Source organism: Seriola dumerili, unplaced genomic scaffold, assembly GCF_002260705.1.
Source record: "Seriola dumerili isolate Sdu_G_001 unplaced genomic scaffold, Sdu_1.0 BDQW01000110.1, whole genome shotgun sequence".
Lineage (NCBI taxonomy): Eukaryota > Metazoa > Chordata > Actinopteri > Carangiformes > Carangidae > Seriola > Seriola dumerili.
The window spans coordinates 733,546-805,634 of record NW_019174365.1 but is presented as its reverse complement, the minus strand read 5'-3'; the positions used below and the strand labels follow the sequence as shown (position 1 = coordinate 805,634).

General features: G+C 41.7%; 3 protein-coding genes across 3 annotated transcripts in view; 1 reads left to right on the top strand and 2 right to left on the bottom strand.

The window, feature by feature from the left end:
* Positions 1-40,331: 40,331 nt before the first annotated feature.
* dlgap3 (DLG associated protein 3) lies at positions 40,332-56,159 on the top strand. Its single transcript, XM_022747120.1, has 12 exons — positions 40,332-41,414; positions 47,226-47,456; positions 47,856-47,899; positions 48,811-48,913; positions 48,997-49,213; positions 50,874-51,412; positions 51,779-51,873; positions 52,851-53,070; positions 54,286-54,580; positions 54,678-54,769; positions 54,978-55,124; positions 55,845-56,159. The coding sequence occupies exons 1-12, from the start codon at positions 40,332-40,334 to the stop codon at positions 56,157-56,159; spliced, it is 3,381 nt and encodes a 1,126-aa protein (XP_022602841.1).
* A 7,086-nt stretch (positions 56,160-63,245) lies between these two features.
* Positions 63,246-67,355, bottom strand: fuca1 (alpha-L-fucosidase 1). Its single transcript, XM_022747044.1, has 8 exons — positions 66,861-67,355; positions 66,634-66,768; positions 66,010-66,147; positions 65,761-65,866; positions 65,429-65,629; positions 65,117-65,307; positions 64,819-64,918; positions 63,246-64,647 (listed from the first exon to the last, which is right to left on the bottom strand). The coding sequence occupies exons 1-8, from the start codon at positions 67,199-67,201 to the stop codon at positions 64,513-64,515; spliced, it is 1,347 nt and encodes a 448-aa protein (XP_022602765.1). The 5' UTR covers positions 67,202-67,355; the 3' UTR covers positions 63,246-64,512.
* Positions 67,356-70,017: 2,662 nt separating this feature from the next.
* The window catches only part of LOC111223057 (tissue alpha-L-fucosidase-like), a 14,578-nt gene continuing 12,506 nt past the window's right edge, over positions 70,018-72,089 (bottom strand). Inside the window, exons 3-7 of the mRNA XM_022747043.1 lie at positions 71,553-71,796; positions 71,134-71,334; positions 70,839-71,029; positions 70,647-70,746; positions 70,018-70,563 (exon numbers count right to left, since the gene is read on the bottom strand). Of these exons, the coding sequence (XP_022602764.1) occupies positions 70,426-70,563; positions 70,647-70,746; positions 70,839-71,029; positions 71,134-71,334; positions 71,553-71,796 (874 nt within the window). The 3' untranslated portion in view covers positions 70,018-70,425. The remainder of the gene's footprint in view (positions 70,564-70,646; positions 70,747-70,838; positions 71,030-71,133; positions 71,335-71,552; positions 71,797-72,089) is intronic.

Genomic DNA, 72,089 nt, shown 5'->3' with positions numbered 1-72,089 from the left:
GAACACTAAACACAGTTTCCACTGATTTTGGAGCAAGTGAATGAATTTGCATTGAATATGTCCGGCAGTATTTTCTTTCTTTCTGTGAGAGAGCTGACTTGAAGTTACTCATTTGCACAATGCAGTGTATTCGTGGATTGGGCTGTGTGAGTTTTTCGGCAGTGGCTGGAAACCGGTGGGCAGATGAAGCTGTGAGCGGTTCACTTTTTAAATTTTTTTTTTTTACTCACCAACTGTGACTGCCATCATTAATATACAGGCTGTAGTGTGTGTATATCCCTTCAAATGTCTCTGTGTGCATACATAGATGTGTACCATATACACGCGAGAGAGAGCACGCCTCGCCCCGTGTGTGTATGGCTGCATATTTTGTGTATGAGAGAGCTAGCAGAGCTGATCAGTGTCCATGCTGAGGGCTTTGTCACAGCTGACCTATATTAGATGAAAGCAGCTGGATCAGTGGCCTGCAGGGACAGCAAAAGAGTTGTGTTCTAATTATCTCTGCAGCTAGCTAGCGACACATCACACCCGCGCACGCACACAAAAACACACACACTTTCCGGCAAATCAATGGGAGCTTGTGAGAGCATCTGCCATGTGCTGCTTGACGAGCAACAGCGGCAGATCCTGTGTGTAGGACTGGCGAGGAATACAGTGCCTCATGTCACATAATGTATTTTAAAAACCTTTTTTTTGTGATCATGGACTGTGTCTTTCGTTCTCCCAATGTGACTGTTTATGTCACAACTCTATTCACCTTAGCAAAATGTTATTACCAGGTGATACGCTGCTGAAATGAAATCAGGCTCTTGTTGTGGCATGTGGGAATTGTAGGAATGCATCCAGTCGTCTTGTAAATGATTCCTCACATGGGTTCAAACAGTAATGTAGTCTGTATATTAGCCGCTGTTGCCACAAAGCCCCCAAACACATGCTGGAGGGGGGGGGGGGGGGGGGGGGGGGGGGTTAAGCGTATAACGAGGCACTAGACTACACTTGTCCCGGTCGGGGGCGCGGCTGGGGATATAGCGGGCAGACGATTTGCAGAATAAGTAACCTTACGAAGATGAGGTCGAGGTGGTGTCGTGAGTTTGTTAAAGCATAATATAACGCCTGATTGTGCGCAGCAGGAGTAGTTATACAGACTCTGTCTCGAGAACAACGTTAGAGTTGAGAGGAGAGCTGTGCAATTAGAAATACATAGCTTCGCAAGACTTTGGGCAGTGCAACTCGTCTTATGTTGTACACTGGTGGAGATTAAGATTGTCGTCGAGATAACCGAACGGCGCGGGTTATCTTTCTCATAGCGCATGCGGTGGGGTGAGATGGCTGTGGGTTGAGTCATGTGGACAGCGTAAGTTTGGAACGCGACATAAGGGAGCGCGTACGCGTTGTCCGGCGAGGGGGATGCTCGATCATGCGTCCAGACTGGAAAGGTTCCGGCGTCGAGCGCTTTATGAACAAGGGTATAGAACTGGAAGTTGGGCGTTAGGAGCAAGATGGGGTGGGTGACAAGAGGTGAGGGTGCACGGCAAAAGAAAAAAGCCCAGGGAGCTAATGCTAACAGCTAATAGTAATTATTGGACTAATGCTAATGCTAATGGGAGGGTAGAAAGTGTGTGGAACCCTGTGGCATCCTCCAATGCGGTTTCACTTTAGCAAGGGTGAATGCATGATGCATGAATTTTTTTCTTATTATGTCCATTTGTATGAAAACAGGTACGTGCACACGTGCACACATCAGATGACACACTCACAGAGTTACTTTGTGCAAGTCTCAGCATGTGTCTTTTTTTCTGAAGTCTAAGTGATTTCACACATTCTGCTACCTTTAGGAGGTAATTGGACGCAGCACACACTCAATTAAGCTGTTAGCCTCTTAGTCATCCCCTCCTCTTTCTTTCTCTTTTTCTCCCTCTAATTCTTTCCATCCCTCACTCCCGACCCTTTTATTTCCATCGGTAATTGAGTTCTCTCTCCACTGTTCCCTCACTCTCCTCCTGTCATATCCTTCCACCGTCCCTCAGTTTGTGGCTTCAGGCAGCGGAGCTGTGGCATTAGCCAGGCAGTCAGGGGAGCCTCTTGTTTTGGGACCAATAGGCACAGCCATACACTTTCCACCACATTGCATCTTCGGACACCGCCGGGGACCCATTTACAGGTCGGAGCTTAAATGGGGAGGGGTGCTTCTCCCATGACGGAGGGAGGCATGTACTGTAGAGAATTGAAACAGAAACAGCCCTGAATGCTCCGTGCCAGGTATGATAGGGTTCGCACAGATCAGCTGATCAGAGCTTTTTGCAGATGGAACTTCCCTAATGTTTTCCCTGTTTTCTTTGTTTCTTTCTCTCTGCAGAGTTGACTGAGAGCGAATTATTTAGCCCACCCTTTCTACCTGAAGACATGGAGCACCATTTCCTGATGAGTCTGTGGTAAGTAGAGACTACATTTGTACACACATGTACACACACACACACACACACACACACACACACACACACACACACACACACACACACAAACACAGGCACATACATGTGTAATTCCTGCAGCTACTTGTCACCTGTACCCTCACATATAAATTCCACTTTGGTCTTGTGCGTCCTTGAAACCCATCCCCTGGAGGAGCGCGTAAGAGATCCCAGTGGAACTTCTCAAGGATTAACCCACGTCAGTGAGGCAGTTCTCAGAAAGTGGGATTCATAAGCACGCCACTCGCTCTCTGCACGGCCTCTAGTGTCTTGTGTTCACGTGTGAACCAGTATTGATTGAGTTAACCCTCTGTAGATATTTTGCTTTTGAAGCTGCAGTCCACATTCATGGCTGAACATGACATACAACAACAGTTGTATGTTAGTTGTACCTAACTACGTATGTACCATGTACCTACTGCGCGTGGGTTGGGAACGCAGCTCACAGGATGCTTGCAGAATGTTCGTTGATGTTGAACATCGATGTTGACGTGACAGTGACTGATGGAGATAGTGATAGAGAAAAAGGGGAGAGAAAGATGTCAGACGAGTGCTGGCTGGCACAGTAGTAAAGTAAAAAATAGCAGGCAGGGCCGACCGATTGTGCTGGCCCGAGGTTGTACTACTATTCTTAGCCTCAGTCTCCTCCTCTTCCTCACTCTCTCCTCCCTCTCTCCTCCCTCCTTTCTCCTGAGTCTTTTGTTACCACAGTGACGTCAGCGCTCCTCGGTCCATCTGGTGTCTGGTAGCACTCTGGATCTATCTACGCTCACTCTCTGATTGGCTAAAACCACATAACTTTCTCTCATCCATCTTCCTCTCATTCATTTGTCATTTCATTTTTTTTTATCCTCCCTATTCACCTATTTATCCATCACCACCTCTGCTGATATCAGTCATGCATCTCACTTTTTTTTTTTGGAGTTGGATTCAACACAATATGGAGCTCTAAGCTTCCACTTAATTATAGCTAGAGAGAGGGCCACTTAGAGACTAAGTGCCCTTTGTGTGTGTGTGTGTGTGTGTGTGTGTGTGTGTGTGTGTGTGTGTGTGTGTGTGTGTGTATGTATGTGTGTGTATTTTCTTTGATGGGATGTTGGGCCAGGATCGATTGTGATGTTCTATAGAAGTGAAAGTCACACATGCATCAAAATGTTGTTGTAAGAAACGGAAAACCAACTGTATTTAATGCCAACATGGCATTGCACTGTTGCCACGGTGATATGTCAAGCTTGTGGCTGCTGTCAGGGCAAGTGCAGGGCACTTTAATTCGCTTCTGACAAGTGCATGTGAGTGTGTTACGTCAGCAATAACACATGATGAGGTGTCCAGATATAAGAAAATAATGGACTAGGTGGAGGAAATTCCCTCTGCAGTGTTCATCATGCAGTTTCTATATGGAGACATTTCAGAGTGAGTCACCAATACTTCATCAATACATCAATACTATAGCTACTTACCGTAGATTGTCTTCTGTTCAGCTCATGGTTTGATTAGGTTTCATCAGTGAAGCATAAGTATTGTTGCTATGGTTACTTGCAATTTGTAGCTTGTGAGTCACACAAAGATAAATCTGAGGGATTGTGAGATGACAAATAAGCTTGGCAAGAAGAAAAAACAAATAACAAATATGAGAAGGGGCCCCAACTAGACACAGTTTTTATATAGGGGCCACAAGCCAAAATGTGTGGAGACCACTGGTTTAAGCTTTAACTATGAATTGTACTGTAATAACGTTATCGTATGTTGTTGTATGTAAAATCTCACTTCAAAAAGTAACATGATGAAACTATAGAGGAGGAAAAAAAAGTACAATATTTACTGCTGAAGTGTGGTGGATTAGAAAAGTGGCATAGGATGTAAATACAGCACTAAGCGACTTTCCACCACTGGTTACGATGATGGTTATTAGTCTTGATCAGCACTGTGTTTGAGGTGGAGGCAAAGAGAAAGCCTAAAGCCTCCCCACACACAAACACAAACGTGTGTTGATATAATTCAGCGTGACTTACACCTCTGCAGATATCATTATCTCAGACGTCCATCACCAGTAAATGTCCATAAATCTGCTTAGAAATCATCGATGAAAGATGCTTCAGAACTCATTTTTATGTTTCATTAAATATCAAAGTAATCCAGTGATAGTTGTCTGTACATCCATGAGTGCACTGTAAAAAAAAAAACTGCTAATGGCAAATTCGGCATACTTTTAATGGTGCCAGTTTGACAAAATGTAAACAAACAATTCCAGAATACCAGTACATTCCTGTAGCAGACATTACAACGATGATGTGTCATGTTTCCATCTATCGAATTAGCAAAAACATTTTTGATTTACTCCATTTTCACATAAAATAAACTTTCACACTGACCAGATTTAAGAAGGACAAGCAGTTCTTCACACAGATGTGACTCGAGAAGGGCTTTAAATTGTGTGAAGAACAGCAAGGTCACAAAAAACCAGTAGATAAATGTAGATGTAATTATTCAAAGGGTGGCCAGTGTTAAAAATCACCCACATACACACCACGTACGGTATCGTTGACCATTGAAGGTAATGGTAAAGTTTTTTTGTCTTGGCTCATGCAAATAGTGACATTCACTGACACTTTCTCCAGCACCAAACAGGAAGCAGCAAACTGAGCTGATAGTGAGCATGAAGGTGACACCGGCATGGTGCAAGAATGTGAGTTGTTTGGTGTAAGGCATGTAATACATAAGGGAGGCAAGGGTAAAGAGGAAATGATTTCAAAATAAAACAGGAATTCATAAATACAATGTCAAAACACAGTAATTTTAGGGGCAACTCATGACAATTACAGTGTATAATAATAATAATAATAATAATAATAATGATGATGATGTAGAATTTCAAGGAGCAAAAAAGTTTGGAAAACAATAGTTTTTCTTCCTGTAAATTTCCACCAGGAGCATGATGGGAAATAATCTCAAAGGAATCTAGTCTTGTAAACAGTGACCTGCAAGACCAGTCTTTATAAAAATCTTACAGTGTGAGACTAAAAACTCTGTGACTTATGACACTTTGTCTTTAGATGTGAGAGGGTATCAGACTTTAGTCTTTAAAATCTTTTCTTAGTAAGTAAGTCTTAGTGAGGTCATAGGTCACAGCAGCAGCTTCAGTGCTCCGTGGCATTGATTCTGCGCGTGTGTGAAAGTCTACTGGAGGGATCAACACTGGTCTTGCAAAAGAAACTCCCTCGTGTGGTGTTGATGTTGCTGGTGGAGAGCGCTGTCTCACATGTGTTCACTAGTTATTCAACTGGGCTGTGATGCGATGACTGCAAATAATAATACCATGTACATTTGTAGTAACCTGAATGAATAAGTAAAGCAATACAGATGCTACAAAATGCCAGTGCTTCATCATACATATGTCGTGTATTGTATGTAGTATTGCTGCTGATAAATTTCAACCCCCACAACACAAATTTCGTTTGTGTTTTTTTTTTTTACAGTGTGTTTGGCTCAATATTATTTTATTACAGTGAAAGACTTTAAATTGATGTCATGTGAGGTGTATTTTGCAAAGATGAGTCACGTCCCTCCACCCCCCACCCCCCCTTCACTCAAGTTCACCCTCTGAATGGGTATCTGTGTGTGGTTATGCATACATTACCGCATTAGTGTGTGTATCTGTGCTTCCATGTTTGCGAGTGCGTATGGCTGTGTGTCTCTGTGGCTCTGTGCCCAATCTCCCTGCTGTCAGCGTGTGTTTTCTGGGAGAGTAAAACTTCAAACAGCAGCTTTTTGTAGCACTGAAGGACGGCATCTCATTAGGAGGCACATTAGGATGTGTGTAGTTTCGGTTGTGTAGCTGTGAAGAGGCAGACAGGAGTGAGCCCGCAGGAGAACAGGTTATCAATTCTGTTTCTTGATAATCTGCAGTGCAGCTTATCAGCAACAGATAAGAGAATTAAGCTGAGAATCGTTTTCTCTGTGAGAGTCCTGCATGCCAACCCCTCTTCTCAGCAACTTAACACCAGAACCACATCATTTTCATTCACATTCTTATTTTTCTATTGTACAAAACAAACTTTACTGTAGTTATTATTCCTACAGGATTCTGAAGCTGTTCAGATCAAAAAAGTTGTTTACTCTCCCGCTTCATCTTTGAGCTACGCAAAAAAAAAAAAAGAGGGCCATCTGTCACTGTCAAACGCTGTAGCTACTGCTTTGTATTTCTGACAGGGGAATGGACACAATAAGAAAAAGAGATAACAAGAAAGCATGTAATAATTGTGTTCTCTATTTTTACTGTAGATCTTTTAAGACTCGATTGTGTTGTTGTCAAGTTCAGAGAAAAAGCAACAGCTTGAACTCAACCGGCAGGGAAATGAAGAAAGAAAGATTTTTTTTTTACAGAAGTTTAAAAAAAAATTATGAAAATGATAAATAGGATTGTTCCAAAATAAGCTTTCTTATCTGATTCTTGGCAAGAAGTCGGAATCAGTTATTCTGTGTGAAAATTACCATTAAGTAGGTAATGTTAGTTTGTGATATCCCATTCTCTCTGACTGCATCTCTATCGCTCTATCTGTCTCTTTCTTTTTGTCTCTAATTGATTTGGTGTCACTCACACATACTCTCTCTACCCCCCCCCGCCCCCCCCCCCCCCACTCTCTTTCTCTCTCCAGATGATTTATGGATATCTTTTATCAATGTTGAAAGCAGGGCTCATCTGTTCTGAACTACCCCAGTCCCATATGATACAGTGTAGGCTAAAAGACAGATTAAAGTAAAGGGATATTAACCTATATATAAATATGTGTGTTTGTGTGTGTGTGTGTGTGTGTGTGTGTGTGTGTGTGTGTGTGTGTGTGTGTGTGTGTGTGTGTGACAGAGAAAGAGAGAGAGAAGGAAAGAGGGGGGGTGGAGGGGGGGTAGAGGGAGGCAGTGACTGTCTCAGCCTTCATATGATTTAATCAAAGCCATCCATCACATCTGGATAATTAGACAGCAGCATGGATCGCATGACCAGAGCCCATCAGTTAGAACACACGCACACGCACTTACACACACGCGTTCACACCCATCTCTTTCTCATCACAAATAGATCAGAGCCAGAAAAACAGCAGAGTCTGAGGTTCATCACAGTCTCTGGTTCCGCGTCCGCTCAGGACAATCGCAGCGAAACCGTGTTGGCACAAAATTCAGACATAATCAGTCAACGAAAGACGATTGGGAGCAGTTTGAGCCGGTTAGCCAGAGTTGGGCTCTGTCAGTGGGGTTTTAAGCACTTGATGGCCAATTAAATGTGTAGAATTAGTGCTGGCATTCAGAGAGCTCTTCCCAAAGCCCGCTAATGACCAGAACACAGGCCTCACTGCAGAAAATGTCAGCAAAAAGTCATTCAGTGTCAAGTGAAGTCTTAAAACTAGCCTTAGAATAAGTGAAAAAATGGATACTATAACTCCACTTATTTCTAGTGCCGTATTGTAGTACGATTTATCTTTCATGACAAATTCTTTGAATACAAGCAATAGATTTCTTTTTATTACCTATAAATCAAATGACTTTTTGTTCAATGTGAAAGTTGTCGCTCATCGTGACGAACCCACATAATCATGACTATACAGAGTGTTTTAGTGTCCATCAGCTCAGTGTGTTGGTTTTTACTGTTGTGGTTCAGTTTCATTGCCGTGTTGAGAGTTACTTCCAGCAGCAGCGTGCAGACAAAGCTAGCTACTGAGGTGGAGCATTTAGCAGCTAAAGACCCAGATCATTTTCTCAGGAGTTGGTGAAGACCAAACCGCAGAATATTGCACCACCATCAGGTGGATACAAACATGTCTCCAAAATAAATGCTAATGTCAATCCATATCTGCTGAATGCATAAATAGGCAACTGTTTACACATTAGCCATATCAACATTATATGGGGACAATGTTAAACTGCTGTCATGATGTCAGCTTGCCAACAAAATGCTAAATGTAACCCAATTAAAAGTGTGTTCATTTAAATCTTGAACATATTTAGCCATTAAGAACAGAGAATAAGGCTGCTCTTATTAGTTATTATAAACATCCTTCTTTAAGCATCATTGTTTGATACTTAAGAGATTTTCTCTCACTGGGCAGTAATACAGTACATCTCATAAGATAACTTGCTAATATAATACTATTTAAGTCATATTTGTCTTATCATCGTAGAACAACTCCTTGGTCAAGATGTAATTGTTAAACTGTGTGTAAGGCAACCTGAGATAAGATACCGGTCCCGTTTTGATATTTTGGTCGTGTATTTCCGAGCTGATATGTGGTGTGACACCTCAGCATCGCCTCAGGATCAAGTCCTCCATTACTTTCTATCATGTCCTTATATTACAAAAGTGATTACCTGTCTCATTGCAAAGTGCTTTAAACAACCAAACTGCCTTTATTCAAATTGTTTAATGATGCCTGTCTCAGTAGATTGCTGTAGAATGTGGGAATTACATCCATTCATCCATCCATTAGGTATGCAGCTTATCCTTTGAGGGTTGGTGTGGGGGCTGGAGCCAATCCCAGGTGACATTGGGCGAGAGGCGAGGTACACCTTGGACAGGTCGCCCGTCTATCACAGGGCTGACATATCATTTTACTGTTCATCTTTATTTTGTTTTCATTGGCCTGTTTGGGACTGTTTGTAACATTGCTGCATTGTCAAATATCAGCATTTAACCTGAGTGAGTTCAATCTTACTATTAACCAATAAAAGTGATGGCAGAAACTCCAAAATAAGATCCCTGTTGCCGGAGGAAACTGACGCAGTCATGAGGAGAACATGCAAACTCCACGCAGAAAGGCCCTTGGCAAACCAGGGTTCAAACCCAGAACTTTCTTGCCGTGGGGCGATGGTGGCGAGAATTGCAGCACAATTCTCCTCCAGAAATTACTTGTAAATAAAATTGTTTCATTTGGACAAAACAGAGAAAAAAAATAGCAAATTACTTTGATCCTCATGAATGCTGAATATATGAAAGAGAGTCAATAAAGATTCTGCCAATTACATGCACATCAGGGGATGACATGTACTGCAAGTACAGATTAGCTGTAATCCTGCTAAGATGTATTTTTTTATTGTGTTAGCTCATAATCAACATACAATGCCGCTCTTACGCTTTGAGTGATCCTGTTTTAATGGTGACTCTGTGTTTACGTTGATTTGATGAGGGGGAGTTGAGTGGATCTATGGGCTCTCATAGGATTTTAAAACAATATAGACTAATGAATGTGTGCACACTGTAATGAGTGCTTATACACTAAGGGTTGAGATCGGTTGGGAACAGCAAGTGCCTCGCTCTTTCTCTGCTGACTGAGAGCAGTGAGATATCTTGTCCTTTTCCCTCTCTTCTATTCCTCACACATTCTCTTATTGATCATGCGAGCGAGTGACAAGAATGCAGCGTCAAGATTTTTTTCGAGGGGAGGAAAATTTCCCAGCCTTTTTTTTCCCCCCTCTTGTCTCACTGCTTCATCACGGCGGCACGAATCGTTCTCGTTTTCTCCTTCTCTGCCACCTTTTCTAAATCTCACACACAAACACACACACACACACACTGAAAAAAGCCTGCAAAAGAAAATCACATCCTCATTTGTCATTATCACCTTATCTGTTCTTCAGCTGCAATCTTTCTCACTGCATTTCATTCTCAGTTGTGAGTGAGTTGTCGGTGCAGGTAATGAGAGGGTTTGAGCTTAAAACAGATCAGATTTGTCACAAAAGCCCAGCTGGTAAAGTGAGGTAGGTGCAGTTCTGAAACTGTAATATTCAACAGATTCAGGTGTGTGTGTGTGTGTGTGTGTGTGTGTGTGTGTGTGTGTGTGTGTGTGTGTGTGTGTGTGATTTTATGTATCTATTCATGTACGCGTGTGTTTGTGTGTCTTTCACACATGAGTGACCGGGTGTGTATTGTGTCTAGGGGGAAATGAAGGCAGTCGCAAATTCTAGTCACTCGCAGCATTTGTGCTCCCACAGTGACCTGCCCTGCCAGTCACAGCTGAAACAACATGTGCTTGCAACACCACAAAACGCACACATACACACACGCAAAACAGGACACGTGCAGAGTGTGCACACTGACTAATGTGAGCGTTAAGTGACTCCAGCAAGCGTGTTTATTCATTGGTCTAAAAAGAGTGGGCATATACTGTATCCCCTTGAATTGTGCACAAACATAAATGTAAGCTGGCATCACTGCTTACTCCAATTTACTTTGCTGTGTTTAAAGCTGCAGAGTGTGTAAATAACCCCAAGAGTTGCAGTGAATGGGTGTGATATGGATCAGATGTAAATGTGACACATTCTTGCAGCTTCCATGACAATTTCTGAACATCCAACGCCAAACATTTGGAAGATGATTGCAGTTTATTACACCTTGGGTCTTATTTTGGAATTTCTGCCATAACTTCTATTGGTAATAGTAAGATGGAAGTCACTCACCCATCCTATTGATTGTCATTCCCCACCTATCTACCTTCATTTCCTGTCATATCTTACTGATGGACTCTAACACATAAGGGCCAAAGATGCCCAAAAATGCTTGGAATTGTCCCTTAGATGCATTGCACTGTGGTGAAAGTATTGAAATGAGTATATTAAGGCTTCTAGCTTTAGGCACTGGCACACTGTTTAAATAATACATTGTATTTCTATTAACTTGAGTCATTTAACAATATTGGAAGCAGCACAGACATAACACAGGTAACACTAGGTAACACTGAAGTTCCATATTACTTTTATTTCTAACCAGATGTTGTCACTGTTGTTCACAGTTTGGCTATCAAATAGAAAAACACAGTCACTCGTGCAGCATCGACCCAGTAAATCATGTGTTAATGACATCTGTGCGCTGGAAATTAATACATTGATGAGAGACAGACTTTACTGACAAGATGAGTGGGAGAGACGTACTGTATGGAGAGATGTAGACACACTGTACATGAATGGATTGAGGGTAAAACTGGCTGTTGCAGATATGGTTACCATGGTGAAAGCAGCCTATAGCAGGCAACCTGTCGAGTGAACGCAGAGAGAAGCCTGTGGTCATAGCCTTGAGCATATTGCATATATATATATATATATATAGATATATAGATATACATTTCTATATATAGATATATATACACATATGAGAAGACTCCACACAGACAGAGTGCACAGGAAACAGATCACATTCATATGTGTGATAGACATTAAAGTATGATTGTCATAGCATACATACATACACCACTGGACAATTAAACTACAGTGGATTATTCCTGAACTACATTTTAAGTGTATTATGTTAGTGGACTCACTTAGATTGGTTGCAGTAAATTGTAGAACACTGCTCTTCAGGAATATCCAGTGATTGAGAAGCTAATTTGAAATGTAGCTTGTGAAGCTACAAGTCATGTGAGATAATTCAGTAAGCAAGTGTTTAAGTTTATTTATAGAGAGCCAAAGTCATGACACCACCATGACGTTCGCTTCAGAAAAATTGCCAACCACTGGCTATTACAAGTTCAAGTTAATAATCAACATTTTTTAATGTCTGAATAACTACAGCACTTAATGAAATAAAACTACCAGCGTGGCTGTGTGGGTACTTTATTGTAACATGGTTTCATCCATATTCATAAAGCCAAGCGTTCTCTTCTAAAGTCATTCTTTCACATTTCTAGCTGTAATCTGAGCTGTTGAAAACCTTCTACAGCATTACTTCCTCTGTGTCTCTCAAGCCACATAACATAGTGTTAAGAAAGCCTCTGGTCTAAGGCTGTTTTTAAGTTATTAGTGATATTAGAAATAGCAGTGGGACTTTGAATGTGGTTTTCTTTCTTCTGGAACTAAAGTGGGAAGTTCTGGTTTCACTTAAGCTCTCCTCAAGCTCTCCATTCAAGAATAAAACATTAAAACATCACAAAATGCTTCACAATGCTGCTGACATAAAATAAGACTACAATTTTATTGAAATTAGCATGCTACGCTAGAGGCTAGTCAGAGGAAGTCGTTTAACATACATTCCTTCAAAATAAAATATAACCATGCAGCATTTGGTTGCACTTCTCCTGCTACTTACTGGAGAAAATAGTTTACTACTTGAACCTTTAACTGATTTTGAAAGAAGCTATGCTACATGACTGCTACTGTAGTTAAGCTAGTAGCATTGCATGCACATGTAGCACCGTTACTCGCCAACACTGGGAATACCTTTGTAAATCTTTCATATAAGGAGCTTTTCTCTAAATTACATATTGATATATGGTTCTGTGTAGTTGATGTAGAGCTACAAGACGAGACAAATGGATTCTTTTAGGAAAAAGGCAAAAAAAGAAGATAAGAAGAAGTGAGCAGAGAGGAAAGAAAGTATAGGGCATACAAAATGCATCAGTCAGCCGCCTGCCCTCCTAACACTTGACTTTTTCCTCTTCTCTATCACTTATTTTAAATTCTTTCCCTTTGTACCTCCACCACATTTCTCTCACTCGTAACCCCTCGTTCTCTCCATCCTCTGATTTTTTTTTCTTTTTTTTATCTCCGTTCCCCTGACTGTGCCCTGACACTCCAAAGCTCTGCTCCCCTCATTAACTCTCTTTCATGGGGCTGCAGATGACAATAATTGCTTTGAAAACAGGAGACAATAGGATACAAGGATTATCCCCAGCTCACACCCGCCACCACCACCACTGCTACCACTGCTCCACACCCATACCCACTCCGCGAGGGCATCACTGCTCTGCATCCTCCTTCCACTTCCTGTCCTCCTCCTTCCTGCAGACACCAACCTCGCTTGTCCTTTCTTTTTCATGTCCTTTGTTTCATAATTGCACGCTGGTCTCCTCTGTTTCACCTTCATCATTCCTTTACCCCTTTCAAACTTTTTTCTCTCTTGATCTTTAACACTCACACACATACACACACTCTTTCTTGTTATCTCTCTTTTTTGGCTCTCTCTGTCACCTTCTCCCCTCTTTTTTGTTCATATTTTCTAAGAAAGCTGTGAGATGAGGCCCATAGGGATAAATCCTCTGTTCCTGCCAAGAGTGGAAGTGACATTACTGACACAGTTGCACACACACACACATGCATGCGCACGCGCACGTGCAGACACATACACACGCACACATACACACACAGAAAGAGAGTTCAGTGAAATGATAATGACATTTGATTAAACGCCGTGACTAATGTGATGTCATCTTTCCAAGAAAACCATGGGTGAGGAATGAGGGGTGAGAATAACAAAACAAACCCGAAAGGTACAGCAAATGTCAGGAGTTGTCGTTCCACTCTTTCTTACCGCTCTCCATCACCATGTTTTTCCCTGTCATCCGATCCCTCCGTCAACTTCTCTCCCATCTGTTTTCTCCTAGTTGCCGTTCACCCGAAAGTCACTCTCTCCATTGCTCTTGCTTATCCCTCCCTCCCTCTCTCCGTATACACTCTCTCCATCTCCTCCCTCCGGTGATGGCTCTGAGGTTTTGGCTGTAACTGCTTTAGCGCAGGGGATAATGGTTTGTAATTCACTCCCAGCTCCTCTCTGCTGGTCAGGAGGCCCAGTCATGTACAAGCAGGGAGAAGTAATCAGTGTGTGTGTGTGTGTGTGTGTGTGTGTGTGTGTGTGTGTGTGTGTGTGTGTGTGTGTGTAAGGAGAGGGGAGAGGGTCTTATAGATTTTGTATCATCCTTTCAGCTGCTCTGCCTCTGAGTGTGTGTGCGCTTCTTTCCTCCTGATTGCATTCATGCATTCATGCACTCATGCATTCGTGTGTGTGTGTGTGTGTGTGTGTGTGTGTGTGTGTGTGTGTGTGTGTTTGTGTGTGTAGTACACAACCTGATGCTGTATGGGGATCATCTCATATGTTATGTAACCCCTTCTCAAAATTAAACGCCCCTTTCATCCAGAAATAATGAATGCACACACACACACACACACATGCACTCTGTTACAATGCAGTAACTGGGAAGCAACACCCCCCTCTGCCCCCCTCCCACTGTGGCACCATGGTGCAAGACTCCAATACTCTTCCTCCCCAGAGTATAAATAATAGAGGGATGCCATATGTGTCAGCTTGTAAATCTAGATCACCAACTGTGGGCCCGAGGAAGCTTGGTAGGCCCAAGGGTGCCCCAGGGCCTCCAGGGTGGTGGGGGTGGTTTGGGCGGGAAGGGTGGGTTGAGGCTAAGCAGGACCAGACAGACTGTCCACCGTGCACTGCGTCACCTCAGGGCGACAAAGAAAGAGTGGGGACAGGAAAGGCCTGGATAAACAGGACAGTAGCCTCTCAAACCGCACTGTCCTGTTGCCCACCATTATTCTGGTACAGTGTCACTGGATAGAAAGTTTTGTCATTGTGTGAATTTTTTGTTGCAACATTGCAGCTGCATACATGAATTTGTTAAAACTCTTTCTTGTTCCAAAGATGACAATTTTTTAAAGCAACTATATTTTTCTATTAACAATAGATCATATAACTGCATGTAGGTGAAAGAAGTTGCCTTTAGCAATGAACCCGCAGTGAATTATTACCTGACTCCCCAGTTCCCCCCAGCTGTATGAGGCTCTGTAGCCTCTTTCAGCTCATTGTTTTGGTTTTTAGTTCAGTCTAACTACACTGCTAGCTTCATTCTCAGTCTCAGCAGGCAACTGTTTTAAGTGAAAAAGCCATAACACTGAATCAAACAACAGAGAAAATGACTCCATATGAAAGCTGATATTACTCTACTGTCTGTGTAATAATTAGACCAGCAGTTCCCAACCTTTTCCAACTCATGGCCTGCTTGAAAATCTCAGAAATGGTGGCAGCCTACATCTGACCCGGTAACAATACAGAGGCCAAATAATACGTTCTCAGAGCACTTTTTATTTCATTGATGAGTATTTTCCCTTTTTTGTTTGATCACTTGTCAATTCACCATCTGTCTCAACTCTCTTTCCTTTTAATTCTTCCTGTTGCTAACTAGCTGTCAATTTTGATTCGCCAGTTTTCACCATGGATGTAATCTTTTAGCAAGCAATCAGTCCAAGATAGCAAATGGTCTGGCCGGCGACTACATAAAAGTTCTTATCATTGGCTTATCACAGTGATAGGCCTTAATAAGAGAAACAAAAAAAAAACAATGAAAGGAATATACATTTTTTTTTAAAGATCATTTAATTTTAAAACAACTGCTCACAGGTTGGGAACCACTGAATTAGACAACTGTATGCTAACACATTCATCATTTCAACTTAAACAGTGATAATATGTCAACAGTTTGCTTCCACTGCCCCCAGGTGGCCAAAAAAAATCAGCTACTGCAGGTTTAATTGTGACATTTCAGAGAAAGATAAATATTAAGATTGAATGTGAGACTAAATTACTTGTTGAGACAGACATTTTTCTACAGCGCACACTGCATTAACACAGAAGCTAACACAGCTGTGTTAGCTTTCTTCTCAAAGAAAGTTATCCCTCTCAACCTTTCAACCGTATCCACTGTAATCAAAGAACACTTTGGATTTAAGAGGGAGACTGTTCTACATAATATTTCTTGCACCATGGTGATGAAAACTACAGAATAAATGCCTGCGGGGACCAATTTGTGCTACATGGGCTGTTTTTGCACTTCAATCATCAGATTTCAACCTGCGGAAGTCAGACAGTCTGTGTTCAGAGTCACTCACATTCATCTAGATGATTTTCAGGCTGTTTTTTTTTTTTTTTTTTGAATTCAGACGTACCCTCTTCACCCTAAATACCGCTCAGTCTTCTCAGCTTGGACAAATTGAAATTCAACATGTTGGGAACATGGCTAATTTAGGTTTTTACTTTATTATTCATAAGAGCAAAGTCATGTTTCTGTACACTGCACCTATATAATATAATTCCCATCTATTTGTTAAGCCACAATTACCAACTGCTGGCTGTAGCCTCATATTTATTATACGGACGTGAGAGTGGTATCAATGTTCTTATAAAAAAGCCACGTGCAGGAATCCAGACTTTTCATATTAAGGAATCTGAATCCACAGGCACCAGATGAAGGACCAGATTTTGGAAAGTGTCTTACAGTACAGAACCCCGACAGATCATACAGTGCACCGACACCTCCCACGTCTGGTCCATTCAGATACTCCACTGCACTTTTGATTCAAGCCCCAAGATTTGTTTTCTTTCCAACAGTTAGTGAACTTATCAGGCCCTGACATGGCTGTGTTGTCGCTGTCACGGTGCTGGTCCTTCCCTCTGTTGGCAGCAAGGTGGAGAGTTGCTTTGTTTGTTGAGATGTGCTCAGCAATTCAATTTCACAGCTCTCTCTTGTCTCAGAGGAGAGCTGGAGGAGCATAAGGAGAGGGGACAGTAATTGAAAGGCAGTGGAGCTCATCCTGTGTCCTCTTCTACTTTTTTCCCCTTTTGTGTACATCTCTCTTATATTTGTGTGTGCGTGAGAGTTTGCCTTGTTTAATGTCACTTTGTCATTACGGCTGCGGCTTTTTTGGAAGCTCCATGCAGTTTTCCACAAAATAATATATTATAAACAAATCTGACATGGTGCTCTCCCTCCCTTTGTCCCTGCTTTGGTAGGCATCAGAAAGCTGTTGCAGGTTTGTTCTAAAAAATGTGTTTTGATCTCTGCTTTGCTTTGAATCAAAGCCCTTTACTTTAATCAGTAATTGATTCACATGTGACAGTAGATATAATAAATGATGTTAAATTTGCATGGGAAAGTACAGAACAAGTCTTTCTTAATGCAGGTTAATGCTTTAAACAGGGACTGGAAATCTGTCATTCACCAACTTTCCCCGGAATTGTTCCATCAACAATTAAAATCAGAAATAAACATAAACATATGCAGCATCCAGGATAACATTGTGAACTGCTAGGATTTTAGTATTAATATGAAATCATGCTGTAAAAGATGACACAAGTTGGTCCTCATATTCATCATCAATGGCACCGATCCAGTTGGTATTATACTGTATCATATTACAAAATGTTTCTTTCTGCTTTTAGCAAGTTAAATATTTAATTCAACCATCAAAAGTATTAAAAAAGAAAATAGCATCAGAAATGAAAGGTATCTGCACTTTTCTGGCTGATCTGAGCATTGGATCTCCCTTCATTGTGTCACTGGAGTGTAAACCAACAGGGGCTTTTAGTGGAGTGTAACTAGGTCTGAATGAATGTTTTGGCTAGAGAAGAGAGAGGGAGAGTCACGCTGCATAATTCAGAGGGGATAGGAGATTATGCACCATCTGTGTCCATATCTCGGTGGCCCTGTCAGAATTGATCCACAACCCCTGACCTTTTCAGATACTCGGAGTGTTTTCCACCGGCTCTGTCGTGCGTGGTTTGTTAGTGTGCTGGCATGTGGGTGTTTGTATTTCTGTGTGTTTTGAGCATGAGTCAGCCTGCTGCTCACTAACCTTTCCACTGGATTACAAAGTGCAGGTCAGACACACACGACTAGTTTTTCCGTCTTTATTTTGTTGTCGCTCAAATCAAAGGTCAGGCATTTCTGCTAGGATATGGGGTATTACCAGCACTTAATACGATATACACAAGTAGGTCATACGAATAAAGTTAAAGGAACAATATGACTTTTGGGGAAGTAAGCTTATTTATTTTCTTGCAGAGAGTTCAGTTAAAAGTCTCTCATGTCTGGACACTAAATTGTGGATATCCTAGCTTAGCATAAAGACTAAAAACAGGGGGAAACAGCTAGCCTGGCTGAATTTTGTCATCACTTGTTGTAACCAGTAGCAACTTTGTGAAGTCACAATTGGCCAGTGAGCCCACTCTGCACCCCGAGTGACAGGCACAAAGAGAGGGAAGGTAAAGAGACTGACAGGGATAGTAAAAACTTAACATTTTTTGATAGTCCACAGGCTCATCGGGATTTGTCCCCATGATCCCGATGGCCAGTCTCTAGTGCCTGGAGCCACCAAGGTGCAAGCTGTTAAAACTAAACTCAACTAAACAAAACTATCATCACAAATAAAGTATTGTTTTTTTTATTTAATAATCAGAGCATTCTCAATAATCACTCAAATCAGCAGGATCAGCAGCACATAGAAAGAGCTGAGGCTAAGAAACCAAACTAAGTTTGTCTGTCTGTCTATCCACCTCCTCCAATCCGTTTAAGGAGCCGTCTATCACAGCACAGCACCTACTTACAAAAAACAGCACACCACAAGCTGATTGACCTATCTCTCTTTTTTTTTAATCAGATTTAAAATGCATCCAAAATAGGAGAACAAGCAATGTAAGAGTAACTTTAGTGGGAAATAAAATAATAAGAAAACAGATAACGTTAAACATTACACTAAATTTATTTACAGATTTTGATAGTGTCAAAGGAGGTGCCGGATCCAATCAAATAGGTGCCAGTCCCAATCTAGGAGGTCCCAGATCCTGTTCCGGCAGGATCCAACATGAGTCGCACGGCTTGTACCATCCACCCCAAACACCTCCTGGTGACTCCGCTGCCGTTAATACATGGAGCGCTGCTTTTGTAGTGAACATGATCCAGGCGGTGATTATGCTGCCACCACATAATTAGGAAAGCAGTTTAGTTGTAGGAGACAGGGTTGCACAGACGGGCAGCTGGAAAAGAAGGTCTGCAGTGATATTGGTAAAACTGTCAAATGCAGGAGTTCTGTTGTGTTGTCTCAGGGCTCTTTGGCTATCTCATATCTTTATAATCCAAACACTCCATAAAGGTGTTATGCAATGTCTGTGTCGCTGACCAGCTTGACAAAGCAATGAGGGGAAACTGTGTGTCTTATTGTCATGAAAAGCTTCCTGTGTAAACCAGTCTATTTAAAGAGAATAATGTTGTGGAAGTATAGCACATAGTGGAACCCTGTGGAACTACTGCATTGAATAGACTGATGGCTGCTGTGAATGCATGGCTTTGATTTGAGCATGCAGAACATCAGCACAGTAAGTCCTATTATTCTCCTGGGCATTTAAGTATGCATACTTCTGTTAGTACACAAGTACAGTAAAGCAGCTACTTTGCAAAAGCCACCCCCGGTTGCTTATCACCAACCTAACGTCGATATTCTCAAGTGTTGTAATTCATATTTTTGTCTTTCGTTGACTTTCCATCAAACTGCCCTCTCTAATCAGTGAGTTTTCCCCGATATTTCCCTGTAGGCCTTTCGAGCATGCTTGAATTTCTTCCACGTAGGTGTTGGTTTTGAGTCAAGGTAGATAAAGAATATGATATATAGAAACAGCAGATTAACAGAGTTGTGTGAGATCATCGTAGTGAGAGTTTCTCAGCTCAAAATACATCATGTGATATGATCAGGCTGTGAATCCACATAGGGTTTGTGAGGGTCTGCATAAAGTGCATGGCTTTATGACCACGTGAACTACATGTGCCAACAGACACTGTATGTAGTATAAACACTATATATCCACTCCTATACTATACATCATAATATTGTATGTGCAACTGAAAAAGGGGGAAAAAACCCTATGTTACCTTGTATGTATTGTAACACACAGTTCATAAGCTTTCCTATATATAGTGCCATCATATCCAATGTAGACTGATTTACAGGTGTGGTGGTGTTAGCTGTCCTCTCCACAAAATCACAGTGAAGATAAATGAGGTGACTAATCACATTCTTTGTGTTGCCTGCCTGTACAGACAGGTGGTCCTCATCAGGTTTTTTTTTGGCCCATCAGTGTTACACATCAGTGTTGGCCCAAATTTAGGATAAAAGATGCCTCTATCTCCTTCTGTCATTGTGCTAGATTTTTCTTCCTCCCAGCAAGTTTGTTAACCTGCTTTCAGTTGCTTCCCAGCATCCTTAATGTAAGGGCAACCACAAGGAGTTATGAAAAAGTCACTGTCGCTAAGTAAATGGTAGAAGAATAAATTTAAAGCATTATCAATACTTGGCACCGGTGTATAAATAACATATTAGAAAAGGAAATAAATAGCCATATTGATTTTACGCCCCATTGCATTTTGATATTGTATGTTGAAGCTAAAGTGGTGGACTTCTCCCTGCAATTGATCAGGCCAAATAATCAGCCCAAGATGAAGTTCTTGCTTTCTGATTGTGACAATCTGGCTCCTTAAAAATCATACACTTACATGATGGCATGTTGTCTCTGTCCAGCCATCTGCAGAAATAAGGTCTATACAGTATATAGACAGTATATTTAAGGTGGAAATAACTCTCCTTTCTGTATCATATTCCTCTTGCAGACTGGGGCAAGCCAATCAGGAGAGACTCTGTCTCTCAGAGCTAAAAACAGACCCTGCTCAATGATCTCATACCAGTGTTACAGTCTGGAGCTCTTGACCATGAGTGGAGGACTATGAACTGAACAAAGCACTGACCTTTAGAATCTACTTTTGCTTTATATTAAATCTGTTAGCTCAGGGAAAGATGTACCGTCTGCTCAGAAAATCACTACATACCCTTTTACTTCTGTCCAGTTTTGTACATTGATGTGACATTGTGGGTTAAAAGGCCAAATAAACTATTTTTGTATTTCTCCATAGTGGTAGCTGTATTCAGAGAACAGGAGCAGGAGAATTAATACACCACAAAATGATATGATACTTGATATTTTCCATCTTTTTTCGTGCTTTGATATACAGCTTGATATCTTTTGTTGAAATGGGCGCAGCCTTAACATAAGCACAGTCAAATGCCTCTAAGGAAGCAAATCGGCTGTGTGATGAGCTTGAACTAAATGACTATCTTACTGTAATTCTCACCAGAGTTGGGATGCTTGAATGCAAAGTATGACATGAAAGGCCGGGAGCCTCGCCTCTCACATAACACACATCAAAGAGCAGACAGGCGAATGACACCGAACTTTCCTCTGATCCTTAAGGAGTCAAGAATGGGAACGAGTGGTTGACAGTGCTCCTTAAATCGCTCCGTCTCCCCACTCGAGCGATTCTCCCAGCTCTTCTCTCCCACCCCCCCACCCCCCCCAGCTTTTGTGATTTTATCTTTCGTTTGATTGACTCGAGATTTTTTTTTCCACCTCGTCACAGCTGGCTGAGGAGTGAAGGCCGTTAAGGATTAGTATCGATGTGATGAGCCCAAATCGTTCCGCTTTCATGGCGCCCTTGAAACTTAGTGAGGTTGCACTGCAGATGCTTGTACATATACATGAGTTCACTGATGGAAAAAAAACCCCAAAAAAAACACTCATGACCAGTTAGACCGTGCTGAGGCCACTGTGTATGTGTGTGTCGCAACAAGTATATGAATTTGTGGGATGTCTAGGTAGCGCTAATGTGTTGTAGATTCCTGTCTGATTGTGATTAATTAGATGATGAGAAGTGTGCGCTGACAAGCTGCTTATTCTGATTAGAGAGATCAGCTTCCTGTGAGAGGCAGAACTAACAAGGCTCATGAACCTCGACTCCAAGCTTTCTTAACACATCTGCACCTCGCCTGCACTCTCCTCCCACAGCTTTAGTTTCCTGTCACCCCTCAGCTTCAAAGTCAGTGGCTCCCTGCTTCCACCGTATACAGTATATATTTACAGTCTATGTAAATGTACCCTGCAGATATTTTCATAAAATGTGTTGTTATTCTTGGCTTTAATTAGTTGAGATACTCGTGAATGTTGAGTAATACCGATCTGCTTTTCTACTTTTTGTGCTAAGTAACTTTGCTTTGCAACAATGCTGTTAAGCTACAGTTCAGTAATTTCGTGCTAAGCGGAAAAACAAAACAGAAATACTTTTGAAAGCATAGATTGCATCATGTTACCTTTACAAATTAAAAGTTAGTCAAAAGCAATAAAAACACTTGCTCACCTATTGGTCTAATGGTGGCAAACAGTGGCTAATGTTAGCTAACGTTAGCACACAGTCGACTGATTTGCTGTGTAATTGTCATTACTGAGTCAGTTGCGGATTCTTTGACTCTACTCTATGTATGCTACTGTCACAATAAGTTTTAACATGTTACAGTTAAATATTATTATTGGTTTTATCATAAAAGTAAAGTGAACAAACTGTATTTCATCTTCTCGTGGTCCAGCTAAGTCTGTCTTTAAAAGCTTGTTTTTTAAATTTTTGCTAAACATAAGACATTGTAATGTGGTGGTGGTAACATATTAGCAATCACATTGCCTACATTTGGTAGACACACAGCAACATTAGCATCCAATATTAGAGTCCAACATTTACTTTCCTTTTAGCTCTGTTGGCTCTCCACTAAGTTCTGAGCAAAATACAGTATATGTGGCCATTTAACTTGCTAGATGTTTTACTATGATCACTAGCTAGTTGCTAAACTTGTGTCTGCTGTTGAGTGCTGGGAAGGTAGTGAGTTTATCAGAGCAATGTCTGGAAATTAAGTTAATGGTACAGTAGTCTGTGGGCTGGAAAACCAAAACAGCTGAAAGAAGCTAAATGCCCCACATAGAGCTAGGTGGTTGTCACTGTTAGCGACAGACATTTAATTTGTTAGGTAGTGATGGTGCAACAGAAGAGAACTCAGCTTTATGAAACATATGGTGATGTGTTACCAATATTTCATAAAACCATTAACTAACATGAGGCTGTGCTACTACAATGCAGCACTTCACTTTGTGCCAAACAGCACCTCTCAGATGCTCTAAAATCAGTGCGAAGCACAGCCAGGGTGGTTTATTGCTTAAAAGTACAGGTCTGTAGCAGCAGAAGTAGATCTCTTATAATTACAAGTGGGAAAAATGTTACCTTTACCCTTGTAAAGCTCTGACATTTCTGAGCGTAAAATATGACTCTATAGATGAAACGGTACTTTGCGGAATCACTTCTATTAAGAAGTTGGACCACTTGCACCTCTAAATGAATCACTGCTATTCAACCACTCATGAGTTGCTCCTGGTACCTTCATATTAAAACTAAATTGCTCTGTGATTCTGGGGTTTAATATACATAAATCACAAGTGAGCAAATTATTGACAAAATTATACAGTGACTGGTAACATACACTTGCAACTTATTAAATTTTTTCTTTTTTTAAATAGCTTTTCAGTCCAAATAAGGAGCTGTATGCTTGTGCAATTGCCATACACCACTTGGGGGAGCTAAGTGGTCCTGAAAAAAAAAAGTATTAATTGTGAATGTTTGCTTACTAAATGGATCTGCATATTCGTGTTCCGACTTGTATAATCCCCCTCCCTTCCGTCTGTCTTTGACCAAACGGCATGTGTCCAGCTTGTTTTCCAGCCAGAGATGTGAAGGAAATTAAAAACATGGCAAAGCCACAAACTACATTTCTTTGATCACCGTAAAGCATAAAACAAACAGTCAAAAATCCATTGCATTATATTGGACAATAATTCAAACTGACCATTCAGAAGAAGCATTACTTTGTCCACGGAGTTGGCTGGCTCCTGCAAAGTTCTTATGTTTTCGTTTTGGTGCCATCTTTGGTGCTCAGTGCGCCAACGCACATCAACAGATCTTTTCTCTTTTGAAAAGAAAATATGAAGTGAAAATAATTCCATTATAGATATAGCTGCAGCAGATGGGTAGACTCATCTACAAATGTGTAAATTTGAGTTAAGGTGGGTTTTATCCTCCACTACTTTGCTGAATATAGCTTCTCCCTCTGTGTGTGAAGGCTTTCTCAGCTGTAGCCGTCTAGCTCATCTGTTTGCCACAGATGGCTTGTCAGTCATACACAGTCTCTTAACTCACCAGAGATCCTCAAATTCCTCAAAAAGTTTGCTATAAGCATGTTCCTGTGAGTCATCCCAACTCTCTGTGTTTCTCTCTGATTATGGATATTTCTCTGAGGGCTCATGGCTGTCTTCTATTGTCTCAATTGATGGGTGATGGACAGACCATCCGCGCTAGCTGAGTGACACATGCAAACACACACACACACAAACTCACACATTCGCAGGCCTGTGAAACTGTGCGGTTTTTTAAAAAAAAAGATAAGTCCCTTAGAACACAAAACAGCTTGCGTAAATGGAGATAAAATGATCCAGTTGGTGAAGAAGAGACTGAAGGAGGCACAGAAGTATGCACTATATACGTACATACACTCTCCTACACACTGCAATTCTGCTGTTGGAAACACACTAATCACGGGTATATTGTCTTCTATTACTGTGAGTCAGACAGGTAATCAAGTGGCTGTTTCCATGAGTTCTCTCCTCATCAGCACTCATTAGCGTTTTCCTCTCCGCTCCGCTACTTCCATGATCCTGATTATCTGTGGATCTGAAGTTGGCTCAACAGGAACAGAGTCTTCTTAAAAAAGATAAAACAGACCTCATACATCAAGTGAGCGTGGAGCCAAAATTCATTATTACACTCAGCCCATTTTAACAGGGATAATTAATATTTATCAATTAGATTTTTTTTATTCTAAATGAGGTATCTGCATTAAAAACTGTGACTACCCCTGACCTCGCAAGCTGATTTCATTCAAGTCAGGAAAGACTTATAAGTCACTCACATTTAAATTGGGCTGTGCTGCATTTACACATCAAGATCAGTATATTTGCATGACCTTCAGCATGGGAGCAGTTGTATTGTGTGTATTGATTGTGTGGGAAGTGAGGTCTGTTTCCTCTAATTTATAACCTGAGCCCATACGGTAATGATTTCATTTTGCTTGCGCTTTTAACAATAGAATAAGTTAAAGGATAGTTTCACTTTTTTTTTTTTTCGTCATTGCTCACAAGCCCATTTGTACACTGAAACAGCTTTTGTCCGCTGCAATTATTTCTCATGGTCATACTGGCTGTAACCAGATCCCTTCCTCAAGCAATTCCAAGGTAAGTGATGAGGGATAAAAATCCAGTCCTTGCTCTTTGCAAAGACGTATCCCAATGCTTAACCAAAGCTACTACAAAGCTTTAGCAGTCTTGAGTTCAAAAAAATGAAGTGCATATCTAGTTGGTGAGATATGGTGAAAGGATAGTAACACAAAGAGGGAATATTACATTATAAACTCAAGTGAATTTGGAAGGTAGCTGCTCAATTTGAGTAAGTCAGACTGCTGAAGGCCTAACAGCTGTGGCTGAACTTTGAAATGCACTTGGGCACATGAGGAAGTCACCTCTTCACAGCCAGTAGGACCAATGACAGTACATTTGGGCATGTTTTAAGCATTGTTTTAAGGCAGACTGGGAAAATGTCGACCTATTTTTTTATTACTACGTTCATTTACAGGCAAATATAATTCGACACTGGAATACACATGCTAAAACCCAACAATAAAGCTTTAGTGTTATGCTTACGGCCCACAAAATCGGCACATTTCACCCTGAAAATATAAAAAAAAGAGTAAGAGTTTCTACGAGCTCATCGTTTCTACCACTCAGCACTACTCCAGTGGATACAGACACACATCCTCTGGATAACACAATCCTGTCGATGTAACTGTCACTGTCAAGACATGATACAAACCACCAGCACAGAATATGTCAAAGTAATTGAAGTGATACAGGTGAAGGCAACTGTGTCATTTTTGTGACTGTTTTTTTTTTTTTTTTTTGTGACATGTATTTTTGACACAGTGTGACAAGCTTACACTCTAGCAACTATATACCTTATTTTAAGTGCATGTCTTCCTGAAGCGGCTGCAAAATGACCAACCCTTTTAGGTGGCATGCAAATAAAGTATCTAAGTGAGGATAAGGGAAAAGGGAAAATATATATTTTTTAATTTAATACATTTATGTTTATTATTATTTCTATCTTTTTGACATACTATGGCACCATGCATCACTGCTTCTGACAATATCTGACTAGCTGTTTAGCTGCCCCACCCAAAAACAAAATGAGCTTTCTTGCATTATTCATTCCACATAAGCCAAAGTAAAACCTGATGCTTTCCTTGATCTTTTTCTTTGACAATTTTATTAGATCTGCAGCCTCATTTTCATTGTGTCTGTCAATTTTATCTCACTAACATTTTATTGAAGCGGCAGTTTTCCTTGGCATAAAAATCAAATGCACAGTGAGCCCCTAACAGCGGGGAGACACTGTTGTTTCCATCACTGCTGCATTCAAATCCTCCCGTTCTGCTCCATTGAACTGATTGGAAATCTAACGCACATACTGTAAATTTCACTCCATGAGTGTAAAAATAATAATTTTTTTGGGATTCCTGCTCAGGCAAATGTGCTCTTTTCAGCGTGCAGATTATGTGAGTGTCACAGCATGTGGAAAAGTTTCCACAATCAGGCATTTTTTAAGGACATCTCATCGGTGGAATTTGTATTGGTTTCAACAAAGGCATGATAAATGAGGGCTCGTATCAGCGCTGATTAATGAAGTCTTCATTATCTCCTGTTTTCCCCTCTTCTTTTCATTTTCGCTCTCGTCTGGTTTCATTGTTTTGCCTGGTTAGATTGCGCCGATTTTGTACTTCATAATGAGACAGAGAACAATAGCAGAGTACTTTTTCACTTCTCCTCCTTAGCGATACTTGCTCTTTTGTCTGCATCTTCAATAAATGACTCCTGAATGTCACTCTATTTTTTATTTTTTTTATCTCTCTCTCTCTCTCCCTCGTTTTCTGACAGCAATTCTTATTGATTCTGAACCGTGAATGGTGACTGGAATGAATGAGGAGACCTTTTCTTTTTATAACACTGCTGACTTTTCACTATGTGGAGTTTGTAGGCGGCTATAAACCAAAATGCCAATTTATAAAATTCAAATGCTGGCACGTACGAGATTTTAAATGACATGACTAAATGTCAGATATATCCAGTGTTGGGTGACTATCTATCTTCTCGAAGGAACAGCAGTTGTAATGCTACATGACAGTGTGCATATCCTATTAGATAGTATCTATTACAGAAATGAAATTACCCCCAGTTAATTTGATTTGGATAATATTAGGCTAATAGAAGTGTGCTGTGTTCTGTGCTGAATATGAATTGAGTGAGCAGAATTATACATTCACATGGCACACAGCTGCAACCTCTAGGTGTGAGATGGGCTGGATTTCAAGGTTCTTTTCTTTTCATCCTTTGCTCTCTCCCTCTCCCTTTTTCCTCTCTCTGACACACACTTGACACAAAAGAGTACAGTAATAACAAGAGCCAGCCACGGTGCAGCACAGACAAATTCATCACTAAGTTAAATAGATTATTTTCATCTGGCATTGCAGCGCGTAAGAGATCCAATAATGGAATTACATACATCGCTTATCTCCACTGAAAGGGAAAAAAAGAATCAAAGTAACGCTTGAATGTTCTGGAGGTTTGTAAATGAGAAAGGGGCCATTTTTCAGTGACAGTCGTACACAGTGTTCTCGAGGAGTTATTGTGCTCGTGGGGACTATTTGTATCGTGTAAACACCGGAGAAAGAATAATACATACTGCTGCTTTTAAATGTTTTGGGGGGAAAGTCCAAGTTAAGTCACAAGTCCTTCGGGACAAGCTCCAATCAAGTCTCAAGTCGAGTCACAAGTCTACAAAACAAACTGGAGTGCTGACAATATGTTTGAACCTTTTGTTTCAAAGCCGTGTGGCTATGCGAGGCTTATCTGTTGCTGCCATATGTTTTTAGCTATGCTTGCATCCTTGCTCGGTGGTGTCACCGTCTGTCTGGCTGCCAGTCTAAAATATATCAACCATTATTTGATGGGTTGCCATGAAATTGTGTATTTGTGTTTCCCAGAAGATGAATCCTACTGATTTTGGTGATCGCTTGACTTTTTACCTAGCGCCTGACTTCCGCCGCACTTTGTGTTTCATGCTAATCAGCAAATGTTAGTAACTCGCTGTAACTCTCTTAACTAGACGGTGAATGTGGTTAACGTTATATCTACTAAACAGCAGCGTGTTACCTCATCAGTCATCTGTGAGGCACTTTGAACTCCATTAACCTGTATGAAATGTTCTATACAAATGAATTGATGTTTGTTTGCTGATGTTAGCACTTAGCTCAAAGCAACGCCTCACAGTGCCGTTAGCATGGTCGTCTTTGTCGTCCAGCAAAAAAGCTGGTTCACAACATGACATAATTCAGTAAGATGCTGCATTGGCCAATCACATGCAGGCAACCTACATTCCAGGTTGATTACTTAGTGACGTGACTACTGTTTACTTAGCGATTGTTGCAACAAAACTTAAAATAATGCATCTTGATCATTTTCTTGAGTTGTGAAAGTATCACAAACCGTTATGGGGTCTGATAGACATCGGAAAACGCGTTAATCTGTCAATCCAACTGGGCTGGATCATATAAATAACACACCCCCACCAGCGCAGCCCTATGCATTGTTTCAACACAGGGCTGTTTGTGGTCTGACTGCCCTCTTATTCTTGTTTACTGCTCAGGGATTTTAGCAGGTCCAACTGTGAGACTTAATTATTTCTGCTTTCAAGAGTCAAACCTCACAGCAGTCAAGATCCAAACCAAAACTCACATCCTCAAGTCCACGTCTCAAGTGTGAAGCAGTACAGCTGTGCTCACGTCTCGCATGAGGCATCTCAACGCTGATTTGCATATTTCCTGTAAGTATCATCGAAAATAGCTTGATTTTAAGTGAATCAGTCTAATCACAGAAATACCTGGGATCACTATTGTACCCTCCTTGAAGAGCTCTATGCTCACTTCTTAGCCTCTCTGTGGCTATAGTGTATGTGTTCCTGCATGTGTGTGTTTGATGGCGGTGACAGCTGGACGCGGGTAAGCTAGTAGTACACAGCCAGCAGAAGAAGGTAGTACACACACACAGACACACACTCTCTCTCTACCACAAAACACTGTATTTTCACTGCCTGTCACTTCTCACCTATTGCACAGCTGTGTCCCTACTGCCAGGAGTGACAGAACACCTCTCGGCACGACACAATTTTCATCTTTCTGTGTGTATCTGCAGGGTGCTGTGTGTGTTTCTGTGAACCTGTAAGTGTGCATGTGTAAAATCCATCCAGCTATTGATTTATGCAGCATGTGGCACAGAGGACACCGAGTCTGCCTTTTAACTAAATGATGTAAACACTTACCGTTTAGCCAAGATGAGTCCTAAACTATTTCTTTTGCACCTTAATGAGATTAAGTGTTATTAAGCCTCCTGCATCTGTTCAGTATTAGAGTTCTGAACTTTTAGCATTAATATTAGTTCGCTCTATTAAGGAGGCACAGAGAGGAGAGAGGAAAAGGAGGAAAGTGTGATAAGGATAATAAAAAGTAGGAGATATGGGGAGAGAGGAAAGGTATGTTAGGAGAGGAGGAAAGGAAAGGAAACTAGAGAAGTGGAAGGGAAATGAGAGAAAGGGAGAGGAAATAAAAGGTAAGGACAGAAAGAAAGGAAAAGAAAGGAGAAGAAAGGAGAAGGTAGAAAGGAAAAAGACAAGAAGAGTAGCTGGACCACCTTTATGTTGGCTTTGCCCTCACATGGCAATCCTACATCAAAGAACCAGCCACACACATACACACATGAATTATGCAAATACACGTATACATTTTGCATGTATACTTTATTTGCATTTCAAACATGCTTACATTTGTATTTGAAAGTGGTCCAACTAAACACACACAAATACGTCTGCACTGCTGACGCGGTAGAATCCTCGAAAGACGATCTGAGGATTATCATCATTATTGATCCCAGTAGATAACTATGCTCTCTCTCTCTCTCTCACACACACACACACACACACACACACACACACACACACTCACACACTATCTCTCTCGTGGTGTATGAATGTCCATGTGAGATTTATGCAAATATGTTCTACATGTAGTAACCTAGTTCACCAAGTAACCTAGCAACACTCGGCTGGTTAGAAGTGTGTGCATGCGTGTGAGTGAGTGAGTGAGTGAGTGAGTGAGTGTGTGTGTGTGTGTGTGTGTGTGTGTGTGTGTGTGTGTGTGTGCGCGTGTGTGTGTTTGTCTGTGTATCCATCATCTCTCTCTGGGATTTGCATCTGTGGACACAGCTGCAGCAAGTATCCGAGTATGCGCAGCATGTGGAGGAGTTTGAAGTGATGTGTGCTGGGAATCTGTCTGGTAAAGTTGTAAATTAGGACTACAGCGATCTGTCACTCGGTGTGATGTTAATTCGTGAGTTACTTCTTTTTTCTGATTTTGTCTTCACTCTTAAGTGCGTCTTGCTCTGATTTTTTTTCCTTCCCTGTGATCACCTGTCAGTCAAACACAGGTCAAGAACTTCATCAAGCATTTGTGTTACAGCAGGTGTTTTTTTCTTTTTCTTTTCTTTTGCTCTCTTTTCTTTTCTTTTTTTTAGATTGAGAGTTCATTCTTGATTATGGAAACAGTAGCTGACAGAACGATCTCGCCACAGCGTCCATTTAGTAGCCGTTCATGGTTTTTCGATTGTATTACACTATCAGTATATGGACTTTACCAGCTTTTATTTGAAGTACTGAAAGTTGTCACTTTAAAAAGAGTACTGCATTGATTTAACATTGCACTCCTGTAACATTCTCCAACTTACAATGGACAGCAGATATCGTCTTTTTATTCAACACTTTCTTCTTCCATGTCAAAACCTGGTGCCTACATTACCCAGAATGCAGAAGGCCTGAAGCCACAAAAAGACTTTTTACAACTTTTTTTCACACATGTAGTACTATTCCCCAAGACCTGTGAACAGTCTCTGATGTGTTCCCCTTTAAGTATTTCTTGTTCATGTTGGCAAAGTTGAGGCAAAGATTGTTGCTTGGCAGCAAGAGAAGTGTGTGTGTGTGTGTGTGTGTGTGTGTGTGTGTGTGTGTGTGTGTGTGTGTGTGTGTGTGTGTGTGTGTGAGAATGTCAGCAAAAAAATGAAAATAGATCATTCATGGCTATAAACTGAGAAGAGGAAATTGGTCCTGCTGCCAGTTTACAAGCATGTTGGCATAGCTGAGAGTGAAAGTATTTTCTTGACCTTGGAAACAGCAGTTGGCAAAAACACTTCCACGCAAAATCCATTATTTTTTCTTTTTCTGTTTAACTATGGTGGCTATTGCTGCTCACGCTAATTAACCCATAAACAAAATGACAAAATGAGCCACTGATGAAAAAATGCCAAAAATAAACATTTTCTTGTTTAGTAGACATACATCATTGTTGATGAACGATCACTGTCTGCACTAAACTCGCAAAGAAATACAAACCACAACCATGTTTTTCCAATTGAATAATGTGAATTGTTGAGTTAGCATTAGCAGTAACTTAATACAGCCTTAATACAGCGTTAGGAGAGTGAACAGGAGACAATTAGGGCTGCTATTAATGAGATTGATATTAACACTGAATTACACTGTTTCCTGTGAATCCATTGTGCATAGGTAGGCATAGAGGATTTGAACCAGGACAGGAGCAGTTTGTTTTCATGACATTCTTAAAGAAGCTATGTAAGTTTTGCTATTGCTACATAGCCAGTGTTAGCATTAACAGCTACTTAGTGTTGCCGATAACTTCAGCTGTTGCGTTTACAAGATAATACACCCCCTCTAAGCAGTGCTACTTCAGGGCAGCCTGGATGCTACAGCACTCTGTATCAGAAAGCTACGAGACAGGTCAACCGGTCTGAGGCTAGCTGGTTAGCATGCGAACATCAGAGATATAAGCTAAACAAAAGGATTGCTTTTCGCAAGTAAAGTAATATTTGAAGTTTGATACTGAACAAACAATGTTTGTTCTAGACTGGTAATTAAACACCTGTGAATGCTAACGTTGGCTATGTAGCAACAGCATAACATACAAAAAGCTCCTTTAAGGACTATAACTTTAATGTAACATTACTTGCTGTGTTACATTAGTAGCACAAAGGGTTAGGGTTAGACTTTACTACGTTCTATCTATCTATCTATCTATCTATCTATCTATCTATCTATCTATCTATCTATCTATCTATTTATCCACGTGAAATAACACAGAAGAGAAAAAAACACGTTTCAGTACCACTTCAGAGGTGGTTGCACTTTAAGGTGACCAGTCTTTATGACAGTGGGAAAACACTCTGATCTGCTGTTTTATGTGTTCTTGTATGTGCGTGTGTGTGGCTTTATTCTCCTCTGAGCTGTGGTTTCTGCATCTACCTTTGATTTTCTGTCAGGAGAGTTTGTAAAACAACACAACACGAGCGACTGGAGAGATGGAGAGAGAGAGAAGGAGAAGTGATGCATTGAGAGAGTGGTGGAAAGAGGGAGCGGGGGCTAGACACAGAGTAGAAAAGGGAAGGAACGAAAATTATGAAGTGACAAGCTTCGCAGAGAAGACGTGAAAGAAGAGGAAAGAAGAAGCATGCACAAAAAAGAAAGAAAGGAGGAAAGAGTTGCAAAGGAATGAGAAAAGGAAGAAATGGGAAATGCGATATGAAGCAGACAGGAATAAGACGAGTGAGACACTTAGCTTCTGTTTGTTAGGAGAGTAGAGTGATGGCCAAATAAAAGTACCAGAGCTACAGGGTGTGTGTTGAAGGACGAGTCATCTCCCGCAGAAGGTTAAGGCCTAATGTCTAATGGCCGATTCTCTGAATGAGTCTGTTATGACATTCTCTCAGTGGCTTTGATCTCTGTTTTACCCACATCTAATATTCCCGGCAATGTCCTCTCATGTTATCCGAGCTACAGAGGGAAAAAGCAGGCCAATTACAAGCGAGCGGCGCTCTGCTAAGTGGTGTTGGTATTTTCCCTCTCATTAAGTCACAGTCAGAAACCCTCTCAGGCTGTTTTCAGTGGTGTAAACATACAGCTTTATACTAAATGTGTTTCTTCGTCGTATTCACTGAATCAAACTGATGAGTTTTAGATAAAGATGGGTTGTTTTCAAGAAAAATGGCATAAATTTTGATGTGATCAACTTCATTTCATTATATATGTGGATTACGTCATTAAAAAACAATAATGTGACGTTGTTGGAGTGCCACCAAACCTCTTAGGGAGGAGGAAGGACAGATAGGGTCAGCGGTTAGGCATACCAAGCGTTCGATTCTGTTGTGCATCCATCCTGCTATCAACAGTCAATGTAGTTTTCTTTGTACAGGTATCAGGTCAGGCCTTGAAAAGGCTTACGAAGTATTGAATCAGTTTCCTCCAATAAAGGCCTTAGAAGGTATCTAAAAGTCTGGAATTTGATTGATAAAAGTTCCTAAATGTTTTTGTATCCAGTTACGGGCTGCTGGGAGACGTTGTCAGTAAGAAAGTACACTATGCCTATGTCCGCAATCACTCACTGCTCCCTATATGGTATAGTGAGTTTGTTTTTGTAGTGCTTTCCGAATGTATAGTGAGAATTATTATGCGCTATATAGTTGTCTCATAGTATCCCACAGTGCATCGTGAAAAGTTGTGTACAATATATACTGTCGTGCATTGAGCTCGCACTGAAAGAAAGAAAAACAGAAATAACCTAAGTTGTGTCCGAAAGTGTTTTTTCATGAGTTCACTATATAGTCCTCTACATAGAACTCCCTAGATTATGAATAGGGAGTGGTGAATGAGTGAGTGATTTCAGACACAGTTAAGTTATTGTGAATTTAAGTGATTTTATAAAATACTGTGCTGGTTGTTCAGTCCTTTTTTTCAGTCAGTACCATCAAACCTCCCGGTAGCTACAAAATCCAGGAAGCTCATTGACTCTTACTGTCCATTGTAATAAAAATGTCAATGAACTTAAATGAATGCATAATTTTTCACTGGATAATCCATCAATCCATTTTATACCACTTGTCCAGGTCGCATTTATTTAATTACACATATCATTATCATAATATAGATAAAGTAATAATAAAAAATTATTATAGGTCATATTATCCATAGTAGTTTTCCATCATACTGTCACACTGTGATCGTGAAACAGGTACTTAATTGGATTCTATGTGGTATTAAAAATGCCTTTAAAAGTCTAACATTTATCTTGGTGAAAACCTCAGAAGCAGCTTAACCATGATCACTGTGTTTCCCTAACCATAACCAAGATGTTTCAAAGCTTAACCACATAGGTGACATATCATAAAAACGTAAAATAGAATTATTTACTAATTGTTGTAATGTCATATGCAATTTATACAGTGACAAATAATGTCATCCTGATGATAGAGGTACTAGATCAGACAATGCTCATGTAGATCATTTGGGAAGGCCGTGACATTTAGGTCGGAGGATTGATGTTTTGTAGCTGCTACTGCTATTAGTTTGCAAAATCACATATCTTTCAGATCTGTGATCAGATTTGTGTCCACAGATATTCTTATGACTTTTAGATGATATATTATGGTTTTAGCTTCTTCTTATGAAGGCATTGTGGTGTCATAAAGTGTCATAAGTGTCATAAATTGAATTTGGATTTAAGCGATTTTAGAATATATTCTGCTGACCCTGAATTTGCTGTGAACCAAAGGGAAGGGGCTTGTTTAAATCCTGCTTGTCACAAAATAACAAAAACCTGCTGGGATAGTTGACATGTTGTAAAAGAAGTAGTGAAAGTGAAAGAATAAAAGATAGGAGGAGGAGGAGGAGGAGAAGTGGAAGGAATAAAGCAGGTTGTGCATGAGAATATGGGAAGGGTGAGAGAAGGGAAAACAGGGCAAGAGGAGGTGGAGACTGGGAGAGCAAGATAGAGGAATTGCCCTCTAGGCACTCTTCAATTTTGCCCTTATGATGGGAGCATATTTCCCCTGTGCTGTGGCCATCATCTCTCTCTCCCTCACAGTCGCTCTGGTGCTCTCTCTGCCTCTCACTCTTGCATTTCATCTCATTCTTTCTTGCTGCATTTCTGCTACATTTTCCTCCTCTGTCACTGTTCACTGGTCCTCATAGGCATTTTAAGATACAGTCCACTGTCAGCCACCTTCACCAGCACCTATTTTTTTAGAGCAGACTGTGTATGTGTATGTGTGTGTGTTTGTGTGTGTGTGTGTGTGCGCGTGCGTATATATCTGCAGCGTACCCATCTGCAACGCCATGTTTGTAGATTAACTTCTGCCAATTTCCACCTGAAAGTCTGTTGCTATGTCTTCATCCAACAGATAAGAAAGTATGTACCAGCCCAATAGATGCCTTGCATTTCAAAAAAACACAACCTTAGCCATTATATTTTCTTCCTTTCCTCACATTTCGTTTCACTTCTTCCACGTTGGCCTCCCTCTCCGTATGCACAGAGCTGATGAGCTGCAGCCACCCAGCTGCACTTACATTTTACAGGTCCTCTTTCACAGGTCACCCTTGAAATGTTCCATCTTTCCCATCATCCTTGATTCTTTCAGGATCATGATGGGTTAGCCACGGCAGTCGACCGGCTGCCAGAGAAGTGTGTGTGTGCACGTGTGTGTGTGTGCTGTCTGTGCATATAAGAGAAAGACAGTGGAAAAAATGAAAATAGATCATTCATGGCTAAAAGCTGAGAAGAACAAATCAGTCCTCCTGCCAGATTCCCAGCATGCATGTCTCTCTGGCTGGCAAAGATGGAAGTGCACGCCAACACACAGCCGAGCCAATCCTCTATTATTTCCCATTCCCATATTTATACATTTCACTATTGTCTACCCCACACACCATTATGGATGTGCAGAGCTCCAGTGGTTAACAGCATCTTTGAAGTCGACTGCACTGGCACATATGGGCAGATACCAGACTAATGAAAACTTTCCCATTGTTTGACTACAATTCCATAAGTCCTATGTGCAGTTCACCTTCTCGTATTCTTAAATGAGTCGACATATCTGCCCCTGACCACGCTGTAGCTTGGTTCATTGTATCGACTGTCAAACAAAGCCGGTGTTCAGGCACACAATACCCACGGCCACGCAGCGTTGGCCCATTTCAGTAAAAAGCCAAGACTGTGGCTGTCTTGTCCAAATGATTGTCTGCTATTTTCTCCCATTACTGTCTGGTAAAAAAAGAAAAAAAAGAAAAATATTTTCATGGAATAGTTAGACATTGTCGTAAAAATTTGATAAAATTTATTCATTTTCTTCTTGAGCGTTAGACAAGAAGATCAATGCCTATTTGTGTCTGTACGCTAACTATGAAGCTAGTTAGTTTAGCACTTAGCATCCAAACCAGAACTGAAGTGTTAAAATGGGTCGTGGAAGTTAGCACATAACCTCCCCTAAAACATGTTGTTTTTACAAATTGGTTTCTGTGCAAATTAAACACACAAGATATAACATCTACACTGGTGAGCTTCAGAGGTGCTGGCAGGACCTGTTTCCAGTCTTTATGCTAAACTAAGCTAAGCTAAGCTAAGTGATTGCTGGTCAGTTTTATATTTACTGGACAGACATGAGAGTGGTATCAATCTTCTCATCAAACTCTGCAAGAAATTAAATAAGTGTAATAACAGCTGATCTGCAGCATAATGATACATTGTGCAAGATAAAGCGGTGAAAATATTCAAACTATTGCGTACACTTCAACTGATATAAGTTGTTTCTGAGAACACTTTTTTCAAGGTGGCTAAAACATATTTTTGCGGCTAGCCTCATCCACAGCAATGCGTCGTACTCCTTGCTACCTCTCCAAACTGCGGAGACACCGATCTGAATCTACTGCATGAAATACACTGACTATGTATAAGTACCTCACACAACCCCACATTAAATAAACCGAACTATCGCTTTAAAGTGTGTCTTTCTACAAAACCTAAATCCTTAAAATCTGACATCATTACAAGTATTTCAGGGGTTGGATTTACAGTATTTCATTGATGTGAAACAAATCTTTGACCTACAACTCGAGAGAGCAGAGACAGCAGAGAGCGGGCAGACCCAGCTGTTAGTAAAGTGGGTCAGAGCAGCTGCCATGATCACATGAATATTTAAAATGAAACCGCTCCAGACTGAAGCCTCTGTAACAATCATGTTGATGCCAAGCAATGTTAAACAATGACAGCATGTTGTACAGCTCTAACTCCCTACTGAGCAGCTACTGAATATTTCTGCCTACGCAAAGAGAGAAAGAGAGAGAGAGAGAGGGTGGGGTGGGGGGGTCCAAAGAGTAATGGAAATATAGAAAGAAAAGAATAATATGCAGGATACAAAGGGATGGCAAGCAGGTAGGGTCAAATTGAATAGTGGCAGTACATTCAGATATGAATTTGAAGAACAGAAAACACAGAAGAAGAGGAGGCTGAGAGAGAACAAAAGAAGCACCTTGAAAGTCTGTTTGGTGTATAAAATGTGTGTGTGCATAATGCTCTAATACCTCAATTATCTAACAAGAAATGAAGAAGAGAGAACACTGACGGATGACAGATAGATCAGTCGAGGCCAAGAGATGAGAAATGGAAACAAACTTTGTAATTAACTCAACACAGAGAAGCGCTGACTGGCAGCAAGCCAGATGGACTGACAGGTTAGAAAAAGAAACAAAGAAAGGAGGAGAGCACAGGGAGAGAGAGACATGACTGGAGGATGGATAGAAGTAGGTCAGGAGGAGAGACTGAGAGGAGAGGGAGACGTGTGGAGGGATGGATAGAGAGAAGGAAATAAGGAAAGACCGAGAGCTAACGTTCAGCGGCACCTTTTCTACCTCTATCTTTTCTCTCTGTGGCGTATGAGTGTCTTTTAAGCGCGTGCACACACAACCACACGCTCAGACAGGTGTGTGCGTGGCACTGTGATTGACAGCTCCTAGCCAGCAGCGTCTCTCCAAAGCCAAAGACTTCATAATAAACAGAACATGGTTTAATTTACTCCTCCAGGCAGAGCAGCACTGCTCACTTTGCTGTCTATTCATAAACAGACACACACACACACACACACACACACACACACACACATGCAAGTATGACACGCTGCAAAAAATATCTGTCTCAATGAGCTATTTGATATAGCATTCTTACTTCAGACTGGATCATTGTGAAAACGAGGATGGCGCTCAGTAGAGCGCCGACCTCCACCAAAGCCAAATATTGATGAAAATGTAGAAAAATCTTCAATGTTAAGGGAAGTGATAAAAAAAATTCCTGGATCCAACCCTTTAACTAGATCCACACCAAAATGAAATATGTCCTTCCTTGGCCCATGCTCCATCCCTCCAATAAGTTTGGTGCAAATCGGCACAGTACCTTTCGCGTAATCCTGCTGACAAATAAATAAAGAAACCAACAAACAGATGAAAACATATCCTTGGTGGAGGTAACCAGTGGCTCGCAAATGTTTTGGCTTGTGAAATCTTACAAAAGTGATAATAAAGAATAAAAACAAAAAACATGTCAGCAGTTGCATCAAAGCCATATTTGCTGTTTAAACTTTGCCAATATTTCAAAATACAAGCAAACATTAGAGAAAAAAACAACAAAAATAAAAACAGATTTGTTGCGGCACTTTGTCTCCATAAATATGGCCATGGGTACCATGGATATTTTTTGCAGTAACACTCCACACATACACACTCACACACATAGTCAATATGAGGCGGCCCGGTCTATCCAGGTTCCACGGCTGTCTGAAATCTGTCCACGGTGGGATGCTGACTTGGAGAGGGCCGTCGTCACGGCTACACCAATGACACGGCTGGATGTGGGGGAGCTTCTTGGGTGGCGGCTCTCATTCAGCCAATCAAGGCAAACAGGCCACGCTCTATTTAATGATTATCCCAGCATCTGTCCCCTATCTCTCATCTCTGTGTGAAAGCCGGCAAAGACGAGCACAAACACACTCACAGGAGCTCAGACAATCCCATCCAGGCGAGCAGCTCGATTCTGGCTTTCATCGAGTAATTTCATCTCAATTTAATCAAATCGTGTGCATTATAAACAGGCTGTGTGCCTGTGATTCATTATATAGTTAGTGGAGAACGTGGTTAATAGAGGATGTGATTATAGCAGCAGCAATTAATGCCAGTCCAATAAAATACATGATTACCACATTTGGAGTGTAATCTCAGTTGTTATCCATGTGCTGAAAAGGCAATACAAAGATGGGTTTTATCCTCTTTCCATTCTGTTTACTTTTACTTACAGAAACCAGAGTGTGTGGGTGATATGGTTTACATTGTTCCACGATCTTGGCAAGGTGTATTGATTTCATTTCCTGCATTTGTTTTGTGGAGAAGATCCCATCCTCTCTAGCACGAGGCTTCAGCGGGGTTGGTTTCTGCCCGGTCACCTGGATATTGTGAATCGTGGTTTTGTTCAGCTGCTCCTCAAATGGTGAAATCGCTCAGTAATTGATAGCGCAGATAGCATGGAAGAGCAAGGAAGAAACTGAAGAGAGGGAAAGAAAGGCTAATATTCTTGATTTATCAGCCCAGGAGCCTCTGAGATGAATGAGAAGAGGAGCTTATTGTAGCCTGCAGAATGAATGCTCACTATTGCGCTGTTTGTCTCTGGTTGGGTAAAAAATGAAGAGCAACATCAATAAAATGTTAATAAGAAACAGAAAAAAACCCCACTGTTTTCACTTTCAATTTATCGGGCCACTTGATAGAGGAGAGAAAACAATCTGGACATCAATCTACAAAGTCTATTTCTTTCTGTTGTGATTCATTTGTAAGTCATATGGTGAATTACTCTCCACTGAACCCCCCCAACTTTGTGTCTCACACAGACATGAACAGTACAAGAACATCAAATAAGTTATTTATACCTGTACTCCGAACCACATCTTTAAAGTATTATACTGCTGTTTTCACATTTTTGCCCTTCGGACAAATCATGCGTATTCTCATCTGAACATTATGTGATTTTGCCTGTTTAGAAAGCTTGAGATCTAAAGCTACTGAGGTAGAGTGACTTATGGTTATTCTGTGTAATGAGACAGTAAAATGTTACTGATTGCAAGACTGAGCACTAGATTTAATTATTTGATAAAGATGAATATTTACATAAACACATTGTGTTCACTTCTAGTTCCTGAGATACCGAATTTAAATGGTCGCTCCTTTTGTGCCTCCAGGTGAGACTGGTGCAGCCCTGTCACGCCCACAGCGCCCCCTTTCGGCCCGGACGGCCCACCACGCCCCGGCGCCTATGAAAGGGTACCATGTCAGCCGTAGCATGTCCCAACATTCCTCCGGTGGTGGCGGAGGAGGCCCCTGCCACTGCACGCCTGAGGACTGTGATGGCCCGGGCAGAGACTACTACCAGGGTCACAGCGACGGCCACTATTACCCTCCGGGAGGTCCGGCAGAGGCTCTGGCGCTGGAGAGGCACCATTCCCACTCCCACTCCCACTCCCATTCTGGCACGTTCCCTCGTTCCCACCCCAGCCAGCACCCGGCTCTCCAGTCGTTTGATTCTTGCGAGGAGTGCCTGTCCTCAGGCCACGGAGGGAAGATGCACCGCATTCCCCCAAACCTGATGGACCAGTTCGAGAAGCAGGTGCCCTTTCATCCTGATGGCTTCCACACGCTGCAGTACCAGCACACTGCTAGCGGGGGTGCTGAGCAACGCAGCGAAAGCCCCTCTCGCATCCGTCACCTAGTCAACTCTGTGCAGCGCCTCTTTGCCAAGTCCCATTCCCTGGAGGCACCATCCAAACGGGAATACAACGGGACAAGAGGAGGTGGGGACTACCGTGGCGAAAGAGGAGGAGGCCACAGGAGCGGAGGGGAGGAAAGTGGAGGTCACTACTCAGGCCACCAGTCTCGGTCCACCAGGAGGAGCAAGTCTCGAGAGCGTAGCAAGAGCGGAGACTCACGGCACGAGTCAGGCAGACGCCACCGCAGCAGGACAGCAGGCTGGTGGAGCTCTGACGACAACCTGGACAGCGACAGCAGCTTCCTGGTGAGCGGGGGCAGACGGGGGTATCCCAGCGGACACGAAAGTCTGGATGCTGCCATCCAGGAGCTCACCATGAAGAAGCCCAAGGAGCGCAGCGGAGGGCCGGGGCCAGGGGAGTGCATGGCCTGTACCACAATGGCTCTCGCTGGGAGTGAAGGAGGGGGACACCACGGGCACCACGGCCACTCCCTGAAGAGGAGCACCTGGTCAGCCATGACAGTGAGTCAGGCAAGGGAGGTGTACCCTTCCACCAGAGGGGGAGGAGGCTACAACAAAGCCCTTGTGCCTGTGGAGAGCAAGCTGAAGGAGAGGACCTTTCACTATCTGCAGGTGTGTGCACGCTTGCATGTCAGCCTGTGTGTGTGTGTGTGTGTGTGTGTGTGTGTGTGTGTACAAAGGGAATATATTACTTGAGTGACTTTGTTTGCTGCACAGTGACCTGCTGCAAAAAGGAGCGATATTTCTGTAAAGAAATGATGGGAAAACTTTTTTTTGTTGATTCATATATCCCTGGAGCAATGACACTCAATTGGTTCATATACAGATTTTTACTGTGTGTTGAAACCTCTGGACACAACACAACAATTCTGAATTGCATAAAACTTTTTTTTGTCTTCAGAAAAAGTATCAAAACAAACATGATGTGAAATGTGGAAACTGAGCAAAAACAGCCCAGGGTTCAAAGGTTTAAATATCCACCACACCCTGGACTGTCTGGGTATTTTGCTGTGAGTCAGAAAACAATGATTCTCATCCATGCAGAGATTATTTGATGTCTCTCCTAACAGTTCCCACTTCCAGGTGCCTCACTCCATCTCCGAATCCAACACATGCAATTTTCCCTTTGCCCTTTCTCCCATTTTATATACATGAATTCCCTAAAATGAAAAAGCTAATGGCTGTTACAGTGTACCTACAAAGGCAGCTGAGAGCACACACACACACACACACACACACACACACACAAACACAAACACAAACCTCCAGCTGTGCTGAGGTAGAGCTGCCATGCAGGCTGTGTTTCTACGGAAACAGCAGGTAGCCACAGGAGTCCCTGGTGTTTTTCCAACTCTCATCCTTTAGACACAGCTGAGGTCTGCTGATAGAAGAGACAGTGAGAGCAGGGCTGTGTGTGTTGGGGTTTTCAAAGGACAGACCCCACACAATTTGCCTCTGAGCCTTAGGGCTACCATCACATTCACACCTTAGGACACAAAATGAACTTCCCTTTTGCAGCTTTTCTCATATCTTCAGGCGTCACTTGCAGTTTTGTCAGGAGAGGGGAGACAGTGTGTGGAGTGAATTTTTGTGCCCCGTTTAGATGTGCTGAAGTCAGCCAGATTGATCCATGGCTTCAGATCAGACAGCTTCCTGGAGCTGAAGATATAGAGCCATTCAGGTCTAGTCCAGCAGGACCAGACCTCAGGACAAACAGCAGCACAGGTGCCATATTGAAGCAGCAGTTCTGAACTGAGACCTTGTTCTCTGGAAGCAAAATTTGAAACAACTGCTGCCAGATAGAGTGTGTAAAGACTAGATATTATACATTTAACACCAGACTTTAAAGTTACTATTATAAATATTTTTACAATAACAATGGATCATATGACTACATGAATAATATAGTTGTCACTCATGGTCATGAACCTACAGGGAATTATCATCCGATCGTACAATTCCTCACATTCCTACAGAGCTTTATATCCTCTTTTAGCTGTTATATAAATATAACTGTTTTTGTTCACTGTCACCGCTGTCATAGTGACCAAAAACATTCATCTACTCGCCAACCTCAGGAGTTAGTCGCAACAAAAAATCAGAGCTAAAATGAAAAAAAGTGATCACAAACACAACTTCAGGTGGCTGCTAATATTGCTCCATAACTGCTGGATGTGTAAATCTGCAGTTAATACATTATAATTATATATAGTCTGTTTCAGAGTGGCCAAAAATCAGTAAATTCCAGGTTTAACTCTTTAACATGCTAACATGCTAAAGTGCTCTGCTTCTCACACCACACAAATCTTATCATTGTATTCCTTATTCCACTGTTCAGATTTGTGTTGTTGTTCAGCTCACTCACTGTATGGGAGTGTGTGTCCACTCCAGGACATGAGCCATGAAAATAATTTTTTTTGAAAAGATGCTGGCGATCCTGACTGGAGAAGAAGGTAAGAGATTCAAGTAAAATATACTTGTATGTAATAGAATCACCTGATTTGATCGTCAGACTGTACAAATATAATGACTCAACTCAACTTTAGTCTGTAAGGGTCCATGGATCAAAAGCTTTGAAAGAGTTTTTCATAAAAATATTCTAAGTTGAGAATATTGTCACGTGAAGTCCAGTGCAAACAGGCAACTTCTTCTTCACTTCTTCCAACATAAAAACAATTTTTTCACGTCCCAGCTTGGGGGCTCGGGGTATGCTTGTTTTCATTAGTTTGTGCTGCCTACAAAATGGAAGTGTCCCCTTAATGGTCTGTTGAGTTTTCACCCCGGGAGGGTTGAGTGAAGACAGTGAACGCACCTATTCTAAAGGCCGATGACGATTTCCCCTGTGAGGTAGCTCTGGCCTCGAGCCCCCAGGAAGGCCTAGAGCAGTGATTTTTGGTCCCACCCATTATAAGTCAAAATGTGATTGGTTAATTCACCTGCCACTTACTAAACAAACACACGCAGCTGTGGGGGCTGACGATGAAAGAGATTAAAGGCCAACATTTAAAATGCTGATATGTTTGGACATCTCTGAAGGCCTGGAAGGCCCTGAGCACTCTTGTATAACAAAGTACCTGCAGCAAATACATATTGAAGTAGTGGGTTTTTGAAACACTGACATGTTCATACAAGCTTATCTCGACAAGTCCACACCAAGAAAAGCAAGAAAAAAGTGAAGCATCTCGAAGTGAAAATTAAAGGAACAAAAATGTCTGAATTACAGTGGTCAGAAGCAAAGGGACATGTGCAAGGTTTTCTCCCATGGTGTCAATGCCAATCACGACGTGCGGCATCAGAACCCGGCGCTCTCCATTCCCTAAGCCTCTCTTTTCCCCTCGGCCTGTGTCTCGTAGATAAGGAATGACAAAAACAAGAATATGGAGCGAAAGTGAAATGAAGACGAAACAGTGAGGGAGAGAGAGAGAGACAAAGATAGAGGAGGGAAAAGAGCAAGGTAGAGGGATCCAGAGATAGCGAAGCAAGCTCAGGGATAGAGAAGAGATAAAGGAGGTGATGGTAGCCAGGGGGAAAAGCGAGAGGAGGAGTGAAAGAGCAGGATGAGAAAATGAGAGAGATAGTGGAAGGCCAGGGGGATCAGGAGATTAGGCTGAATCAACTTTTAAGTGATGACCTTAAAAACACACACTCAGCTGGATGCCAAACCGTGGGGTCTTCACTATGTGTGTGTGTCAATGTTTGTAGGTGTTTTCATTGGGTCACTGAAAAAAAAATATCCTAGGGTTTATTCATATATGAAGTCAAATTACCTTCTACTGCAGCTTGTGATATTAGAAACTGAAACATCCATGATTTTTACAAAGTTACTCAGTCATTTATTTATTTATTTTTAGCATACAAGAACTACAGCTCCCATGAAAATTTGCCACCATAACAGTGCAGATACTTAACATCCATTATAATTTTGCTTTGTACTAATGTCATCTGTGAAGATCCTCAGCCGTCCATGTCATGGTCGGTTGTCCAAGAAGGTTTGAATCAAGAACTGAAGCTCTGAACTGAACAAGCATCTTAGATGAAACATGTAATGTCTTCAATTATCTAAACCAGGTCTCTTTATTTAACCCTTATTGGATCCTCTTCCAGTGTCCGTTTTTTCAACATTTTATCTATAATCTCTACTGTTTTAAAAAGTTTTTAGCTGTTATTAGAGACATGGGCCCTCCACCATAGACTGTATATAAAGTTGAATGTAGCCTCCGTGACCTCACCCATAGGTTTCTGCGGAACGGTTTTGAAACCCGAAGTGGGCTGCTCCGCCGTCGCCATCTTGGCAGTACCTGACTCTGCCTAAATAACTCCAGGCTAATCCAAAAATGGGCAAAGAGGTGGTGCACGTGTGGAGCCGAGAATGCATGCCCTCAATCATGCATAACTTTAAACCTTAATAAAGTTAGACAGGTGAGTTATGTAATTCAGCCCCATACAGTTGCCAGGAAGGGGGGAATTAGCTATAGACACTAAAACAGTTTTTTGTACCAGGCTGTAGACATGTTAACTTCTGCTGTAAAGTTGGGCATTTTAACATGCAAGTCTACAGGGATTGACTCACTTTTGGAGCCAGCCCCAAGTGGCCATTGAAGGAACTGAAGTTTTTAGCACTTCTGTGTTGGCTTCATTTTTTTGCCCACGAGTTTGACCCTTGTCGTCCAATCACCTACAGAATCGCCTCTGATGACATACAAACTGCAGTGGTTAGTGGGCTTGTCCTTTAAATGTCGTTGAGAGCAGAAATCATGAATAAAAAAAAATGAAATAAAAAAGATATTAGCTCTATTTTTTTTTTTTAATTACCATGCTTGCCTTGACAAATGGAGTATACTCAACATACAACAATATGTCATACTGTTGAGTAAGTTTATGTTCCAAGGCTGGATCTTTAGTCATTTGCATGGTATTTGCATGATTACAAATGTCAGTGTGATTTTGAATTAAGCTTCCTTACCTCTGGAAGTTTTACCTCAACTCTAAAGATGCAAATTAAAGCTGCGCTAATCAATATCTTTAATTTGAACAATGGCTGAAATGACTATGAGTAATGTCAAATGTGTCACTTTTAATGACAAACCCACAGAGAATTATCAACCATCTCTGAAATTGCCCTCAGCTTTTTAGCCACTTTTAACTATTGTTGTACATTGTGGTCACATCTGACCTGTTTGGGCAGTTAATGCTTTTTTTTAAAGACACGAGCTGTTTCATTGTCTTTCTGTCTTGCTAGCTCTGCCTACCAAAACAGTCAACTCATATGAATATGTCAGAAAAGTTTTCACGGTGTCACTCACTGAATGAGGTGTCATCTTGTTTTTCTTTGGTACACAAAAACTCCCACAACAGACCAGAAAGCGAGGACATTTTTAAGAGTAATGAAAGCATTCTGACTTGGTTATGAGACATCATACATTTTACATGAGGGCCGCAGTGGGAACCTGTCAATTTTTTGGTTTCATTTCATTGCTCTTTATCACTTTTCTATGTGTTGCCTTCCTCTTTAGTTTCTTGTCTCGAGTGTCTCCCTGTGTGTGTGTGTGTGTGTGTGTGTGTTTTTCATTTTGTTTTCTCATCAGACTGCTCGTCTGTCATCCTGCTCTCTGTCGGCTTAAGTCTGCTATTCTGCTTCCCTGTTTCTTGTTTTGTCCCCCCTGTACATCTGTCTATCTCTCTATATGCCACTCGTCTTTCCTGTCTGTCTGCCTACATTTCGTCCGTCTGTCCTCTCTGCTCGTCTACCCGCCTTTCTGTGTATTTGTTTATTTGCTCTGTCTGTCGGCTTCTGGCTTACGCTGTTTTTCCTTCTCTGTGTCAGTGTTTCTCCAGCTGTCAGAGTTTCTCTCTTTCTGTAAGTCCCTTTGTCCCTTTCTCTCTTTCACTAACGTCATCTCCCATGTGTATGCATATACTGTATGTGCATGTGCGCGCGCGAGTGTGCTCTCATCGTGTGCATGAGCATGCTTGAGCTCTCTGTGTTGGTGTGTTTGCTTTACAAGCCAACACTGTGTGCACGTGTGCGAGGACTGTGCGTCTGAGTCATCGCTGTCCTTCTGTGTGAGGTGTGAAATATCTTTCAAGGATGAAATATATTTCTGTTTCCAGAAGTCTTTTGACTTTGATAACAGATATTGGGAAGAAACTGCCAACAGTGCAGTGATAACATCTTCAATATCTCAACACTGATTAATTCACATTGTGATCAATTGCTTTTCACTTAACAGTCAGTGTAGACGAAGAATGCCTACTTACTTTTAACCATACCAACTCTGTGTTTAATCCATTTATAGAGAGTCTTACTAAACAAACTTGACCATGTGTCAACTCCACATGGTCGTACACTTCTACTTACTACGTGTTTGTGTTATCCTCATACTTATTTCTAAACTTACCTATGACTATGTGAATGTGTCCCAGGTCCCTTCAGAAGACTGGGGAGGTGGATACGGCAGTGGCGGCCCAGCCGACAGCGCAGGGGAGATTCCTTGCCGTCGTATGCGAAGCGGCAGCTACATCAAGGCCATGGGTGATGACGACAGTGCCGACTCAGACACCAGCCCCAAAGCCTCACCCAAGTCCACCCTGATTGCTCAGAGGGATGCCTTTCGACGATCTATCAGCATGGATCAAAGGTCAAATGTCACAAATGTAATTTTTATGTTGAAAGACGTTTGAGCTGTGCGTGTTGATCTGCTCCATCCTGACACTCTGGTTTTTAACATCCAGCTGGACTCAAATATCTTACATAGTCACAAAAGTACAAGATAGCTGTAGTAAAATGTCTCTCTATACACACATGCAGTGGTGCAAAGTCCAGTTACTCAAGTACACTTTTGAGGTATTTATACTTTGCTAATTTCCACTTACTTTATACTCCTGCTCTTCTACATTTCAGATGGAACTATTGTACTTTTTTCTTCACTATATGTATTTAAATGCTATAGTTAGTACTATTACTATAGTTAGTTACATTGATGGACTTTTCACATGATGTTAATCTGTTGTTGTTTTTCTGAAATTCATGCTTTTAATTTCCTTCCATTTTAGTTTTGCAGCATGAAGCAGCACTGGTCTTTGACTGTGCTGTTAAAGTCAGTAAATGATGGCTTTAAACTAGAGGTAGACGAAAAATAAAGACATTTAAAAAGAGTTTTAATTTTGAAGAACTTAAAGAGCTACTACAATGATTCATTTTTGCACATCTGGACACTACAAACATTACATTTGAAATATTTAACTTATAACACAGAATAACCCTGATGAAATCGTCTAGGTTATTTTGTTAGACCTTAAAAAGCTCTGTCCAGAGACACAGAACACATTACACACCTTTCACTGGCTGAGTAAAACTGTGTAAAATTGAGTGGCCCTTTAAAATATTCAGCGATAGTTTCAGTAACATTGAATCTAGTCATAATTCTCATTGCCTCATTCAGAGATAACTGTAAATTACAGTACCCTATCTTGAAAACAGGATTTTGTCACAATATGATATAGAAAGACAATGAGTTATTACATCAGCACAGTTAAGTTATCATAAAAAAGACAGAACATTATGTTCTTCTGTGTAGTGAATAATTCTTTGGGAACCTGGGGTTTGTCACAGGACAATTCCACGTTTAACTGCACTTCTATCCAACATGGAAATAGCACAAATCAGTATTTCAGAATGATTTCATAGAAATGTGAAAAAAATTATAGTTATGATTTGATGCTTTTTCAGATTTTCTCATTTGACTGGGGAATGCAGCATTACAACACTCAAAATGCCTCCAACTGGCATAGTTATAGAAGATGACTCAGTGACATTTTATTTGATGGTCGTGGTTAACCAAATGGTGCACCGTGTGTTACAAATATGAGTTCTTGTCAAAAATAGCAAAGCAAATGGCTGCAGATTTTACAGCCAGAATGTGATACTAACGAGGTGAGAAATAGCTGTTTGTTTCATTATGCACTATAGCTGTTCATGCTGATTATGTGTGTTATATGTTTGATCCAGGTACTCCTGTAAGCAGTGTACAGATTCCTACCCCAACACCCGAACCACACCCAAAGCCCACACCCGCTCTCGTAGTTACACCCGCTCTCTGACCAGCTCACAGGTATCAAATAATGTGCTTTACTTGTGTCATTCTGTGATGAGGTGCCTTGACTAGACTCAAGTGTCCTCATTTCCCTCCTCCAGCTGGGAGATACGTTGAACCGTCAGTTTGAGGCGGTGTGCGAGACCATGTTTGGGGAGGTGGAGTCTCAAGCCGTGGAGGCCCTGGATCTTCCAGGTGTGTTCCGCACCCGTAGCCACAGCTACGTTCGTGCCATCCAGGCCGGCTGCTCCCAGGACGACGACTGCCTCTCCGTCTTCTCCATGTCCGGCCCCCAGGGAAGCATCAAGGGCGGGGCCGGTGAGTTTGTGCTTGTGTGCGGCTCAGTCTACCAGTATGTAAAAGTCTGTGAGTGTCTGTGTGAGCGTTAGAAGAATGCGCGGTTGCCTTTTATGTGGTGGCAACCAGGTGGGCGACACAGTAGGGCAGCTAGTGGGAGAAGGAATTTTATGACAGCTTGTGCCTGCTTACCTCACACACACACACACACACACACACACATCCACCTACACATCCACAAACCCCACACTATCAGCCACCACACACCTGTATGTAATATGTGCATCCATTTTTAAATTCTAACCTTTTTTTCTTCTCTGCAATCATTATTTTTCACCCTTCTCCTCCCCCTGCAGCACTTTCTTTGTGTTGTATGTATATGTGTGCATGCTATAAGCATAGGCTTGTGTGTATGTTATTGTGCATGCTCTTTGTTCTCTATCATTTGTCTTGTCTCTGGATCTCATCTCTTCCATCATCCTCCCATGTGATAGCACGTTCCTCTGGCTCAGTAATAGCTACAGGAACACTCATGATTATGATGATAGCTCAGTGTCTCCAGCTGCTTCTATCTGCCTCTTCCTGGCATGGTCACTTCTCTCTGTGTTCTCCCTCTCCATCAATTAATTTGAAACATTTTTTTTTTTTTTTGGATTCTGTATTTTTTTTCCTAATAATTCTTCATAAAGAAATCTCCTGCTCAAGTCCAATATTCACTCTATCTGTATTTATTTCAGATTGTTATGTTGATGTGTGTGTGTGTGTGTGTGTGTGTGTGTGTGTGTGTGTGTGTGTGTGTGTGTGTGTGTGTGTGTGTATGCGTGTGTGTGCGTGTGTGTGTGTGTGGGTGCATCTGTTTGCTAATGTGTGTTTGTACAGTACACTGCAGAGCCACTTCAGTGCCTCATAGGACTCAAAATTCTAAGCTTAGACCAGCAAATCCCCCCTGAGATTTACTAAAGCTTCTGTGAAGTGTCATATACATCAGCCACAAACACACACGTACGGTACACAAACTCAAATGCACGCACACCTACATACATACGTGCATGCATGCACACACACTGGAGGTTAGAGCTTCTTGGTTTAAAGCAATGAAGATGTCTGGAAAGAAATGCATTAAAGTTTGATCCTGTATTCAGTGAAAATAAACTCTGTGCATGTATGTATGTGTGTGTGTGTGTGTGTATGTGTGCACATCTATGTCTAACGAAGCTGTGAGGGAGGAGGAAGAGACAGAATTTGCACTTCTCATTTTAATATTTCTCTCAGGAAATTGCTTTATCTTCCTAAGAAGCGGAGTTAAGTTAGCTCAAGGGAAGAGGTTTTCTTTTGTCACTTCTATCCTGTCTGTCTTTTCCACCACTTCACTCGCTGCCTCTCACTGAAATTCACACCAAAAGCTGATATTTTTGGTGAAAAGAAATAGTGAGTTGCGTTTATAAATCTTTTTTGTCATTATTTCCTAATGATTTTGTTTGTTTTCTCTTCTTCTCTGTCTTGGTTCACCTCCTTTTATGCCAATAAATTTCCGTCTTTTCACTCTCTGTCTTTCCTTTCACCTTCTCCTTCCAGTCTGTCCCTTTTGTAAGTACTGCTCCCTGTTCATATAGCTCCCATTTTGCTTTTAACAGACCGCTATGCCTCTGTCTTCCTTTCTCCCGCTCTTCTCACACTTCAGTCTTTCCTTATCGTAAAGGTGCTCCTCCCCCACTCCCACCTCGCATGTCCAAGTCTTCACTCTCGGTGCGGGCTCAGAGCAGCACTGAGTCCACCCAGGATGCCTACTTCCAGAGCAGTGGACAGTTGGCCTCAGGTTCAGGCCCCGGGCGCCCCAAGCAGCACAGCAACTCTGTGGATCTGGGCAGCTCTGACGGGCCCTCGGGTCGCTCCTCCAGAGGAGGCTACTACACCGCCACAGGCCCTGGACGTTCCAGGCAGCACAGTAACTCAGCAGAGAGCCTAGATGGGGTCAGGGGTTCGCGGGAGCTTGTGCCCTACGGAGGGGGCCCGGGGGTCGGGGTGAGAGCCAAACACAGCAGCTCAGCTGACAGTCTGTTGGAGGGGCCACCGAGGCCGGCCAGGGAGAGGGACGGCAGGGTTGGGGGCAGTCTGGGGAAATCAGTCTCTCTGCCTCAGAACAGCATAGTGCTGAGTAAAGTTGGAGGGCAGGATGAAGGACGAGCTGGGAGGAAGTGGAGTCCATCCATAGCTGTTCAGGTGAGAAAAGGCAATTTCATTAAAAATTGAGACAAAGACTTAATTTCATTTTTTTTATTTTTTTGCCAAACGTTAGATGAGAAGATCAGTTCAACTCTCGTGTGCCTGTTAGATATAAAGCTACAGCAAGCATCCAATTAGCTTAGCATAGCAACAAAATCTGCCAACTGCAGTTCACTATAACCTCACATTGTAACCTGTTGTTTTTTTTACACGTTTTTGTATGAAAAAGGAATAACAAGATATAACATTAATAACTAGCGAGCCTCTGATTATTCCTTTTATTCCAGTTGTGTATCGCATCTGTAAGGCCACGTGTTTCCTCTGTGGTCTGACTGTGGTGCTTTGTGGCTGTTTCTCTTCCAGGTGGACAGCTCAGAGACTCTGTCAGATTCAGACGGAGAGGGCAAAGCTCTTACAGAGGTCCACTCTATAGGAGTCCAAGTGGAAGATGATAAAAGGTAAAGAAGAAAGTGCAACTAAAAGTCAAAGTAGGGAAAAAGTATTTTTGAAATCTCTTCCCGACTTGTGTGTTTGTTTTGCCTGACATTTAACTTGCATTAATTACAGACACAGACTTGCAAACTAAGACATGCGATTTGTTTATTTACTAATTTATCTTTGCAACCAAAAATATGTGGCTTCATCAAGGGCTTGTGGTCGTCGTACTGTAATTTATGTGAATAATTTTCATATATAATTTGAAAGAGCCTTCATCTCCCAGGCGCCCAACAGCGCAGCCACCTATGGTTGATTTCTTGGCTAGATCTTATTATTTCATTTAACATTTCATCAGACATCACAGCTTGAACTCAGTAACACTTTGTTCCAAGAATGTCTTGTTTTTCGCCATTAGTGACTGTAACCATGACTACTGCAAATCATACACTCGACATGACTTTCACACGTGCGGCCCTTCTCCTAATTATATCTCGCAATGCTTACGGGTCAGACTCACATGCGTGCAAGCTCACACACAGCATCTCATACTCCCAAACCTCCAGCAGTCGCTGTGTGATCATGCACCTGTTAATAATGCCCCCACCCTCCTGCAATCATCAAGGATGACAGTGTGACGTCGGGGGGTGGGGGAGCGTGAGAAGAGAGCGGAAATCTGAGTCACACCTCACACCCCATCAGACAGCAAAGAAGGATGAGGGGAGGTGGGGTATAAACTTGTAATAGAGTAAACATTCATCACTGAGTCCACTGACGTGACATTTGCACACACTAGTGCGTCATATGCCAAAAGATTTAGCAGGACTTATCACAACCAAGTGCATAGTGGTGACTGCAGTGAAGGCTCGACTATCCCAGCTCAAACAGGAATGTGCAATTATTAGAAGGAGAAAAAAAAAATATTTGAGAAAGGCTTTTGCATGCAATACCGCGTGTGACTGGATGGCTTCGGGGCCTGCTGTGACTCCCTGTGTTGCAGGCGGGCTCGTTTCAAGCGCTCCAACAGTGTGACAGCGAGCGTGCAGGCCGACCTGGACCCCGAGGGCTTCCCAGGACTCAGCATTGCCGTGCCAACACAGGACAAGAGCCTTCAGTTCGGCTGTTCATTCCAAAGGCACTCGTCAGAGCCTGAGTCCGCGAGCCAGTACACAGAGTGTCACCGCACCGTCCACACGCAGGGACAGTGGGCCTACAGAGAGGTAGGCTAGCTTTCTGTAGCCCTGTAGCTTGTCTTCTTGTTCTGTAGGAGAATGTAAACAGTGAAATAACGCATAACAAAACTGTTATTGAAAAATTGTAAAACTTTCTACAGCAGCTTTTTTATTGACGTATGACATTATACTCTTCATGAATATTAATGCGACAAAACCTCTAATCAGATTTGAAAACCATGTTTAAGGATCCCATCCATATAAATTGCTCAATTTCTTTACATCGTCACCCAGCACCCGAATGACGTACCTGAATGTCAGGTGTCAGGTAATGAAGATGAAACAGCATAATGCCAGTGTTTTTACAAAGACAACAAACATCATTTTCATTAATGAATTCCAGCTCAAACTGAAATGGATCCTTCGAAACATTTTTAACAGACACTAGTAAAACAACACCTTCAAACCCACAGTCAGTGTGGTCTGTTAGATTAGATCGCCTGCACAGATTGCTTCATCAGATGCTAGCAGACGAGTTCGCTCGTGGTTAGTTCGGTCACCCCTGTTGGTTACAAGTCCTGCGTATTGCTGCTTGTCCCCTGTGTTCACCATTCCTGTGCCCTTACTGGCACGTTTCTTTAGCCACAAGCTGTAAATCAGTGACGTGGCATGAAACTTTGGCAGGAATGGTGTTGACCGTGTGCTTGTGCGTACAGTATGTTAAGTGCTGTACATGTGAACGTGATACAAACAGAAGGAGGACCCGCTTAGAAACAGCTCCATAGCGCTACCAGTGGTCAAAAACTCCACATGGAACCTGAAAACCTGAAGAAAAACACACAACCTTTTCTGATTAACTTAAATCAATTACAGTAGAATCAGAGGTACAGTCGATGAAAAGGGTTAACATATGAAATTGAGTTTGATTGGTTACCAATGGATTTCAGCCACTGATGGCACCTTCACTACTTTAGATGGATGTATTGTACATGATCAGGCTTTAATTATATTCCCTACAGTAACTGTGTTCACACTTTGTCACGGACTTTATGATACAAGTGACACTGGGAAGGTCCACCTTGTTCCATTACTGAATATGGGATTATTTGGTGCAGTTGCAGTAATTACTTTCTTTCAGTCACTGTGATAGAGACACAATGAACAGAGGGTTTATAGTGGAAATGTCTTTGTTCAATTATTATACCGTTATTGATGGTCCAAATCCCCGAAGTGTCCAAACTGTTTTCTCCTCTGTTCTCCCAGGACTTTATCCAGAGTGGGTACACCACTGAGGCCTGCCCAGCAGACCCACGGCCCCACCAGCACCCGCACTTGCCGCCACGTTCCCACTCCCCTCTGCCCATCACCTCTGAGCGAGCCTGGGCGGGGACGCCGTCCCTGGAGGGCCCCCGAAGCCTGCCCGACTCGGGCCGAGCCTCGCCCTGCATGAGAGATGGAGAGTTCTTCTTACGCCTCCTACAGACGGAGGTGGAAAGGATGGAGGGCTGGTGCCAGAACATGGAGAGGGAGGCTGAGGAGAACGAACTGCCAGAGGAGAGTGAGTTTGGGAGGAGGATCAAAAAGATTAGAGACAGAGATAAACGATGAATAATTCTTGGATTTCTGAAACTATTTATGTGCTGTTTCCTCCCCAGTTCTTGAGCTGATTCGAAATGCAGTTGGCAGCGCCCAGATGCTCATGTCTCAGAAAGTCCAGCAATTCTTCCGCCTCTGCCAACAAAGCGTGGTCAGTATGCGTGATTGCATGTAAATTCATGACAACATATCATTACATATGGTGTATGGTTCCGCTGAGATTCACTGTTGCTAAAAACAAAATTAGTTTGCCTGCAAAAACCCTAGAAATTGTTTTTTTTGCAACATCCTCCCTTTCACAAAGCGTTGTATATTACTCACCCATCGCATGTCGCATCCTGTCTCCCTGCCCGCCCCAGGACCCATCAGCCTACCCCCAGCCCACCTCTCAGGACCTGGCAGGCTTCTGGGACCTGCTCCAGCTCAACATAGAGGATGTCAGGGTCAAGTTTCAGGACCTCCAGAGGCTCAAGGACTCTGGTTGGAGGCTCCCACCTGAAAAGAAGGTGAGAGGCCCGGGGATCCAAACAGCCCTGGTTTCACTTCAGCAACCCCCCAGAGCTAAGATGGCAATGTGCAGAAGAGTAGCGCAGATGGTCGTGCCCTCCAAGCCTTTGCAGGCTGTGAAAATACAGAACAGCAAGAGGAACTGAGCTGAGCTGCACATGAGACAGTGGAGTCTTATACTGCTAAAAAATGATTCTAACTGCAACTGTAACTAATATGTGCACATGCTGCAGCTGGTCAGACAGAAGAAAGTACTTGACTGTTACATTACTGTCTTTAAAGGTTAGACTACTCACTGATCAACTACATTATTCTTGATAACAAACTAACAATTGTTTTTCCTCTCTTCTTGTTCTTTTTACATAATTTTTGTTCACCTTTACCTTTCCCATTTCATTTCCTTTTCTTCTTTTATTTTCACCTGATGCCAATGCATGCTGAGATACTTTTTGCTGATTTTTTTTCCTGATTTTGGTTGTTATCTGTCTGTCGTAACGTCCCGGCCCATGATTCTTCTTTTCTTGAATTTTACCCTTTTTGTCTGTGGTTTCTCATTCTCTTTGTTTCTCCCAATATCTCCGCTTTTTTTTCCTTCTTTTTTTTTTTTTTGCATGGGATTCCTTTCACGCAACCTTATAAAACCATTTTCCCACCACCCGACACAATAAATCCACTGTCCGTTCACATCTTAAATCTATGTCACATCATCGACGGGCTAGGAGGACAAGAAGCTTCCTCCTCCCTTACCAAAGAAGCCAGCAGGCGGGGTGAGCGGCAGCCTCCGGGCCGATAGCATTGGGGATGTGGGCGCCGGAGGTGGAGGAGTGGGTTCGGGGGGCCTGGTGGTGCCTCGCGTGGGTGGACACACCCTACCCATCAGGGAGAAGTCCCTGGACCTCGGGGACCGTCAGAGGACAGAAGCGAGGAGGAGGCTGCTGCAGACCAAGAGAACCGCCTCCTTCCGGCAGAACTCGGCCACAGAGAGCGCCGACAGCATCGAGATCTACATCCCCGAAGCCCAGACTCGACTCTGAACGCAAGACTGTGGTGTCTCCCTCTCCACCTCCTCACTCAACCTCACCCCAGCAGAAGCGGACCTGCGCCTAGTTTGGGATCTCCTGCAGGTCATTGCTGTTAATCTGCTACCCTTCCCTCGGCATTCTCATTAGTTCACTTACCACAACTGCAAATTCTGACATCTTGCTCATTAAACAAGCAATGACAGCCATTTTAGTGTCTTGAAATTTGGACGTTTTACTGACACAGAGGCCTAGACATGAAACAGTAGTTAGCATTAGTCCATTTTTATAACACTAGTCAGCAGAGGTTCACGCAGTAGTAGCATGCCTGTGCGTGTTCACCTAGCACTTCGAAATAAAGGGCTTAACAGGCACAAAACCTCTGACAGAATCTCCCTGTATGGATCCCTGACGCCATTTGCAGCAGAATCCGTATTATGTTCTGTGGGGTTCCTGCATCACAACAAGACGCATCCATACTCTTCCCCGATGCTACCAGTATGGATGAATAAACATGGATGAATTTCCCCTCATCAGTTTAAACGCCCTTAAAGTCAGATGGTTGGCGATCCCCAAAGAACATCCTTCAAGCGTATTCAGCCAACTACAGCTGGCACCTTTCACCCAGGTGCCATCTGTCCACCCAGGCACTCGGTCAAAGAATATGAAATCATTTTGTGTTCCTCTCCTTCCACTCCTTCACGTCCCGCACATCCAGCGACTTCCCTCACCATTCAGCAGTGAGGCTGTTTGAATGTGCAAGTGCTATTTGTACATAGTGTGCACACTCATGTTTGCCAAAAGGAGCTTTTGCAGTATAGCATCACAGCCTTGACAGCTAGAGAGCATCACAGACAAAAAAAAAAAGAAAAAGAAAAGTAGATCTGTTTGCTTTTTATGTAGTCTTTCTGAAGTTTCAAGTGTTCAGGGGGTGGGGTCGCTGGGAATTTTTAGGGGGAATATATTTTGGTGGCTTTTCAGGACTTCACTGACAAGGCCCCCATTTCACTGTGAGACTATAGCACCACCAAGTGGTCAAATGTGGACCCAAACCAACAACAGTGGTCTGTAGAGAGTTCTTTCCACCTCAGTCAGAAATTAACAGACGCTCTGATGAAACAGCCATGAAAGAAGATCAGTTTCTTTACTATTACTTTCTTTCAGTTCTTTCCCTTGACACACGGTGTGTTTTCCTCTTTTCTTCTAACGAATATTGTTTGAGTGGACTTTCCCATGGTGTTTTTGCATAATTAAGAAGGCAATGGATCACAAAGTGAGAGAGAGAGAAAGACCCGCCAAAGTCTTCAGTAGAATCCACTCGCCTAACTTGAAGTACAAATCTCTCCTACACACTGCTGACGAAAGACAGAGTGAGTTAGGACAGAAAACAAAAGGAGTTGTTGTATGTAGCTCCCTCCAAACCCCTTTCCAAAGAATTACCACAGAGAGGACACACAGTTGTGACATTATAGAAAAGAAGCAACTAGATAGTGAATTGCTGAGCTTAAAGTAAGACGTGCTATGAATGGAGTTACACTGTTTGTTTGTTGCACTACGTGTTCCTCTTTATTTCCTTCCTGAAGTCGTACTGTCTGGTGTTTCCACTGAACAAAGTGTAGCATGAGTTTCAAAGCTTTGGAGGGGGGTTTCATCGACTAATTTATGTCAGAACACATATTTCTTATTGAAGTATTTTTTTTGTGCAGGCGTCGAGTGTGAGATTGTGTGTAGTGTGAGTGTGAAGGGCTGTGTGTCGGAAGGGACATGTGATGAAGCCCATTTAATACTTAAAAGTCCAGATCAGCCATTTTAAAGACAAAAAAACCCCTTACACACAGGAAATATAAGAATCTTTTCGCATGACTTGTTTATTTCTTTTTTTAAAAATTGGATGGAATGTGTTGGCAAAATGGGATATTTTAATGGGAGATGTATATTTTATAATATAATCTACATTTCTAGATTAGTAGAGACTATTGAGTACAGTATATGTACAAAAAAAAGCATATATCAAATGTGAACTACTACAGTATTATTATGATAGATTATAGCATTGTGTGATACTTCAGCTGTGTGGCATATCCAGACTCAGTACAAGTGAAAAAGAATTTCAACTGATTATTATTATTATTATCCTCAGTTTGTGAGTGCTGGGTCAGGTTCACAGGGTATAACTGGCAAGAGCGCTAATTGCCAAGTACGATCCTCCTTAGGCCTACTGTATATCTATCTGTGGTTCTAACATATACTGCTGTATCTGCTCCCTGTACTTCCTCTTTAGAACCAACTACATGTGCCTAACCAGCTATATGTGGAGGTTTCCTTTGAACACAGTTTACAGTATATATATATACATATATATATATATATATATAAATATATAAAATATATAATATATAAAAAAGAGAAGGAAGAGATAGAAAGAAGAGAGAAGAGAGAGAGAAAGATATGTAATAGAAAAGTATAAAATCTGCAGAGACTATTGTCAAAGAAAATGTTTTTATCGTACTGACATGCCATCCTTTGTCTCCCTCACTTTCACTTGCAATACACACATAAGACTCACATAATTTTGTTAATACTGCATGTTTTATGACAAATTTAGCAGAATCTCATTTTTGACTGATGAAAGGAAATCAAATTTTGTAGCTTCTAAACCTTTTTTGTGATTGAAACAAAAAAAAAATTGACAAGATTTTACAATGCAGTTGTTTCAATGAGTCACTTCTTTGTACGAAGATTATATCCTCGGAGGACAGTGATACTGGAAACCTTGAAACAATCAGAAGCAATCCGTGTTTCGATTTGAATCTCAACAGATCCATTTAACAACCTCCATGTAAAACAAGCTGCCCTGGAAATAAAAGAAAAAAAAGGGCTGAAGAATCAGACATCATGTGTAACTCGTCTGCAGCAGTGTGGGTTGCAGAGCATCCTTTTATCCCCTCATCCCCTCTCCTCTCCTCCTCTACCCTCAAACTTAACAACATCTCAGTGGTGTATGACACAGCCCTCATCGAACAAAGCACAAAAGACCTGCTTTTATACTGTTACTCCACTGTGAAGGACTCTTGACTCCACCCTCAAACTCCTCAAACCTACACGCAGAGGGATGGCAAGGTCTTTCCGTTTTGGCCTCGAGGGACACCAGGAATCAAGAAGGCTTTGTTGGATATTTATCCACGGTAGCAACTACTACTTCTTCAATTCTCGCTGACTTTCTCCTCTATACTTTTGATCACAAGTTGAGGTGTTAGCCGGCCACCTTGCCTTGAAACAGGTCCATTGCAAACACACTTTTTGGTGGTTGTGATTTCCACACTTTTTGTTCAGTATTTTACCTATCCATTTGTCCTGCGATATATCTGCACAGTATAAATACAGGAGCCTCAGCTAAATCTAGCACCTGGGTGTATAGTTGTACAAACATGATCCGAGCACTCACCAACACACAAGACAACTATATATGAACCCTTTCACCTCCTTCTAGAAGTGCAAAAACCCCACATGGACAGCCAGACGGACAAGTCAACTCCGAGTACCTCAGTTTCTAGCAGCAGTGTCTCCAACCCCCGACCCAGGCCTCTGTCCTCAGGGGATTCTCTAGCACCACACAACCGACAGACCCTGAAAACACAGGACCAGAGCAGTCCCGCAGGAATGTTGTCCATATTCTCTGAATGAAAGGGGGGGGGGGAATGCACTTGTTGTTTGAGTCCAGTTTCTCTAGTAGCCATTTTCCCGAGACTGGAGAGCAGCAGAGTCAAAAGCAGTGAAGGAGGTGGTGGCTGAGGCAAGAGCTCAACTGTAGCCAATGTGTGTGTGCTGTATATTGTGCATCTGCAACAAAGTGGAGCGGGAAGGGATGTTGTAGCAGCAGATTTGAGTTTTAGTTTGACATTTCTCAGAGGCAGAGCTGCTCTGGAGGAAAAAGTAAAGTCACTTTTTTCCAGCTAAGTAACTGGAGCCGTGAGCTGCGGCTGTTCCTTCTTGTTCCATTACTCTCTGCAGTATTTGAAACCGAATACTGTCAAAAAATTGGCAATGTTGGGTTAGCATTTGCAGTAACTAGCATAAACAGCTTTAAACAGTAAGTGTTTCTACCCACATATTTTTATGTGCATCTTTAATTCCCGTATAAGAAAGCAAAATGTGAATAGTGGAAATTTGAAGTCGTGACCGAGGTGTAAAAGTCAGTGTATTGATCAAAATAAACTCGACAAAGTTCAGTGGAAACAGACTAAGACAATAAATTATGATGTATATGAAGCATATATGAAGCGTGACTCATTTAGCAGCAGGAAATACAAAAATATTTTCAGAAAATATGTTATTTGTGAAAGAATTACGAAAATAACAAAAATACTGTAGCAGACAGTAGAGCTCCAAAATTAACATTAACATTTAATTATGTTGTCTTTCTTTTTCAGTGGCTTAAATGGCACAGAACTATTGAACTGTTTATCTGCTCAACTTTGGCAAATAAGTAGGGGATGGAAATGCTTGTTAATGTTTGCATTTACTTTTGCTGGTTTTCTGGAGATTTGGTTAAAATTTGTGCCACATTTGGATGAAAACTTAACTACTAACTATAGTTAACTATCAATTAAATAAAATAACGCTGTATTACGTATGTACATGCACAATTTCCTGCGAGACCCTTGTGCGTAGGAAAGAATTAGAATTCGACACGTCAGTGGCGGACACTAATAATGAAAACCTTACACAGAGATGTGATAACAGGATGTAAATACTCTGAAAGGCTGTCACTGAATAAATGGCAACCTTAAGTAATGTCAGGTCTGATTTCATGAAAAGCTTAAGCATTATAACTTCAATACTTGTTTGTACTTTAACCAAACTTCTTACACATTTTTGATTCTCCGCTCTCAGCTTTTACTTCCCGTCTGCCTCCAGAGCAGCTCGCACCCAAGAAAATGTTGAACTCAAACTCCAATGTGCCTTTAGCACTGAAGTGTAATTGAATTTGTGCGTGTATGTGTGCGTGTGCGTGTATTAACACTGCAATGTTGCTCTACAGTACACACACAGGTAACCATGTGGGTCAGAGACAACTGAGCAATTACTGTGTAATTAACAAAAAAATAATACCCTGCCACCCTCATGTTTACAAAACTGTAAATACATGTTGCCAATGGACATTGTTCTTCTCAATATTACATATATTGTTATTACAATATGATTATTATTAGTATGATTATTGTCATTAAAGGATTAATTATTGCCATCACTCTCATTATTATAAATGGTGTTGTCAATTATAGCTATGGGTAAACATTGTTCTGTATTCAAGGGGGAGTCTTGTGTACAATAACAAAAAAAAAAATAGTTTAATCTACGATGACAAGTCTTAAATCGCTGCTACTAAGGAGATGGAGTAGAAGAAAAGCAAACTGACAATAACTCTGGGAAGACATTTTTCTCTGGGATCAATGATGGACACTCCTGTGTGGAGTGAGAGATCACCAAAAGAGGAAAGTAAGCGTTGAACTGATGGACTGAAAGGAAGATCCGCACCTTCTTTCCCCATGTTCTTTTATTTCACTCTGAACTCTTACTTCTGCCAGAAGAGGAAAACAACATGGACATCAAACTGACACAGACTCTCCACTCTCTGTATTCTACTCTATACAGTAATGTAGCAAAAACTAAATAGCCCCTCAGTCTATACTCTCTCTCCACCTGTCCTCCTCTCTCATCTCTTTCATGTATTCCTCACCGAACACCATTATTTTTAATCAGACGGGTTTGATACAGCGAGCTTTTCTGTCTTTAAGCTCAGCTTTATCCTTGAGTTCTCTTGTTTTATACGCATTTGATTCAGTGCCAAGACAGCATATTGTACATAGAAACATTTAATGCTTTTGTTTTTCCTCCTATAAAAAGGAACTGACTGGAGCATATAGCAATAGCGATGCCATAAGATATGAACTTTGTTTCATAATGCCACCAGTGGATGACACGAGATGCATGAGAACACCACGGTGACCTGGAGATGCAGTCTGAGTACGTGAGTACGGCGGAGGGTGTTGCACAGTGAAGTGTATATCATGATTCTGTTCGTTGTGTTGTGGTTCTCATTTTGTACATACAAATTTATTTATTGATCTTGTATGTTTGATGGATCTAGATGTGTCAAAGGAGCACGTCTGATAGCGCTGAAGCCCAGAGAGATGGCACACTGTGACGTGGTTTACCCCAACACAGAATGTAACACTGTCAACGTTGTCAAAACATTTTCTAATGGCTAATATTATTACTATTAATATGATTATTATAAAGCTATTTTAGCGAGTTAAATGAGGAGGGCTGCGTCTCCATTGTCTTTCTTTTGTGTTGACTTTCTGACTTGAATTTCTAAAGTGCTATAAAAGAGGAACCCTTATTCAACTCTGAAGTAAATTAATCTAAAGTATTTCTCTATGATATTAAATATAGTTAAGGTCTGGAAAAAACATTCTCAGTTATTATTTATGAAGAGAAATTGATGAGATTTGACTGACAGTGGCAGCTTAAGCAAACAACCTGATAAACTCTAAACTAAACTGATTGGTCCATGAAAGTGTGTGACCGATGTGATGTATACGTGATCGCTTTTTTTCCCAACAGAGCCTCACCCACTTCAAACCAGGGGGAGAAGAGATCCTGGCAGATAGTTAGTAGAGAAAACTGATACCATACATCCGCACAAAAACCAAAGAGTAAAAAGTTTTTTCATGGCAGACTATTTCCTGAGCAGTTGCCAGGAAACCAGTGGAGGCAAAGTTGCACTTGGCCAAGAAATAATCCAGGTCCAGCACATATCCCTCATTAAACAGAAAACTGCTGTTTACTTTTCAGTACTTTTCCACTCTTTGTGCTAAACTAAGCTAACTGGCTACTGGCTGTATAGCTTTATATTTAATGGTAGATATAAACGTGGTACTCTTCCCTAAACTAATGGCTTAATCTCATCCCACTGATGATAAAGTCATTTGAGATTGGATGTAAGACTAAACGACTCAGTAGATATACATGTTTTGCTGTGCAGATTTCCCCACCTGGACAGCACGCATTAAAAATGCACAGCAGAGGTCAAAGAAAATTTCCATTTTCTTTATTCGTCTCGCTTTAGGAATTTGCAATGCAAATACAAAGCAGGCCACATACACCTATTAAGGTGGGTTAAAAGAAAGGACAGACAACAATTTACTGCTGGCGATGGGAATCAAATGCGCAGTCCCCGTGAGTATCCTTTTTTCCAGTCAGGTCTTATCTCAGACTGACACATTGAAGAGATATTTTTGTCCATACACACAACAGTTGTGGCACAGATCTGCATTCACAAATATAGCCGACTGCTACTGAATATAAAGTGTCCAGCAAAGTTTCAGGAACACACAGTAGTAGCCTCAGGGTGAGAGGAGCAGATTACAATCAAAAGGTCAGCAGTAAGTAAGATATAAAAATGTGGTAGGTGATTGCCATCCTCAGGCACTTCAGGGAGTTGCTGAAAATAAAAGTGCTAACAAGTGCTGCATAGGAAATCAAAAGTCATCCAGTAGTCATCTTGTTCCCAACCATGGCTGTAGCATGTAGTTTTAAGAAAAAAAATAACCTATTGGCTCATACTTATGTCTGAAAAGCACTCTCGAGGTTTCTATATCTGAGACTACAGAAATTGGGATAAGATTTGAGTTTTTACAAAAGTAATTGCCTCTGAGCACAACACAGGAGCTATGAACAAGAGGTTCCTAAAGTGATGGGATCTGAAGGAGGCTTAAAGTGCCACCAGACAAATGGCAAGAAAACTTCCTCTTGACTTTAAAGGTATTTTAGTTTCAGAAACCCTTCAGACTGAGGACATTGTCAGAAAAGTTGAAGAAAGTTGACTTTGAATAACAGTTTTTTAATATATCTTTATTGTTTTCCCATTTCTGACAACAGTCACTCATCAGAAAAATCAAACAATGTTTAATCCCACCATTTTAAAAGTATACAGTAAAAAAATAAAAAAGTGCTTTGTAGTTAAACTGTTCATCTTCAAAAAAAAACAGTCGATAAATGATTCATTTCAGAAACAAAAATTACAGACAGCTGAAAAGCTGCCTCACAAGCTGAACAGCAGATTCCACTTTTCATTCTGAATCATTCACTCATTAAAAGAAAAGAGCATAATCAAGAGGCACTGACACATTAAAACTCACAGCAACAAATGAATCACTGAAGAGGAGTGTGCTGTTCATTTTTTGCAAAAATACAAATCTATTAAGTCAGCGTGGTCTCTTCAACCGTAGTGCATAAGCTTCCCCTTTTCACACAGAATGAACCTGAGTTTATTAGGTTGGACACTTCAGGTGTTTAAGGCTCACTGGATTCCGTCCAGTTTCAGTATCCAGGCCTGACCAGGGGTATAGGGCAGCTCGGGCAGGAGGACAATAAGGCCAAAGCTGGGCTGGACTGGGGACCAGGGTAACGGCTTTGGATTCCCCAATAGGGTCACCTGGACATGGGACAAGAATCAGTGTTTTAGATGGTTACATTTCACATACTTGGAATCACACATGTGAGTAAGCTGGTTGTAAAATTTCATGTTGTGGGGAGAACAGCTCCTCTGTCAGACTTCTGTATTTAACAAGGTTATATTTCTTTTTGTTCATCTCAGTCACTTTACCTTGGTGGCCGCTGATGTTTTGGGTTCCAGCAGCTGCACTGTGGGCTTGGAAGGTTTGGTTGTCACGATGGCATAAACAGAAGTCCCTTTAGATGTATACCTAGAAAAATGGAGTTGACAGCTGTGTCAGTAATCTGCATATAAATTATTGGATCAATCACTTAAAATAGATTGCAGCAAATGTTTAGTTTTACTGTGCACTTAAGCCTGAAAATGCTTGGCTCTCCCACAGCAGAGGGCTGTTAACACTATGTTCAGTCCACCTCTGTCCTCTATATAATATCTGAACGCTTCTTACCAGATTGGCACAGTGGTGTTCTCTGTCTGGACCCTCCAGGGTTTAGAAGCATAGATGGCGTCCCCATTGATCGCGAGCCAGGCTCCAACACCCCTGAGCCTCTCCTCAAACACAGCGGGGATCATCCCATCAGGTGTGGGACCCACATTCAGAAGGTAGTTACCTCCCAGAGCCACAGTGCGAACCAGATCCTGTAACAGCATCAGGAGGAGGAGGATGAAAACCAGTCAGTCACTGGAAACAGCCTAGATATCATTATAGATTTGGTAAATTATAAACAAGTTATAAAACACTACTATCTAATATGCTCACCTTTATTATGGTGGGTAAGTCCATCAGTTCACTCATTTTCATGTTCCTCCGGTAACCCCAGGAAAATGTGTCCACAGATGTGCACTTCTCCCACTTGTGCTTTGGCAGCTGGCCTGGAGTATATTTGTCTTCGCAGTTATAGTAGCCACCGTGTTTACAGGCACAGCCAGCTCCCCATCTGTCATTGGTCACAATGGTATCCTAAGGCAAGAGGGATCTGATAAGTGCATGCAACCTTGCTGAAACAATTAACTGCTGAAGGTCTCGCTTACTAAAAATATATATCATTTCTGTGCTATTGTGTAATATCTCCTCATCATAAACACACTTACTTTAACAGGGCTGTCATTGTAGAGCCAGGCCAGGAACTGGGTGGAGTTCCAGTAGGTGTCAGGTGCTTCCCAGTCCCCATCAGACCATATCACCTCAGGTCTGTACCTGCAAGGCAGCAGGACAGGAAAGGCTCAGACCTGCTGCCAGCATGCTGCGCTCTCATAGAGGCACATGCTGCTATAACTATGTCTGATTGTTTTATGTGCAAGTGGAAAATAAACTGATGTAATCATTTCAGCAGTACAGACCTTACAACCATGTTATAAAGCTCTGGTAGTAGTTTATGCATCACAAAGTCCTGTGTTTTGAATCCATTCTTCTTGTCAGCCAGGTAGAGAGGGTGGAACCACTCATACAAGGAGTTGTAGAGTCCATAGTGCAATGACCTAAATAAAGAAATTACAAGCTTTTAATTTGTTTTTCAAGACAGAATAAATACCAATTTTTTTCTCCCCCAAAACCTAAACTCAGAGTATCTGCTGATACTAAGTACTGATCTGACACCAGAGCTCTCTCTTTTTCCCCAAATTAAGAAGCTGTTTTCCTCATTGGACTCATTTTTATGTGCAGTAACATGAGGTCAGAGATGCTGTGGCACTTAAAAGCCAAGTCTGCAGCTCACTGTGACCCGAAGAATGTAACTGACAGTGTAAACACTGAACCTGCTCCACCTAATAAAAATCATATCAGTGCTGATATTGAATCAGGAAGCAGTGTTAACACCAGTGTCAGAAGGAAGGCAGTAAATGCCACATGAACAGGATGGTTGCACAACAATCTTTCTTATTTTGCATTCATGGTATATTCCTTTTTATGTACCTGCTACCAGCAACAACCACTTTGTCTGAGCTTCATAACACGTGAGGACCCACCTGTTGCGCACTGCCTCTCCCAGGTCTCCCACTAGATCCCTGTGAGGACCGGTATCAACAGAATTCCAGTTCCAGGAGTTCGGGGACCCCCAGTTCGTAAATCCCTCGTGGTGTTTGGCAGTCAGGACGACATACCTGTAATCCAGATAATATGTAAATGTGTGATACTGTTGTCAGTAAACCAGAGCGGATGTAGGTCAAATAATACCGGGGAGCGACAGACTCACTTTGCACCTGAGGCCTTAAATATGTCCGCCCAGTCTCCCGGGTTGAAGAACTGAGCGTGAAACTGAGGCGCGAACTCTGGGTAGCTGAACCCAGGCGGGTAATTCTTGGACATGTAGCTCACGCACTTCTGGTCCGGAGGCTTCTGGCCCTGCCAGTGCCACCAAAACCACTCGCTGTCGAAGCCAGGAACAGAAAACACACCCCAGTGGATAAAAATCCCCAGTTTGGCCTCGTCGTACCATGAAGGAAGCGGTCTGGCGTCCAAGCTCGTCCAGTCCGCGGTGAACCGAGCCGCCGTTTGAGAAACAAGAGCAACGGCAAAGAGAATTGAGAATAACATTATTACAACAGGTTAGTCCACCATTCAACTCCTCTGGGTGTTCGCACAGCGTGGTGCAACAAGGAGACTCAGGCTGCTGTGTTACACGGGAATTTCACTTTTTGTTGTGAACCTGCAGATGAATTTCTTCCCGTCATGTGACTGTAACCACATGAGTTATCACGTGACTATCCAGTCTGTTTTGTTTTTTTAAATTACAACTTTATTTAATAAACATTGCACAGACAGACATCTAAGTTACACTTGTGTAAAGCTGTTAATGATGATGATTACGATGATATAATGGAGAAATGCTAAATAATTATTAATGCTGGCCTACAACTAGGTTGCCTGTTGTCATAGTAAAAGACATAGAGTCTAAAAATTATTATAGTAATAGTCATTTTTAAATTGTAGAGGGCAAACTAACCCTGTGTTGCTAAGCACCTAAATCCCCAGAGAAAAGACAGATGACATGGCCTCATAGGCCTCAGTGGAAGGCACAGCCCAACTTGATGCACACTGTGCCATGGGCAAATTCAGACCAAATATAATCTTTGTATTTAGGTAATGATTCCTGAAGATCATATTTGGTGTTTCCCCAGAGATATTTTTTAGGCATCCCTTGTTGAAGGCCTAATGTCAAATTGTTTCACAGATAGATATTATGTAACTGCTCAATTATGGATGATTTCATTTAGAAACTTATCAGGATATTTCCAGTGGCAAATCAGGTGGTGGGGAAGTTTAGGAATAGCTGAATATTTAACTCATTTCTTTCTTCTTTTTTTTTTTAATTTTCTTTATATAATTAACTGCATAAAATTGAAGGAAAGAGAAAAAGAAAGAAAGAAAGAAAGAAAGAAAGAAGGTGACTTGCTCCAATACAATCTATAGAGTTTTGCCCAGACCTATTTCCAGCACAGGCATATAGTGAGGCAAAAGAAGAAGGTGAAAACCTATATTTTGTTGAATAAATATGCATGGTGTTTTTTTTTTATGTTTTCAATACTCTGAATCTAAATATACAGTATGCACTTGCTGAGCACTTTATTAGGAACACCTGCTTATTCATACAATTATCCATTCAACTAATCATGTGGGAGCAGTGCGATGCATGCAGATACAGGTCATGAGCTCCAGTTAATGTTCCCATCAAACATCAACATGTGGAAAAGAAATGTGATCTCAAGAACTGACTGTGGTGTGATTGTTGGTGCTGGTTTGAGTATTTCTGAAACTACTGATCTCCAGGGATTTTCACACACAAAAGTCTCTAGAATTTTTACTCAGCATGATGCCAAAAACTAAAATCCAGTGAGCAACAGTTTTATAGATGGAGGATACGGTGTCAACAACATGAATCCATGGAGCCAACCTGCCTTGTGTCAACAGTATAGGCTGTTGGTGGTGGTGTAATGGTGTGGGGAATGTTTTCTTGACACACTTTGGGCTCCTAAATACCAACCAATCATTGTTTCAATTCCACAGCCTATCTGAGTATTGTTGCTGACCATGTGCATCCCTTAATGGACATTTTACCCTCTTTTAATGGCAACATCCAACATGATAATGCACCATGTCACAAACTGGTTTCATGAACATGACAAATGAGTTCAGTGTAGTTCAGTCACCAGATCTGAATCCAGTAGACTAACTATGGGATGTGGTCTAACAGGAGATTAGCAGCATGAATTAGCATCTGACAAATCTGCAGAAATTATGTGATACAATCATGTCAACATGGAGCAGAATCTCAGAGGAGTGTTTCCAACATCTTTAGTCCATGTAGATAAAGAACTGAGGCTGTTTTGAAAGAAAGGCTCTATCCAGTATCAGTATGGTGTTCCTAATGAAGGCATCGGTGAACGTATATTCACATGTTCTGTTGGTACATCACTCTGTATGTACATATTGTTCTGTTAACAAAGAAACTTTATTTGGAAATAACCGGGCGTCATATCGGAAGAAGGCATCCACTTCTATTACTACATCCACGGTTGCGGTTGATTCTAATTGCTGCAGTCAACCTCCGTGGACGACTTAATCTTTGAGTCTGTCTCATTCTCGTCCCTGCACACAAAATCCTTGGAGGTCTCAAGCTGTTGAGGACAGGATGCGTACACAGCTAATGCCTCCAGCCCGGCCACGATTAGTGAATCCCGCCGCTGAGTCCTGCGGCTGTAACCCAGCCGCTTCAAGGTCCGGCGGGTAGTTGCCAGTGAGATGGGCTTCTCCTGCGCGCTGCTGTTGTACAGAGCCTGGATCTGCTCACTCGTAGCCTGGCTGTTAGCTTCCACCACTTTCTCCATCCTCTTCTCACCGTTCTCGTCGACGAGGCGTTTTCTCCCGCAGGACCCCCGGTGACTGGAGGTTTTCCGCTTCTCGCACCATTCCCGGTAAACTCGAGACACCGCAGTCTTGGAAAATCCCAGTCGCTTCACTGTTTCTGAGATGCTGCAGCCGGCGCTTCTCGCTCCCACGATCATACCCCGCTCAAACTCACTTAAATCTCGCGACTTCCCCATGTGTCACCGTTTCTTCCGACAGAAATGCAGCTTCAGAAATTTTTAAGGAGCACCCGGAGATACTCGCTTTCTGCTGGAAACAAAACAAAGTCGTTTTTAAAAAAAAAAAATAAAAATACTGGTTCTTCTTTTGTGGTGTTTCAGCACTTAAGACTCAACGAAGGCTCTCTGTCGCCCCCTTCAGTAGGCTTCGTGATTTCTTCTTCGACTATTTCTACTTTTTCCACCAGAAATATGTATCGTGTAGTTATGATCATATACCGTATACAAACTAAAAACAAAAGTAATTTATGTTTAATGTACAGTTGCTCTTTAATTTTGGAGGAAAATTATCACTTTTCCAGTCTTTGATGTTTCACACTATGGCATTAACATTCACATGCAAAATGTCCATATCATACGCTGACAGTAGCCTATACTATACATTTATTGTTTATTGTGTTGTACTTATTGTAAATTCACTATAAAAACATATAAAAAATTACTGCAATCGTGAGGCAACATACCCATCTGAAACACTACGTTTCTTTTCATTTCTCAAGGAAGCATAGGAAGCATTAAGAGAATTATTGAGATTATTAAGAAATAACTTTTTTGACACCAGCACCCAAACCTTATCGATAAATTCATCTACAATCACACACACATTAACTGTATATTTTGTCAAACGAGTAACTGAGGTAAAACTTTAAGGCTCCTTTTGTTGCCACGCTGATGTTAAGCTACACCCTCCAGTTTCAGAGTCCAGGCATTTCCAGGAGATACTGGCATAGCAGGCATAAGAATCATGAGTCCAGATGTTTGTGTCACTGGTGCCCACTTCAGTGGTATGTTAGGATAGTCCAAAAGTGTCACCTGTGGATGTGAAAGATGATAGTTTAAAGTTCATGACAAATGATGTTAAATTGAATTTAACTGGTATATAGTGTAAGGATTACTTTTGTTGCCCCAGATATCCTTGGTGTTGTAAGCTTAAGTAGCTGTCTGGGTGGCCAACCAAGGATTATGGCATAAACTGTGCTGTTTTTAGCAGTGTACCTATAATAGGAGCAAACAGTGGTTAAAGCCATACTACAACAGGATTTTACATAACAATAAAATGGAAAATGGCTTGAAATTCTCAATCCCACCAGACTTGGACAGTGCTGTTCTCAGTCTGGATCCTCCAGGGTTTGGAAGCATAGATAGCCTCCCCATTTATCCCCAACCAGGCACCAAGTCCCCTCAGCCTTTCCTCAAACACTGGGGCAATCATACCATCTGACATGGGCCCAATGTTCAGTAGGTAGTTGCCACCCATTGCCACTACATTCACCATGTCCTGAGGAAAGAAAGTGTTTGATTAACGCAAGATCACCAAACAACTAATCACAAAATAACTGGACATCAATCAGGTGTAGGTGACGACCTACTGTGACCTTTCACCTTTATGATGGAAGGCAGGTCCAAGAGTTCACTAAGCTTCATGTCTCTTCTGTAGCCCCAGGAACGGGTGTCGATGGACTGGCATTTCTCCCACTTGTGGTCTGGAAGTTTACCTGGTGTGTACCTGTCAGCACAGTTGTAGTAGCCTCCATGTTTGCAATAGCAGCCATTACCCCACCTGTCGTTGGTGACCACCACATCCTGAAGAAACATGTCATAAGAGTAAACCACCATACTATAAACCATTCACATTTGATTTATTCTCACGCATGATTTAGATTTAGTGCTTTTTCAATTACTTATTTCCTCACATTTTCAAAGATGCTATTTGACCACTATGATTAGAAAGTTTTAGCATTAAGAATAAACCCACATCATGCCAGACGTCATGTAATGGATATATGCAAAATGTCTTTCACCTTGACTGGGCTGTCATTGTAGAGCCAAGAAAGAAACTGGGTGGAGTTCCAGTACGTATCCGGAGCTGCCCAGTCCCCATCAGACCAGATCAGATCAGGTTTGTACGCCATCACAAGGTCCACCAGCTCAGGAAGAGTCTTACGGGCAACAAAATATTGAGTCTTGAAGCCGGAGGCTTGATCCATCAAGAAAAGGGGATGGTACCATTCATACAGAGAGTGGTAAAGACCCAAATGCAGTGATCTGGTGACAGAAAATTATTAGTGAACTAGTGAACTACTTTTGTAATGCACTGGTGAAGGTCTCAACTCCCACTCTGTTATAGAGTTTATGTAGATATTAAGTGCTCTTTTTCTTTAAATCGTATTATCAAGAATCCTGTTCTGAAGATGGGCTGATTCCTGAATAATTTCTTTATGGGGATCAATCCTTCATCACATCATATCTTAAAATTCATGACATATTCAACATTATTGGCCTTTTCTCTAGCCTCATGTGCATTTACCAAACTATGACATGTTATATGGAAAGGATGG

Bases quoted from the DNA above. Each gene is read 5' to 3' on its own strand.
- dlgap3 (XM_022747120.1), top strand. From the start codon at position 40,332: ATGAAAGGGTACCATGTCAGCCGTAGCATGTCCCAACATTCCTCCGGT. The intron at 47,457-47,855 runs GTAATTTTTATG...CTTCCATTTTAG, and splicing joins AAAGGTCAAATGTCACAAAT to TTTTGCAGCATGAAGCAGCA. The intron at 54,770-54,977 runs GTCAGTATGCGT...TGCCCGCCCCAG, and splicing joins GCCTCTGCCAACAAAGCGTG to GACCCATCAGCCTACCCCCA.
- fuca1 (XM_022747044.1), bottom strand. From the start codon at position 67,201: ATGTTATTCTCAATTCTCTTTGCCGTTGCTCTTGTTTCTCAAACGGCG. The intron at 66,148-66,633 runs GTGGGTCCTCAC...TTCTTTATTTAG, and splicing joins GGAGAGGCAGTGCGCAACAG to GTCATTGCACTATGGACTCT. The intron at 64,648-64,818 runs GTAAAGTGACTG...TCCCATGTCCAG, and splicing joins AAACATCAGCGGCCACCAAG to GTGACCCTATTGGGGAATCC.